The sequence below is a fragment of the Chroicocephalus ridibundus genome, chromosome 6 (assembly GCF_963924245.1).
Source record: "Chroicocephalus ridibundus chromosome 6, bChrRid1.1, whole genome shotgun sequence".
Classification (NCBI taxonomy): Eukaryota; Metazoa; Chordata; class Aves; order Charadriiformes; family Laridae; genus Chroicocephalus; species Chroicocephalus ridibundus.
The window spans coordinates 10,861,623-10,927,084 of NC_086289.1; the positions used below are offsets into that span (position 1 = coordinate 10,861,623).

At 42.0% G+C, this 65,462-nt stretch overlaps 2 protein-coding genes and 1 long non-coding RNA gene across 3 annotated transcripts in view; 1 reads left to right on the forward strand and 2 right to left on the reverse strand.

The window, feature by feature from the left end:
• ACSL5 (acyl-CoA synthetase long chain family member 5) overlaps positions 1-17,108 on the reverse strand; it is a 19,743-nt gene extending 2,635 nt beyond the window's left edge. Inside the window, exons 1-17 of the mRNA XM_063339256.1 lie at positions 16,963-17,108; positions 9,119-9,304; positions 8,451-8,559; positions 7,855-7,919; positions 7,674-7,775; positions 7,243-7,342; positions 5,851-6,029; positions 5,121-5,153; positions 4,846-4,897; positions 4,225-4,298; positions 3,713-3,790; positions 2,612-2,746; positions 2,008-2,142; positions 1,838-1,933; positions 1,225-1,297; positions 242-330; positions 45-161 (exon numbers count right to left, since the gene is read on the reverse strand). Of these exons, the coding sequence (XP_063195326.1) occupies positions 45-161; positions 242-330; positions 1,225-1,297; positions 1,838-1,933; positions 2,008-2,142; positions 2,612-2,746; positions 3,713-3,790; positions 4,225-4,298; positions 4,846-4,897; positions 5,121-5,153; positions 5,851-6,029; positions 7,243-7,342; positions 7,674-7,775; positions 7,855-7,919; positions 8,451-8,559; positions 9,119-9,274 (1,593 nt within the window). The 5' untranslated portion in view covers positions 9,275-9,304; positions 16,963-17,108. The remainder of the gene's footprint in view (positions 1-44; positions 162-241; positions 331-1,224; positions 1,298-1,837; positions 1,934-2,007; positions 2,143-2,611; positions 2,747-3,712; positions 3,791-4,224; positions 4,299-4,845; positions 4,898-5,120; positions 5,154-5,850; positions 6,030-7,242; positions 7,343-7,673; positions 7,776-7,854; positions 7,920-8,450; positions 8,560-9,118; positions 9,305-16,962) is intronic.
• Positions 17,109-38,225: 21,117 nt separating this feature from the next.
• On the forward strand, positions 38,226-42,143 carry LOC134517398 (uncharacterized). Its single transcript, XR_010071616.1, has 3 exons — positions 38,226-38,347; positions 39,421-39,674; positions 40,510-42,143. It is a non-coding gene; the product is annotated as an uncharacterized LOC134517398 (long non-coding RNA).
• A 5,116-nt stretch (positions 42,144-47,259) lies between these two features.
• On the reverse strand, positions 47,260-57,810 carry TECTB (tectorin beta). Its single transcript, XM_063339341.1, has 11 exons — positions 57,787-57,810; positions 56,805-56,893; positions 54,770-54,960; positions 54,203-54,345; positions 54,049-54,121; positions 51,393-51,496; positions 51,230-51,313; positions 50,868-51,030; positions 48,846-48,915; positions 47,870-47,902; positions 47,260-47,390 (listed from the first exon to the last, which is right to left on the reverse strand). The coding sequence occupies exons 2-11, from the start codon at positions 56,878-56,880 to the stop codon at positions 47,338-47,340; spliced, it is 990 nt and encodes a 329-aa protein (XP_063195411.1). The 5' UTR covers positions 56,881-56,893; positions 57,787-57,810; the 3' UTR covers positions 47,260-47,337.
• Positions 57,811-65,462: the final 7,652 nt, after the last annotated feature.

Sequence of the window (65,462 nt, forward strand, 5' to 3'; positions counted from 1 at the left end):
GAAATTCACATCCAAAGGATGGTTTGTATTAAGCAATTACTCACTGGCAACCATTTCCCTATGTCTCCAGTGTGGAGCCAGCCATCCTTATCAATTGCTTCTGCTGTCTTCTCAGGATCTTTCAGATAACCCTTGAACACATTTGGTCCTTTAATGCAGACCTATAGCAAGCACAGAAAACGGTTAATCACCAAGTCTTATCTTTCAGTATTTCCTGACACACACGGGAGGTGGTACCTACCTCGCCTTCATTGTTAGAAGAGTAGTAGTTCATTTCTTCCACATCATCGAGTTTTATGATATTACAAGCCAGAGGGGCACCAACATGGCCTAAGAGGAAAAAAAAAAAACACAAACCAGCAACAGTTATGTTTTGGGAATTCTGGTAGCAGTTGTCCCTATTTGATCTAAAGCTAGAAAGACTAGCTCTTGAAGTAAGATGAAAACTCAGGTGCCCCCTACATATGAAAGACTTCAGTGATAGTAGATACTTAATGGCTCTTCATTCACTGCTTTAGCAAGAACCAGTACTATATAAAGGAGTCTGACATGTTCAAGAAAATTATTGTAATGCTATTTTCAGACAGTTAATGCAGGATAAGTAGCAGCTAAGTCTCAATGCTTAGAGCCATTTATTTGTGTGATCAACCACACCATGTACCACATTCACCTCCACAGAATTCCTTCATAGACCTTGGCATTAATTTGCATTTCATCCTCATTATACTCTGCCCTTATTGTATTCTCAAAGATGGTGACTTGAGCTTGAATTTAGAATACCCAATATTAAAAACATCCTTGCTAAGATGAAAGCTGAATATTCAAGGTCAGGTAGTCCTTCAGGAAAATAGCCAAGTATCAGGTGCAATATTTTAGTCATAATTCTTTCAGTAAAACAAGTTATTTGGGAGCTAGAGCTAGTTTCTTAAAGCCATTTGGAAGTCCTTGTCCAGTCTGCTCAGTTCTGTACAGACACTCCTTTCCCATACACTGGGACAGGGTCTAAGCTGACCTATGTCGCTTTACACAAGAGATCCTCACCTACTTGAGTCAAGAATTTTGGTACCTATTAAGCATACAGGTGACCGATGCTCCTAAGAATCACTTTGAGATTAAGTACCCAGGCTTTAACTTTCATTGAACTAAAAGCAGTAGAGCACCTAAGCTTAAGTGCAACTTTCTGCTGACAGCTGTGGGAGAATTTCCAAGTCTCAACTACTGTACCTGTTGTCCAGTCTCCAGGCATTGAAAAAGTGCATCCAGCTGAGCATTCAGTCTGGCCATAAGCTTCAAAGATCTGTGTGAGAAAGGGTGAATATTCTTTGAACATCAAGGCTTTGGTGTGAAAGAGCTCAGTTTCAACTATGCCCATGCTCAATATTTCTTCTTCGGAAAGAAACCAAGACAATCCTAGCCTTCAAGACTTCTTGGTCTTATTGGTGTAACCAGATGTTCCTCAAGTTCACCTATCCAAACCTTGCTTTTGTCTCCTCATCCTCTGAACTCTGTTCTTAAATGTACTACATCGGAAGCTCATTGACTGTCAGGGTAAGCAACTACCTGACTTCGAGTGTCACACGTTCCTATTTCTGCTGCTCTATTCCTCTCCCCAGACCCTACAGGATAGTTTTTGGTAGTGTAGTTTGAAGGCAGCCCTGCAGAATTTTGTTCCTGTTACAGTTATCTCAGATCAAGCTGCCTGTAAATAGTGAAGACTGACAGCAATCTCCCCAGGAACAAGTTGGGCTGGACGACAGCTATATCATCGGTCACTTATTTGGGCATAATCAAACAGGTCTTATTTTAAGGAAAAAAAAAAAACCAACCCTCAGCTTACCTGACAGCCCAGTGCTGCTCTAAGAAATGTCAGGACAGAGGGAGATATAGGGGCTGCGCCTGTTACCATTACACGCACTCTTCCACCCATGTTTTCCTACAAGTGAAACAGAAGCCATCAGATCCTCTGATACTACAACGCTCAGCTTACTCACACTTAAAATAACTTACCTGAACTTTTTTGAAGATTAGCTTGTCCCAAATGCTGTCATTTCGAATTATGCCCTGTTTTATTTCAGCCATCTTCATAACCACAGCCAAGTTTAACAGGCAACGCTTCACTGGGCTCTTGGCACCACTTTGTATCTGCAAGGAAAAGTATTGGTGACTCCTGGGTTTACCTCACATCTGTATGTCCAGTTCTTGCTTTGTTAGTAGGCACCATATCTTACTTTGATGTTCTAGGGTCTGTCTTCACTACTGCCATGGTCTAGGAGATGAACCAAGGGGCAATACTAATTTGTGTTACTGCTGACATACTTCAGCTGTAGCTTTGAGGGATAACCTTACACTTGCTTCATTTGCTTTCCAAAAAGTAAACAAACTTTGTCGCTGAATGGCAACAGTCTTAACCCAGTCACGACTGGATACACTGTTCTTATATTCCAGGGCCCAAGGCTCTTTCCATCTCCTTGGAAAGGATTTTAAATAATTATTCCTGTTAAGGAGTAATTAACTAATAGTGATATTATGCCATATTCCATATGAATTTAAACTTGTATGCTTGCTTAAATATATGAACATGAAGGTAATTTAGCTAAAATTGCTCACATACCTTGTCATATATTCTATTGAGCAGTCTTGGTACAACTGGAAATAGTGTTGGCTTCAAGGTTTTCATGTCATCCGTTAGCAACTTGATGTCTCCTTGGAAGAAGCCTACTTTTGCTCCACAGCTGAAGGCCACAGTCTAAAAATTGACCAGACTAAGTTTAGTCACAGATAATTACTAGCTTCATTAGCCATAATTATTTGTCTATGGAAAGCAGCATGATTTCCAGGGCCCAGTGGTAGGAACGTTCTTGAGTGAATACGTTTTGAGGAAATACAGAAGGCTGTCATGCCTTTTACTATAATTTGATCTATAGAAGCTCAGATGCATAGATTAAGTTCTGGCTTGCAACTTTGATTTGTAGTCCATGAGCACAAAAAAAATGAAGTTTCACATTATGGTTGAATACAATTAATATGAGCTTCACCACATTTGTAACAGCTGTTCTATTTTGATATCTTTTGCGATACCTAGAAATTTAAATACAAGGCAAGAGAAAAATTTAACAGCTTGACAAGGAATAGGACAAAGACCCATTCTGGTTTAAATACTGGGTTGGGAACTGAGGTTAAGAGACTGTTCTGAGACAATTACATGTAGAAGCGTTAGATCCTGCCACGAGTTGCTGATGTTCCCTGTAGGAAGCGTTACTTATACAACATGCTGGAGGAAGTACATTAATTGGAGGACTAGAACTTCAGCTTTGGAAACAGACAGGAAGGTGACATAGCCCAGCAGAATAAACAGTGGAGAACATACCACTGTTTACCTCCGAGTGCTAAATCCACTGGTCTTAAACTGCTTCAGGTATCAGCTTTCACTGTGTTTTGACTAAGGTCTTGATGCTGTTTATTTCCCTGGCTGATTTCTTCGTAAATCACAGACTCAGTGAGGCCAGACTGAAGAACAAAGCTTCATTTATTGAAGATAGTAGCCATGTCTTGGAGAAGTAACTAGGCATTACTTAGTCAGTTCGGAGGTTTTATTTTAGGTAGATGGTCTTAACCATTTTGATATGGCTTCTAACAAGTGTTACTGTCTGAACTAGTTCATACGTACAAGATCTTCTACAGAAGTTTAGTAGCATGCATACAGTCTACTTACCTGTACAACTCTCTCAAACATATGAGCCAAGGGGAGATAGGACATGGTGATATCTGAACTTGTACAATCAATTGTGTTCTAGAAGGGAAGGAAATAGAAGTAGGTTAGCACTCCCTATGCCTGCTTGAGTTACTCTTAAGTAGAAAGTGAATAAAGTTTGGATCAATTTGAATACTTTGAAATAGACACTTCAAATGACTGAAACAACTCAGGCTCATCCATCACCCCTTCAAAATTTTTGCAGCTGTAACTCAGCCATGCTACATCAAGATTAGTTTTGCGTTTTGGCAAAACTTGAACTAGGGGAGTTTAGTACTCTTGGCATTTAGGACTGACTCATTCTAGAATAACTTCTGTATACATGTTCAAGGTTAAACCGAGTTTCTTGCAATACTATTGTCCCATTGAAATACGGGTTTGCTGTGAGTGAATGGTTTGCAGAAAATGCCCACATTAAAGCTAGTTTATGACTGAGTGACATGGCCTCGAGATCACCATTAGCAGAAGCTTACCTCTGTGCATCTAAGGAAGGCAGCAGCATTTGCAACAACATTTTGATGTGTCAGCATGGCTCCTTTAGGGTTACCTGTGGAGAGATCGAGCAAAGTCAGCTGTGACTCTGACTGCTTCTGCCGACAGTTTCCCATGCCTTGTTTGGCTCAGTTTGAACTATCTCGGTATTAGGCTCAATCATAGCATGCATTATCTTAAGAGATCACAAATATGCTTTATCTTGCATGCTATGGATATTTATATAAAGGAAACATCTACTGAAACAGCAGAGTAATTAGGAGTATCATAGAGAATGCTGAAACAGGATGTTCCTCTAGCCCCTGTGGATCAGAATACAGACAGTTAAACAACCAATCTTTTTAACATTAAGACCCTGTATTTTTCATAGGATAAGACAACATGAATTTGGCTATTCTTCCCCTCCATCTCTAAGAAGTCTTAGGGCATTTGACTTGTAGTGACAATGTCCCAAGTTAAACTGCAGTAGTGGCTTGACACTGCTCTAATTTACTGTTTCACTTCTATGTTGCTAGCATTTCCTCTTTTGTGCTAGAAAGCAATTTTTTTTTCAGCACAGGGAGATTGTTTCAATGGGAAAGCATCACTATATAGACTCTTACCTGTGGTTCCACTGGTAAAACACACAACGCAAAGGTCTTCGGGCTTAGGAGGCTAGAGGGAAAAAGCCACATAAGGTCAACAGATTAAGGTTTATGTTGCTAATCAGTATTTACATACACTTCCTAAAGGGGGATGAACCAGGAATTCTGTTTGGAAACAGCAAGACAAGATACAAAAAAACCAACCCTGCCAGCCTTCTCTACTAGCAGCATGGCAAGAGGTCTTTTCAGAGACTAGTTCTGCAAGTTTATAGCTGTTCCACAAAGATACTTACAACTGGTTCTCTCATGTTGTTTCTTCCCAGCTCCTGCATTAGACAGAAAACACATCTTAACAATTGCAATAGAAAGATGTGCAGCAACAGTAAATGAATAGGTAATTGCATTCCAAATGCAACACTTGTTTTTACTTTGCCTCTTGATACTCTGTCTCAGAGACCCATGTTGATCTTCCTGAATTTAGTGCACACAACTTGGAAAAGCTTCCTGGGGTCGTGGGAAGCATGAATTTGAGTGTGTAGAAACTGATCACAACTACTGAAGGAATTTGGAAGTCCTGAGTGGAGATACTTTATTTTATTTGATGTAGGCCACATCTCTTATACTCTGCACTTCTGCATTATATCTGGACAGTTAAGCCTAGTATTGGGATGCCAAAGCAGCCAGTAATTTGCACTTACAGTTTCAATTAGACTCAACTGCCACCTTAGAAGCCTCATAAATCCTGTTTCAACTGCACCATGAATTAAGCTAAGGAAGTCTTCAATTTAATGCATACTGACTGTCCACAAGACATTGACACAACTTTAGTCAGTGTCTGACTCTTGTCTGACAGTGTCTGCAGGTTTGAACTCTGCAAGTCCATTTGGCTAGCTATATCAAGTTTCAAAGTGACTCAGGCACAGATGTGTAAACTGGATAATGCTTACATTAAAGTGTCATTGTTACCAGAGAAGGTCTAGATGTCTAGCTGGCACGGTCAAGCAGAAGCCTTTAGTCACCTACCTCAACCTCCTGCAGTGCTAGAATTTCGACTCCCGCTTTAGCTCCTCTGTCCTTGAGCTCTTTATCAAAGAGATCCATGAGAATGATAGTCTTCAGACCTGGGGTCTTTTGTTGCTCACAGTTCTCAAGCAAGATCTGTGCTTTCTCGGGCTTGTCACAGATCACTATGCTGATGTCAGCTACAGAAAAGAAGGTACATTTCAGAAGTCTATTTAGAAGACATGAGGCTAGTGAGTGACAGCACAGTAGCACATACGTTTAGAAGACAGCATTGGTTTGTTCTAAAGCCATTTGCATTTGTTCATATGGTTTCAGTGGCTGGCTTACAATGCTAAGAAGGTTCCTCCTTCCACTGCCAACTGACTGGGAAAACTTAAGATTCTAGATATAAAAAGTGAGGGCAGAAGCTGAGGAACTGAAGACAAATATCCTCCATCACAGTCAAGATACGCATTTAAACTTTTGGTATTGCCATAAAAGCTCAGAATTGTCCTCACTGATAGTTGAAGTTTAGCCATCTTCCTTAAATGCAAAGGCATTTAGATCTGTTTGAAAGAGGGAGCTAAAATTCTTGAATTAATGCCTCAGCTTCCCTTCATGTGCAAGAGTTTTATGCAACTACAAAAGCATTTCCCATTAAGTCAGTAGAGGAATTGGATTTGCCTGAACATGCTGGTTCCCTGTTAGCCTAGTAAGTCACAGCTGTGTAGTCCCAAGGCAAGACCTGTTTGCAAGGTTCACCAGCATAACTGCTGAAGGGATTTTACTTGGCAAATCCTGTTTATGGGTTGGATCCCAGACTGTTGTGACAGCAGTGGATATTTTTCCTCCCCCATTCCTCCTCTAAGACTGGGGGAAGAAAGTTTGAAGATTTACTCAAGCTTCCTTGCCAGTTTCTTCCATGATGGCACGCTAGTTGTTGCTTCTGTAGAACAACAGGCCGTAACCAGATATGCCTAAATCTGTTTATCTTTACTCCTCCCTCCTCCACTTTTGACTTAAAGTTGTAGGATGTAAAAGACACTCATGTAGTGTTAATTTGCATGCAAGCTTGTCCACATTGTCTGATTGTTTGGCAGTGTGGGAGTTCAAGACTGCAAAACCTCAAATCGCAAAGAGTTGAGCGCTGATTGCAGGATGGTCCACGGGATCTAGCAGGCCTTCCGTGGACTTGCACTCAAGACACTCGGAGACATAGGAAGCCTACTGGCTTCTTCTAGGCATTGAACCATGTCCCCTGCAGAGGGGCTTCATTTTCAGAAATTAAGTGTCTATAAAAGTATAAGAGCAGTAACTACCCTGATTTTTGCATCAAATTCCCTCGAACTTCAGCCTTCTCAAAACAAAGCTTCTTAGAGAAATCATTATGAAATACTGGAAGTCAATATTTACCTTTGTTAACAATATATACAATGGCCTCTGGCCCCAGAGTGTCATAGAGTGGAACAGCAACCATTGAGTAAGTGTAGCAGGCATACTCTGAAATGATCCACTGAAGAGAGAAAACACCAGAGCTAAGAAAAACTAGCAGCTTGCCAAGACAGGATTACCTACAGATTTCATACAGCTTCACTAGCCCATGCACACATTAGTAGTAGGGGTTGTGTAAGGAGCACATCAATGAGATTCTTAGAGTAGTGAGGGTTTAAGAGCATTGTATTACATGCCTGGCATAGTATGTGCTCTGTCAGTAATAGTGGAAATGGGAAGGGAAAAGCCAGTTGTGATTGTTCTTCGTGTGGCCTCAAGCTATTTAAATGCAGACCCTCCTCTCCCCAAGGTGTCAGAATATTCTGGGAAAGGATATTCAATTTGTTGCTTACCTCTGGCCTATTCTGAGCAAAAATGCCAATAAACTGGTTTGATGATGGGTTGCATCCTTTTTGCAGAAGCCCTGATCCCAGGTATTGAGCTCTGTCCAAAACCTGTAAGATAGTTTTCCCCCACTTTAGTGTTACGAGACAGTATCCCAAATTAAAATCATCCATCATGTACGATACTCACCTGTTGATATGTCAGCCACTGATAAGGTTGTTTGGGTTTTCTGTAGCCTAAACAGTCGCCATTTCCTAATGGAAGAGTTCAGAAAGGCACCTGTAAAGCTCAGTACTGAAGCTGCATAGCACTTTAATGCAACACTTGTAAGCAGGAAATATTTTCAGTCAGACATCCAGCTAACTGCATGTGAGCTTGAAATAGCTTGCAAGCTATCCTGTGTTTCCATGCATGGGACCCCTGAAGTCACATAGGCACAAATTTGTACCTGTTTTAAGCAGGCAGTAATTTTACACTAAAACCTACATCATAAGATAAAGAAGTGTTTCCCCCCAACCCCCTCTGATGCTTACTGTCTCCACTGAACTCCACCATCTTAAGCTTCTGATATTTGTTCCTGCCCAGTCTGCCAACTAAGACTACTTCTAAATCAATGGGGGAAAAAAAAATAAAAATATGGTCACTTGTTACTGCACTCCACAGAAGGCCAGGAAAGCTTTTGCTAGCCTGAATTATTACTACAGGCAAGAGGCAAGGCAAAAGAGCTTGGAATAGCTTTATTTACTTGTGATAGACAAGTACTAAGTAGCAGATATAAAGCTTACCAGAAGCATGCAGTCCTCTCCGGAAAACTTCATACAAGGTTTTACCATCTTCAAAGTAGTAAGAAAGCAGGTTATTATCTGTCAAGAGTGCACCTCTTCTGGCTCCTCCCTAGGAACAGAACATAGTTATGAAACAGTGCAGAACAGATGCAATGTCATTTATTCCTCAGCCGTTCTCCCAGCACCCCATTTAAAGCATTTCCATAGCATTGCATTGGTAGGAAAGTCTCATTTTCCTTCCCGATTTTGATCTACTCAGTTATATGCAGAGGAATTTTCTAGATGGCCTAGATTAATATTCAATTACAGGTTATTAGAGAGACCTTGACTGAGTGCTACAACTTGTCTAGTTACACAAAGTCTAGCATCATAGTCTAGCACCAGCCTCAAAGCTGATGCAAAGCATTAAGTAACAGAAAAAAGCCGGTGAGGGCCAAGGCCATCTGGTAAGAAGCCCACCTAACCCTGTTGGCAAGAGCTGCCGTTTCTTGCTTTTAGTGTCTTAAGATTTCTCTTCTCCCCACCATACTGTTGAGTTGTACACCTGGGAGAGAAAGCTGTGTATATCAGATAGGAGACTTTCCACTGATACCCAGAGTTAGAATGGATCAGTATTCAGATTAAGCTTCTCAAAAATAGTCCATGCCCACAAGCAGAGTAGGTATTACCTCAACCCCTATTGACTGCTTGTTCAAGTCAACAGGAGGCAGAACAGGTTTTGGCCTGCTTATCACCCACAGGAAGATGCCAACTCCAAATGCAATAAGACTAATCAATGCTGGTGTTGGAAGCGGTGAGAACAAGACTTGAAGTATCCAGATCATTGTGCTGGGTCAGTGGAGCCAGATTTGAACCTGAAACAAACAGGAGGTTTAGCAGACATGAGTTAGAAGCACACACTACCTATAAGTCATGGTTACTTATGTAGTTTGTTAAGCAATACTGCAAATCATTTCAGCAGTTTGCCCCTAAAGAGTCTTGGTACAATAATGAAGCATGCTTATACAATGCTTTAAGCCTCTTAAGAGATCTCAAGTCATCTGTCCCCATAAATGTTAATCCACACTGCATCCACCTCCACAAAAAGCTGAAGCCTAATGAAGTCAGACAAGGAACAGCTGTCAGTTCTTTCTATTCAAGAGTAAAAATCTGCCTGGGGAAGGCCAGTGTGTAATTCCCCAACTTAAGTATAACCAAAAAATACCTACAGTTCAGTGATGTGAGTAGTGGTAGTAAGAAAACCCAGTATTATATCTGTCCAATAGGAGGGGGCATTGCTAAAATATGAGGGGTGCTGCTAAATTACATGTAGGTGTAACAAACACGTCGAAGTCTGCAGAGCAAGCAGTATCTTCACTATCAGCTGCTCTTACTGGAAAGTGGGGTCTATGCTGGGCAAGTATTTCAGATACTGACAGTGTGTTCAGCATGAGATATGGCACGAGTCAAAACTGTGAAAGTTAGTTTCCACTTGGAAATGGTGACCTGGAAGTTAATGTGTGCAATGGAAGTCTAGCTGGGAAATACAGAAGCAGTTCTGGCTGCTCGCATCCTCCAGAGCCTCTTCCTTCAAGAGCAAGGAAGCAAAAACTGAGAAAGCAGGATTTCTTATAAGAAAAACATTTTTTTTTCAGCCAGCAGTAGGAGAATAGAGTTACATGCAAGCAACCGAAGAGACCACATGCCTGCATAGCTGTACCACTTTTAGTGGCTGAAGTGTGCTCTCATGCTCATTTTAATAGTAATTTTAAGACAAATTCCTAGAAACCAGGAGGGACTGGATGCCTGTAGGGTATCATGGTAGAGGTAATCAACAGAACTGGGGATCATGTCTACAGCACGAAGTCCTCTAGTAAAACTTGTTAACACTGATTAGCATTAACAGTGCCTAATCAGGCAGATCACTGCAATTGTCACAAATAGCTACTGTCTGTTACATGGACTTACTTGACAGAAAATTAATAGAGAACACTTGTCTGACCTTTTTGTGGCAAAGACCAGAAAACCCACTAACCCCAAATGCTCCATGCAGCAGTAGATAAGTCGCTGAAAAGCTTTAAATTAGGGTACTCTAATTTCCTCACTGACTCAACACACAAGGCAGTTTGTGCCAAGACATCTAGGAAGATGGAACATCAGGCCCTGAAGGATAATGATGCTTGGAGCAAAGAACTCAAAGTCCAGGGAAAACACATGATCAAGTGTGAGAAAAGCCTGAAGATAATTAAATGCAGCAAAGCTTTTGCCTTCACATTCCAAATTGATTCCACAAATGTCTCGCATAGAGAAGAGAGACCAGACAGTAGTCTAATCCCAGTGTAGCCTAACCAGCATCCCTATAGTTAGTCAAGGATGATTTTCAGTTACAAGCCAAACGGATTTTTAATTTAAAGAAAGACCTGTTGACAGGTTTATCTCTAAAGCCTGGGAAGTATTGTATGCTCATTTGCTTCTAGGTCAGATTTGGGGTTTTTTTTAGCCCACTTACAATACCAAATGAGACTACACATGCGAGAGTCATACCTAACATCCTTTAAAGCCACAGAAGTTAGTGTCATGTTAAAAAAGCACAAATACCTACATCTTGTTTACAATACAAAAAAAATGCTTTTAATATCTGAAAGACGATTTTCAATTCCCCTACTTCATGAATAGAATAGCGACAGCATTTTGCTTTTACTTTCCAACTGTGTTTCCTCAGATGGGCTTTAGTCACTCCCATCACCATACAGAGGGTGTGTTATTCAAGCTGTGGCAAGAGACCATCAGCAAATTTGTCTCAATTCCCAGCACTGGGGCAGTCATTTCCTATGCCTAGAGCTTCTACTGTAACTACTTGTCTAATCCAAGTCACTGCTAATTAATCACCTCTGGTATCCTCCAAAAGCCACTTAATCCTGCTTCCCTCAAAGCAGAAGAGCCAGCAGGGAGGACAGGAGCCTGTTTACTTGACAGAGTTTTCTGTCCATGGGAAGAGAACAGCTCTACCCTAGATCTGTGCTACAGAGCAGCTACAACCAGAGCTTAACTCGCAAATCCAAATGCCCTATGCATACATAACACCTGAGTGAAAACTCAACTCAGTGCAGCATGAGACAAAGCCAGGGCATTTTTGACAGAAACTGGCTTCCACTGCAGGGCAAGGCTGAACACTAGCTGCTTTCTTAAGCATACAGGGAGCTGGACTGCTCAAAACCCCTGAGTTTTGAAGGGCTCAACTGACCAGAAAGATACAAAATGCACAGGATGTCTCAAACCACCTGCTTAGTCCTCTTGTGCAATAAGATGGTAGGCAGTTAACATGTACTTAGGTTGTCTGGCCTGATCAACGGTCAGGGATAAGATGCACTAGGCTCTGGAGTGCAAAGGCTTAGTTTTTATCTGAAGAGATTACAGTGATACCATTTAGAGCCTTGAGTTGTGGAGTACATGTTCTCATTTCCACTGCACCCCCCCCACGCACACCCCTCTACAGCAATTCCTTTACTAGCTAGAATGAATGAAAAAGTTATTCTCTATTCTCTCCAAGTCAGGAGATTCTCTCCACTGGAAAGTGACTGAGCGTTGTGCCTCCAAACACATAAGTATGAAGAAAGAAATCAGTGTTCTCTCCATCACAGTAGTTCTTTACCAACAGCAAAGCAACCTTTGATACTTGCAGAATTTCAGAAGCAATGGTCACGCGCAGCCTGGGAGAATGCTTCCTAGAACTATATTCTTTGACTCGAGTTCACCTAAGAAATAGTTTGCATGTGCTTTTGAGGTGATCATGAGAACTTGTTGATCAGCATTAGTAAGATAACATTGACTCGTTCCAAGCAGGAAGAGTAGAGTACAACCAACTACACCGAGGTGACTAATCAGTTAACCACCAGTAGCTCACTCTTTACAGTTGCTTACACAGTGCAGCTCTTGCCTGGTGTCCTGCAGATGTGAGCCACTGTGCCAGTTCTTACTCCTTGGAAGCATTATATCCCATCTTCCTCCAGCTGCAGGAAGGAGAAGTCTTGTGTTCTGCGGGGTTTAGGAACATCTAACTTTTAGCATCCAGAAAGAAGCTAAAGCGCAAAAGCTCAGCAGTGACTGCTGAACAGAGCCACATAAAAACCACAAAGCAAAATCCACAGTAACTTGCATTAAGCCTAAGGTACACTTCAGTTAGGCTTTGCTTTCAGAGTACCTCTTATGAAAGCCAGAGCCAAACAGCTCAAGTACCCTTTGATCTTGCCCGAGAAGCACTCTGCTGGGGGGTGGGAAAGAAAGAGGCCTCAGTAATTTACTTTCAGGAAGTTTAGTGCTCTGTGGTTTCAGAGTACATGTTACAGGCTATTTCTGAGCCTTGCTGATGAAACCTATTTAACTCAGGCTTTCAGTATAATTAAACAGAAAGGCCATTTTTAATAAGGAATTTTACTGTATGTGATATTACTGTCCCTCTATCAGGAGGGCAACACCACCATGACACTGCTTAGTAAAAAAGGTCATTTTGTCAGATAAATTGAAAAGCCAGGCTTTCACATATTTTTTACCATGAGGTTTTCTCCTTGAAAGCTACCTACTCAGAAAGATAGAACATGTTCAACTAGCCCTTTGAAGTTCTGAAAACATTAAAGTATTTAGGATAATGTGTTCTGTTACTTTTTTCTTATTAGATAGTACAAGATCACATTCTTGCAAGACATACGTATGACATTGCATTAATAGGAAATTATCTCTAGACATACAATAAGCATGGTTTAAGGAGCTAGAACTAAAGCTCAACTTGAAAATTCACACAGAACTCCCCAAAGAACATCATCATTAAACACCTTACATAGCCACACAAAGAGGAGACAGCACTGAAAATTTCTAGATACCAGTGTCTTTTATTACTACATATTATTACAGCACTTACATTATGAAGAGCAAAGAGCAAACATGTATCTGAACTTAACTCAGCTTAAGTTCATCAGTTAACATCTAACTGATAGCTCAGAGATTTCCTAGCAGGCTCCTGATAAACTCATTATCTGGAGCCATAGAGGCAATCACTTACACATAGGTTATAGTAAAGCCTATGTAAGTAACAGCAAGCAAGCCCATCAGCAATAAAACAAATAAAAGTAGAACTTTGTTACTTATACGGAAAATATTTCAGACAAAATACAGAGATGAGAACCAGTAACCAAAAGCACCTACCATTTTGAAGGTGGAGTGGGGAGCCAACCCCTTTTCCTTAAGCAAAAGGGAGCCTTAACAGCACAGGAGCAAACCACTCCCAAGTAGGTAACACTCATCTTAAAAACTACAGCTACTTCCCTCTCCCCGGTTTAAATAAATCAGCAAGCAGAAAAGCATGCTGGGAAGGGAGCTTCTAAACGGAAGGAACTTGCATAGGGAAACTGAAGTAGCTCAGAGAAGAAAAAAAAAAAAAAATTATGGAGGAGGTCGTTGGGGTTTTGTTTGTTGAGGAAAAGAGCTTGAAGTTGACATATTTCCGAAGAGCTAGATGAAAAGTATACCGAGGCCTTTCGATTTGATATTTAGAGTTTACTCTTTATAATCTTTTTACTGATTTTTTTTTTCCTGTGTAGAAAGGCGTTCTCTCAACAATGGTAATTTTCCCTCTATAGCTACGTGCACGTCAAGCTGAGCAGAGCTTTGCAGCCTATAATACTGACAAAGGGCTTTGAGTAGAGTATTTCTTATGTGCTGCTGTAATGTACTTGCTGGTGGGCTAGTTCCCCATTTCTGCTGCTGGTTTGGTTTGTTTGTTTTTGGTGGGGTTTTGTTTGGTTTTTTCCCCCAAAAAAGCTACCTAGTTCTTTCTGCTGTGGTACAGACATATACGTGCAATTACTTGCACAAGGTAACATTGAATCACGTTTCAAACTTCAGTTTTGTTTCCTGCTATGACAGGGACATTCTTTATGGTTTTATAGTTGCATTTCTTTGTTTGAAAGTTTATAGCTTCTGCTGTTTTCTCTTTTTCTCTCTGATGCTTGTCTAACGTAACTAGAATTTTGCAGCATGGTTGGAGGGGTGGGAAGACAGTAGCTTCACCTATCTCTCTTCTTCAGTGCCTTCACCTGAGATTTTGGAATTGTTTTTCCACTTAACAGTTTGCCCATCTGAAAGTTTTTCTATGCTGCATGATTTCAGAATAATCTGGTTAGCTGGACTAACTATTGCAGGGATGGGATAACATTGCATGTACTTGCATCCAAAATACAATTGGTCCTGGACCTTGGCTTGCTAAAACACATAGCTTCTAGTAATTGCAATTATGTTTTTATTGCTGCTGTAAATTTTATGCTAGTCAAGTAACTTACACTGTAATCGTGGCATTATTTAGCAATGCAGATATACTTTTAGGGAAGCCAAGGCTTAATTCACCGATTTTACCGTAAGCTTTACATGAAGATGAAAAAGACCTTGTTCTGCATGAAATTACTCTGCCTTTGGCTTTGCCTACCCAGACCTGTTCCTGTAGCATTTAAGTGAGGCTGTGAGCTTTGGCTTTAATCTTGCTAGTCAGGGTGCACTTATGCTTAGAGGAAGGCAATGCCCCTTACAGAGAAGGGAAAGAAGGCCAGGCTCCTAGCCCAGGCAGCTCTGAGTGCCTCTCTGAGGATTTTCCCCCTTCAGATATCTGGCCTCAGGCTGTTATTTTCCCAGGAGGAAGGGAAAAAGCAGTGAATTTGCCCTGCCTATGATCAGCTGTTGGGTAGCAATGCGTTGTGTGTCTCAGATGCATTGACTCTGGCTGTGGGTACGAGAGAACGTGCCCACAGCCCCGTCCTACCTGGCCTGCCAGAAGCCCAGTGTGATGCAGAGGTCCCTGAACTGGTAAGGTTACACTGCATTGCCTGGACTCAGTGGGTCTCACAGGTCCAACATAAATTGAAGTAAGGGATGCACATATAGAAAAGCCTTGTGGATGATTGATACCCTATCCTTAATGATTGGTTCTGTTTAATGCTCATAAATTAGAATACAGCTGACAGTCTTTCCCCAGTATGCGTAAGAAGTGACATGCAAATTTTGAAGCTTTTAACTTTTGATATTGCGTCAAATGATCTGAATAAACTCCAGATTTTTGAGGCCCAAATCCATTTGTTGCTAGTAATTCTCTGCCAAAAAATAAAGCAGAGTCATGAATGACTCAACCTTTGCTTCTTTTCGTACACATATATAAAATGTACATCTGCATCTTTCATACCCATTAGCAAATTAAGATGAGCAGTAGATAGAGTATGTGTATAGCGAGTTCAAGGTGTTTCCTTTCTGTTGTCACTGTCACAAAAGGTTTGCATAGAGGATGGATAAGATGAGCTTTTATAATAAACCTTAAGGTCATGGCACAACATGAGCTTTTGCCATCCAAAGATGCCAAAATAGCTCATTTACCTATAACAAATAGCAGAGGATGTAAATAGACGAAGGGGAAGCATTAGCTCAGTGTACAGTTTTCTCTGTTGTCGCTTCAAGACTTGGATCTAAATTTTGTGAGTCTGTGGAAAGTGTGGGCTCATTATTTAAAGGGTTGAATTAAAAATTCAAGTTTCTTAATGCTTTGAAAATAATCATTCTTTATTGCTCTGCTATACTTTTCAAGGGCAGCCTTCTGGCTTTTGTAAAGCAGAGTGATGGCACAGGGACATAAATAATCATCTCAGAGCATAAGTGGGTTCCTCAGAGAAGGTGGTATGGATGGGACAATGGGCTTAAGACTTGGAAGAGCAGCATGGTTTTTGCCAGTTCTCTTACTTGCAGCTTGATTTCTGGTTAATCTTTGTCTCCGCAATCCTCTGCTTTGGTGTGGCTGCAGCTCTGCACACAAGCAAGAGCTTGGAGAAGGCTCCACCTCTAGAGCTACACCAAGCAGCTGTACCAAGGTGATGGCAGCAGTCTGGTGTGCCACACTCTTGAAATCTGTGCTTTTAAAACGTTTTAAAAGCCAGCTTCTGTGTTCTTAGTTAGGGATTAAGGTCCCATTGTAGTAAACGTTGCCAATAAGCTTGTGTGTATAAATAATCTAGCATATAACAGTTTTTACTGACAAGATTTCAAAACCTGCTTGTGATGCTGCAGAACCAAATTATTCTTCTGTTTCTGGAACTCTCTTTTAAACATGAGTCTGAATGGGAGCCTGGCACTGGTACGCTGTGCACTGTATCTTTAAATAGATATAACTAACTAACTGATAAGAAAATGGCTTCAGCCTGGACGGTAGTCAGGTTTCCAGTTCCAGCCAGACTATAGCAACAGGGAGCATTCAGGTGGTTGCTCTTGCTCAGGCTGTGATTTCTCTGTATACCACCCCTGAGCCCAGCCTTGCGTCTTTAATAACAAACATGCAGCCAATTACACAGCTGTTGCCTTTAACAGCACACAGTGTGATGAGAAGGGTGCATTGCACCCAGGCATTGCAGCAAATTAAGGTTATTATCCCACTTGCAGTACTTCTTTGCAGGACCAGGAAACCTAGAACTTGGCAAAGACGGGCTCCGATCAGGAGGGATTTGCTTACCTTCCTTGAGCGCTGGAGGAGGGTGGAGGGGCCGGTACAGGCTGCCTTCCTTTGCTGCTTTACAACTCCAAGTGGGCGTTCAAGGGTTGGTGCTTCCCCAGCTCCTGTGGTAGGACTAAGCCCCGAATCATCAGTGTGTGGCTTTAATAAACAGGCAACACTGCACCCAGGTAACCTTTGAACCTGCGTTGCAACAGGTTCAAAGGTAAAAAAAAAAAAAAAAACTTATTCCTGATCAAATATAAAGAGCAATTTTGGCTGGTTAGAAATGTTAAACATACAACTCTTGCGCAACAGCTTTAGAAGAGAGCAGCACGCTGTGAAAGCGAACCCCAGCCCTGCGAAACCTGCACGCTTGGGTTTTTAATAGAACTCTCATGTACTCTGAGTGTGCATGGGGTGCTGAGTAAGTCTTGTTCCACTGAGAAAAGGTGCCTCTTAGATTGCACTTTGAGAAGCAAATATATTGTGATATTTTTCCCTACTGCTTCATGGAGGGGCCTCTCCTTAATCACATCTGACTGCTGGGGTGTGGGTTTCCTTTGCAGCTCAAGTGGTCCATAAAGTAGCACATTCCTTTATGGCAGGAGCTCCCAGTGCAGTTGGGATGTATGGGGGACTGGTTATCTTACCAAAGGTAAGATAAGGGTATTTTGCTTCTTCATCAGAGATTTCTTGTGTTGATGTGATTGATTATTTTTTTTTTTGTATGTGTGTGTGTCTTCCGCCATCTATGAAATGGCAGTAACAGAGCTGCTCTGCTTAATGCTGCTTGAGAAAGACTCAGCTGTGAGGTGAGGTACGCGGTCTGGGCTGGCAGGTGGAGCTTCTTGGCATCACTTCCAAAGGCTGTGGATGTGATCTTTGGAAGAAGTTTGCTCCTCATGATCCGAGATATACCAAAGTCCTTTCAGCACTCACTCGCTACTGTCAGGCCTGGTCAAGATAACAAAGCTTTTGTTGATCCCGGCCTGGTTAGATTGGTGCTGGAATTTCACTCTTGTATGATATTTGAAGAGTAAGCCAATATTAACACTTTTCACTTACGATCTTAAGTATTCTTGATTGAGGTGGGGGAACCCACCTGTATCAGTGGACGTGAATAAAACTGGAAGCACCTGTGCCAACACTAATTATCATCCTAGAATTTCTGATTGCAATCTTCTCTAAGTTTTTAGAAAATGCCAGTTTGAGGTGGATGAAAGAAAATGAGCGGGATGGTTCCAGACTTGGTGTAAAGAGATGATACTGGTGTGCAAGTCTCTTGGCTCCGGTCTGTGGTGCATCTTGCACGTGGGAAATAAAGCAGTTAGTGTAATGCTATTATGAGGTATGCAATAGATATTAATTATAAGTAGTTCAGCAGGTCCCTGTTCAGTGTAAGTGGATATTGTCTCACCTCCTCAAAAGAGGTAGAATGACTGACACCATCTGTGGTTTTGGCTCCTAGATGCACCTTATATACAGATGTTTGAGAGAAGCACAGCAGAGTGGCTTGAGGAGGGAACAAAGCGAATTACCCAAGCTAGCTGTATGTGTAAAGCTGTACCTGCTTTTCCTTCTCCGCCCTTTTTCCCTGGTACACCAAGTACCTGGCTTTTTACCTCTTTTGAACAGCAAATTAATCCAAGTTGTAGTGTTTTGTCACCTTTCACCTATATAGTTTCTTCCCGAGGAATGAAGACCATTGATTAGTTCACTGTTAAAAAAAACATTCTAGGAGTCCTAAGCAACTCTGAGCCATAACTCTGGGTCATCTCTGAGTTGGGTAGGTTGGGGTCTTGATCAAAAAAAGTCATGCTGAATTACTAATTGTAGGTAACCTTTTATTTCAGTCTGTTTTGAAAGCAGGTGTGAGAAAACGTGTTCACAAGCCCTGAAGACACATGGGCTTATGGTCTGCAATGCAGCCTGGTCTGTGTACATTATCCCTGTTCCTTGTTTCTGAATGAGAGATGCCGTAGTTTGTGGTCTCAGTGACCAAAGCACATGACCAATGACATCAAAGAGACGAGATCAGCTGTGGAAACATCACCTATGTCCCAGTTCTGAAAAAGAGGAGCTCAAGGAAGACCCTACTTAGAATTAGCAAATGCTTTTTTTCCATAGGATTGGAAAAACCCACTTTTTAAGGTAATGAAAATGTTGACAATTTTTCTCCTCAAGACTAAATTATGAAGGAAGCATGACAAACAACATGAAGAATTCTCTGTAGGCTAGAATGGGCCCTATGAATTGGATCAAGTTAGTCATTTTTTAAAGCTACGAGCAGGTTTTGGCTCAAAATGTTTATTCAAAAGTATTAATTTTTGACAGATGTCTTTGCATGCATGTAGTTTTTCAGCATGTCATAATCCAACTTTTCTTTTGCTAGTTTTTATAGATGATAGAAAGCTCAATATTTTGCCTTCTCTGTTTAGATCCATTTTCTGTGCTTATCTAAAGTATCACTAGTCACATTAACAGTTCTTTCAAATATCACACAAGCAATTTAATGCTTTGCCCTTTGCAATTCCCTTGACATTTGAATGATGAAGAATATGCACCAGAAGGGAGCAAAAGAAATTCAAAGGAGTGTTTCTTCTAGCTTTCTTACAGCTCCGCTACTGACAGCAGGATTCACAGGCGTTATTTTAGGTACCTGCCAGTGAACATGCAACTGTGGGGTATCCTTGAATGCTGATTAAAAGTGATTCTTGCTGAGGTTGTGCAACTAGTCCTAGATGTGAAGAGTGAAGCTAAAGGTCATTACTACACAAAGCTGGAGTTTAATCCCTTCTAGGTAACATACAAGAGGTCTTTTTTTATTGGTCTTGTGAAATCTACTCAAATGCAATAGGCTACTGAGTGATAAACATGAAACAAACTCTAACCCTTCAGCCTAAATAATTGCCCTGACAGTAGTAAAGTTTGGTGCCAGTATATCACAAGTCATTCTTACTGTGTTAAAGCATTTGTATAAAAGGGATGGATGTGTAGTTCAACTGTTAAGATCAACTAATGAGACCACACATGTTTGAATATTTGCAATTGCTCTGTGGTGCCTAAGAGCGGCTGTACGCTTATTTTGTTGGCTGGTGCGGCTGCTGTATGAAATTGAAGGATCTGACTGAATTTGCTGCTTCCATGTTACCATTGACAATCTTGTATTCTCCTCACTTTATGCAGAGCTCAAGTGGTGTGTCCCACTAAGTGCCTATGGTTTTAAAACCAGACAAAAAAGTCTTAAGATAACTGTTGATGTTGAATACACACAAGTATGAACTGTCACTAGTAACTTTGCAGGACCTAAAAGCATCTGATTTACATCTTCACTTGCTGATCCTGAGCATAACAACTGACAAATAATTCTACTGATTTTGACTGGAAATGATGTAATACTGTGGATTTACATTGGTCTATTTGGGATCAGAATTTGTCCCCAAAAGACTAGTACTTCTGAACTCTGACACAAAAAAATATTTGGCATTGATTGTTTCTGTTCCATCTGATAAGAATCAGAGATGAAAAATTAATGAAGCTGTCTCTGCATAATCTCCAACAAAGTAAAGCCATTCCTATCTCAAGAGCACTGACTGCCATAAATTGCATCTTAACTCTGGAGACCATCCAGCACACGTTCTGCCTGACTGCATGGCTGTGACAGCAAGGATCGCAGGGACAACACAAGTCTGTGGACAGATTAAATTATCAGGTGTCTTTTCCTCCTCTAAAGGTTAATGACATAATGGAGGCCGCTCAAACATGAAGTGGGCAGACACAATGGGTACAAACGAGCTTAGATCGAATTTGCAGCAACTCGTGAAGATTTCATGCTATTTAACTCCTGATGAAAATGAGAACTGCCTACCAAAGTTGAGGGTCTCCTGAAGCTCAACAGGATTTTGTTCTTGTGTCCATGCAGAGCTTGGCTTCTGCATCAACTCCAGACTTTCAAATCCAATCCTAAAACGTGATCCAAGAACTGAAGCTTCTGATTCATTTGTTCAGTAGTTTTCGTAGTTTCACTCTGTTATTCTACCTACACATTTACCTGAACATTTTGCTGTACTTAACCTCCCCTACTGCCAGGATAAATTGTGGGTAAGAGAAGCAGACATGAGAGTTTACGAACACAAACTGTGACTATTGACTATTCAAACTGGAAGTGGCGGGGGGGGGGCGGAAAAAGGAGCAAATCTTTCTTGGTGACTTTAGACTTTGGATCCACGGGCTAATAAAAGAGGAAAAAGCTAATGTTCAAAGTGAGCAATATCTGACGTGTAATATTTAGATGAGGAAAGTTTAAAGACCACTTGGATTGCTTCTAAGTGTTATCACAGCGCTGTAATTTGTTTAGGTAGTTAAACTTTTGTTGAAACAACCAAACTCCATTTATAATATAGATAGCCATGAAGATTTGATTTGTCAATGTCAATCCTGAGTAATTTAGCTGGACAAGAGAGACAGCAATGATTATTTTTTTTAAAGATACTATGCTTTTGATGGTGGAGTAGTACATACATTGGTTTGCTAAGATGCCTGTTACAGTCCTTCATGTGTTGTGTCTTGGACCTCATCTGTTCACCTGTGCTTAACGCAAAGGGTACGCCTTGGAGTTCAGCTCTTGTTGTGATATTCTGAGGAGCGCTGATCTGATTTGGGGTCCATCTATAATTTAGAAACTCTACAATAAAGGAGCTCTTTTTTTCCTTTCAGGCTACACATAATGCCATTGATGTTGATGAGGTGCCATTGTAAACCAATACAGAGCTTGGCTGTAATGACCAGTCTTTAATGTACACTAGATCTTCTGCTTACATATTGTTATTGGAACAATGCAGAATGCTTGTAATGTTCTGAAATCTTTTCTTTCTACCTGTGCTTCAGCTCAAGCCTTGACTGACTCAGTTTTGTCCCAATTAAAGACCAGGCTGAATATAAGAAGTTCAAGATGTAGATTGTTGTCAGATAAGGTGCCTGATGCTTTTGTGATTTAATTATATAGACTTCATTAGGTGCATGGATTTAAAAGACCAAAGAATTATTCTTTCTGATGAGTACTGTCAAGATCTTTAATTTCCAAAGTAATTGTATGTATTTCTTTAGAAAATCTGTTGAAACAGACCACTGGAGCTAAATTTTAGAAGGCTTTTGAGTTCATTCTAGTGCAAGATCACAAAAAGAGACATTGCTTTAAACTGTGGATTTAGATTTTAATTAAGCCTCTCTTGCCAAAGTTGCTTATTACTGATGAAGGCAGATGAAGGTTTTGGTGCCTAATAGTAGGTTCAGAAATTTAGGGACTGTGATTGAGGTCGTTACAATAGCACATGTGGCTTTTCAGGGCTGTGCAGATAAAGAATTTTTTTACTCAATTTTGTGCCAGCTGAAGCTACTGACCTTGAAAAAAGCCATTTGCTTGACTAAAAGTACATAGGTGTATACTGCAGTTCAGGGAAATACACTGAGAAGAAAGGTAGTGATATTCAAATTCAGGCAATTAGTACTTCTTGTGGCCAAGTTATAACCCCTGGGTCATGTTTAGTAAGGGCATGGAATGAGGTGAGTAAATGACTTTGTCAACCTGATTAATCAGTGTATGATGTACGGGTGTGTAACATGCTCTAATGCACATCTATGGTATTTGCACTGCAGTCACTGCAATCGACTCACCAAAGGGATTAGCTTTGGTTTAGCTACAGCAAATATAATTGTCAAAAGGTGCTTTAGCCCATGGTAAATCCAGAAAAATCACTAAGAAGACTTGCCATGATGAGCACTTAAGCACAGACGTTTTACTTCTTTTTTTCTATTGTGTTCAGTGGGGCTTCTCCTGTGTTTTAAGCTAGCATGTTTCCTAGATTTAAGTTGCTACGGACAGAGAGGACTCTGCATAAAATACACTCCAAGAACAGGGATTTTGCCTGGATTAGGGTGGCAGCAGAAGTACGTGCCGATGTAAGGCATAGTTGATTCTCACTTGCCTAGGGGGTGGATTAGAGGACTTGCAGCTCGTCTTGCAATGATTCTAATGGCAAAGGAATTCAAGACAATATGCACCACATGAAGTTCTACACCTTTTATGGCCTTGTGGTTTGAATTGCAATCACCTAGTTACCTTTGATTAATAATACTACTCAATCTTATGCAGCAACACACTGAGATGGACATTAATACGCTGTGGAAATTACCTCAAGACCTGTGTCCCAGCCCCAAACAATTTGAAGAGGACCTACTGTTAATGTTGCAAACTTTTCTTAGAAGATTTCAGGCCGTATCTGGGGCAGATGACCGTGTTTTGTCAGTGGCTTATTCAGGGCAAGCCCAGACGTAGACTATTTGGGTTACATCTTCTGTTTCGGAGCATGTGGGAATATTTCATGTGAACAAGATAGAATGAGACTTGGTCACTGTACCAGTAAGCCATGCTGGATTTGTTCCTAATGTCCAATGGAAGATATGCAATGCTGAAAACTTTGTTAGAAAGAAAAAAATTACAGAAAGAGGAAAAAAATTACAGGATAAACGGAATGCAGGAGAACAGAAAACAAATTCAGGGTGGCTATATACGCACAAGCAGCCTATTCTGCCTTGGTAGTTTCATGAACTTTGTTACCAGTGGTATTGGACTGCCTGTGAGCTCTTGATTGTGTAAAAGTTTGAAGGTCAAAGGTAATTATTTGGGCAGCAAAAAATGGCAGTAGATGGTTGGTGGAAACATTGGTAGTCCCTTTCTGCAGGACACTACTGGTACCCTGAACAATATGGAGGGCACCAGGTGCCATCTGCTTCTCCTGGATCTTTTGCTTGTATCCAATGGTGTTTACGTAGGTTGCTGGAGGATTTGGAACTTCTTCAGTTTTTCTGGTCACATTCAGTTTCAAAGCAAATTAAACCACCATCTTGTATAAAACGCATGTTATGTCTGATGGCAAGCTGAGGGGAGCGTGTCAGTTGCTTCACAAGGCTGCATGTGTTCCTTCAGTTCTCACTGGAGAACCAAGGGAAATATTTGAAAAGCAAACAAAAAAAAAACCCACAAGTAAATAAATCAAAACTAATTTCTGTCCAGGAAGAGAATAGCGACCCTGCCTATATTATACACGATGCAACTTCTAGCTTAGATGGAGGGAGATGAACAGTAGTACTGAGGCAATCTCGCACTTTGCTGCTAGTAGTACTTGCCTCATCTATCAATTAGTGTTCTACTGCATCCCATGTACCATTTGTTTTTTTTCCAGCTAATGTATGATAAACAACAACATGGCAAGCTGTAAAATCTGACCTGCCCTGAGTCGCAATATATACTGAGTCCAAACCCAGGATGCCATTGAAACAATTAAGTCAAAATGCTCTGGTTAATTGGGATTATTTAATTAAAATCTGGTGACAGGCAAAGAAGTTGGAGCCAGCAGAATAAAAAGAAGAAGAAGAGGAAAACGTAGTGTCTGAAGTTCAGATGTACTGCCACTTGGTGACACCGTGGTCTCAGTGTGCTCTTCAGTACCAAGGAAGGACCCCTGTCTCTTACAGTGCTGCAGTGGTTCTTGCTGTGATGAATCTTGCTCAATGCCTTGGTAAATGGGCCAGACACCTTTGAGCTTGTTGTGGCATTCCAGGCACCTTGGAACACATCCTGCCCACCTGGCAGCAGAAGCTGGGCTCAGCTATCCAGATTGCCATCAACAGTCATTTCAGACCAGTCGTCCTTGGGTAACTTTATCCCGGCTTTTGTTTATGCTGATGGTGTTGGTGATGCCAAGTCTCTTAATGCCTTCACCTGTAAGGTTCAGCAGGAGAATGTTCCAGCCCTTTTGGGCCAGACCGTTCAATGCAGCTGAGGTGGAGTATGTGTTTCTGTGGTTTGCTTTTTTTTTTCCTTCTCCCCAGTCCTGTCATTCTGGGTTTTTTTTCTTTTGTTTTGTTTTGTTATTGAGAATAGTGCTTGGACCAATGTCTTCCCAATTTCAGTGGGAAGTGGTGGAACAGAAGGTTTTGCCTAATGTCTGACTCAGGCTTGCATCTCTCATCCTTAGTAAGACCCAGTTTGCCTGCTGTGTTCCTTTTCCAGGCTTTTCTGGAGGAATGCATTGCTCTGAGGAGACAGGAGGATTCTATCAGTGACCTCCATCCCCTCTGACATGTTTCTTCTGCCTCTGAGCTCACAGGTTATTGCAGTGTGTGTGTCTTAGGACATGATACTCAAACACTTTCTCCCTCAGTAAAAAACCCTGAAATTCTAGTGTCACCCCATGCTCCTGCCGGTAGTTGCTAAAATGACATGAGAATTTGTGACAACAAGCTGTGAAATTTGGGGTGGGGAGGAGGTCGAGGATTGCTGCTTCTGTGTGAGGTTTTTGTGTCAGTTAACAGAGTGTTAACATGGTGCTCCTGTGACTTCTCATCCGCTTGTGGTGAGACCTGCCTTTGATGTGGATTGCTTTGTGCTTGTGCCATGTCTTGAAGCATATTGCTTGTGCTGTGAAGTTGGTATTTTCTGTTAGAAGAGGGAGGGAAGAGGGCTTATTTGTCTGTTATTTATAACAAATGACAGAAGGGAAAGCACTTGACAGCAAGTAGTGCTCTTCAGCTGTACTGAGCTCTTGAGCCCTCAGTGGTTGCTGCCAAAGGCTTTTTGCAGTCAGCTCGATCATTTTTGCTTATGAGGAGCTGATTTCTGTTCAGGGTGTTTCCTACAAAGTACTTTCTAGAAGATACCAGTGTTAGAGCTGGTTGTAAAGGGGTTTTCTTTTGTCTGTAGGAGTTTCGGAAAGCTGACTGAGCTCTCTTTCGCTTTGAGGATCTTCCAAACCTTAAAAAGCAAGAGGACAGTTTTAGCTGAGCAGAATTCCTTTTTTTTTTTTTTTTTTTTTTTTTCCTGAAATGCTGAAGCACAACGTCTTGGCACTTTCCAGCTGGGCTTGTGTGTTTTGCAATACGACTTGTCACAGTTGATACAAATCTGAGAAATACTTTAACCAGTCAGAAGCACTGTCTCCAGCCCCAGTCTTGTACATCCTGGCGTGGCACTTCAGGCACCAGCTCATGCTGCCCTAAGCCTGAGGCGGCTATTTCATCCACACCACAGTGTGCACTGCCAAGATTAATCTCTGTACCATGGGATGATACTGTCTTTGAGGCCACTTGGAGCTCCTGAGCATTGCCTCTTCTTTGGCACACAGCCTGCTCCTTTCTTTACCTTTCAAACACGCCACCTGCCATAGTATGGTTTGCCCCAAGACTGTGCTTCTCTGACAGTCTGCTGTAGCTTTAAATGAAATCGCTATGACTGCAGTCACAGCATTTTGACTCACTCCGCTGCAATCCAAAGAAGGTGCTTCCTGGTAGAAGTATGCAATAGGAAGGCAAACACCAGAAAATACTCCCACAACACCACATCTCTGTCTATAGCCGATAACATCCAACTTCAAACCTTCCTTGAAGCAATTACAGCATCCAAGCAGGGCCCACGTCTGTATCATACAATGCAATCTGTCCCTCTGATTGCAGGAGAATGTAATAAATGCTATAAATTCTGTAAATGTCAAATCAGCATCATCACTGAGAAATGGATCATTAATTATGTGAGTATTTGGCAGATACCTCTGAATCAAACAGAGGAACAGTGTTAACCTGTTCAGTCACTTTGTAAAGACTAAAAACTGCCTGGACGTAGTAAGCAGTATTAGCAGTATTAGCTCCATATGCTGTGTTTGCTCCACGAAAAAGACTTGTTCTGTGGTAACACCCTTTGTTGTCCTCTTCTGGGTGCTGAGATCCCAAGCTTACTCATGTTTCAGCACATGGTGTGGAGCACAGGTCATTGCAAGACTTCCTCCTGATATGCAGTCACATACCATACTTCATTTTAAACACCCACATATTGTTGTAATACCTTTGGTGTAAGTAACACCATTAATTATTTCGTATTAGAATAATATATCCAGATCCCAGCTTGTTGACCAAATGTAAGGAGAGGGTCCCATATTCAAAGGTAGAGCAGGAACTAATGTAGAAGGTGTTTGACTTCAGCCTCCCAACAAAGCTGGAGGAGAACCCAGGACTCTGGAGATTCTCCCAAGTGTTGAAAACGATGAGTCTTTACTTCTCTTCTCTTCTATTTAATTCAAAAGTGGTGCATGCTGGTGCTTTTAAATTATTTTTTTAATTAAGTTTTTGCAAGGAGACACATTAAGAAACACTTCTGTAACACTCAGCTAGATTTCATGTCATTTGCATTCCCTTTATCTCCAAATTTTGTAATCCATGTTTGTTTAAAAAAAAAAGCAATGAAAACAACAAAGAAAAAAACCAACCCAAACCTATGATGTTTGGGAAGGTGTATCCAGGCAGTATAGTTGATGGCTTCACTTAGTTCTCTGTAGTCACTGATGTGGTTTATATTCCTTGGTACTACTTCATTGGTTAGAAAAAATAGCATCTGTGCTGTTGCTGGGATCCTCCTGTTTTTCTTGAGGGTTGCAGTGCTATTTGCTTTCTTCCAGTCTTGTAGTAAGTCCACGTGCTCTTCAGAAATACATATCAGTATACATTGATTCATTATCTCACAGGTTTCCAGGTATAAAATAGTCATCATAAGATTTAGGAACTTCAATTTTTTTCTTTTCCCTTCTCCATCCCCTTTCTTTTTCCCATCTCCAGCCCCAAAGTGCAGACGCACAAAGCAAGGGATTATATAGTAGCTGTTACTCAACACTGGTATGTGGAACTAGATAGTCTAGAGAAGACACTCCTCATACATAAAACCATAAAACTCTCCTAGCATCTTTTAATGAGCTTACTACGAAAGACCAGAATGTACATTGTGTCACAGGAGAGAGCAGAAGAGATCAACAATATCATTGAACTCTTAATTCTGTGGCAACAGGGAGTTGTTAACATCAGCTAAGCACCTTTGCCCAAGAAGTGAACAAAGCAAGCAACATTTTTTTACTTAGTTTTTTTGTCTCCAGTCACTCACCTCTTTCAGTAGAGTACCAGCTGTTGTTTCTGTAATCTCCTTAGCGCTGCTGTTAGCTTCTCTTTGCTATTCAATCTGCTTACTCAACCATCTTTTATACTGTGACAGCTACACCCTCACGTAATAATAACTTGTTTTTATGCAGTGCATTCACCTTAGTGATTTACCCAGCCTGCCCACAAGCTTACAAACCCGAAAACTGTTTTAATGGGAAACTGCCTGACAACCGGTTTTCTAGTCTGTTAGTGATATGTTTTATGTGATTACAAGATCACCTCAAGCATGGCTTCAAAGATCTGTAGCAAATGGGGTAAATTTTTCATAGACCTATATGGTGAAGAAGAATTTCAGTCTGCAATGGATTTTTTCCCATTAAATTGCAATGATTTGGAAAAGGATTTTCTCAATGAAGCCACTTTTACAGTAGAGAGTGTCCATATGCTTTTCAGACATTGAAACTTTTCTAACGGAGGTTCAATGCCCAGAGTTAACATAGAGTTTAAAATTGAAGAAGTAAATAACCTTTTTCATCCAGAGAGCCCCTGTGATTGTTGGTTTCAGTCATCTTAAGACAATGCATTTAAGTGGCTGCCAGTTACATGGATTTCTACTGGGGGCTTGGGGAAGTCCCTCTCCATTCTTCCCCAGTTTCCATGGCCTGAAGCTTGAGCAGCTGCCTCTTACTGCAGAGATTGTTATTCTTTAACAGTGTGGCTCTGTGCTTGGAGGGATCTCGCTGTAGTGTTTTATTGAGCCTTTCTACTAAGTCCAGATAGAGAAAGTCCAAGAGCAAATAATGCAGCTGTTTCTGCTGTTTCTGCTCCTGTCTACCTTGCTGGGCTCTTGCTCAGGTTGCAGGGAGCAATATGCCATTCTCTGTGCCGTCACAGGGCTGGTGCAAACAGCATGACATACTTCTGTGAAAGAGTGTTAGCTTTCATCTTGCAACATTTTTGTTTGCTCGATTACTTTTTTTTTCTTACTGACCTTCTTTTCCCAAGACAAATGATTTTTTTTAATTTTTTTTTTTTTTAAATCAGAGACTACTTAAGGGCAAAGCTTGTTCGTCCCCTTTAAATTACCGGATATAAATCTTGATTCAGAGACACATCATAGGAAAAAAAATGATCTATTGCTGATTTCATAAGAGTTACTTAGGTAACACATACTCTTCAGTTTCAATATGGTCCCTACCAGTGTGAATATCAGGTGAAAACCACTGAAATTTGGTCTTTGGTCTAGGTATTCGAATAATATAAAGATCAGCAATGTTTTGATACAGAAGTTAGACAAGTATATGTGGGTTTGAGATCTGGGAAAAAAACATTACTATAGCTTTTTCTAGAGCTTAATGGGTGGTGTGTGAAAATCCTCATGACAGCATCATGGTAAGGAAAACATCCATTTGTTCTTGATTTCAAAATAGGAAAGTAATTGTATTTCCTACTATCTAAAGGGCAGGAAAAAATGCTGAAGGAGATGTTACGATGAAAAAGACAGGATGTTTCATTGGACATAACACTGCTCAGTAGGTGAAAATGTGGAGTGCGTAAATCACTGAATAAAATTGCAGTGTTTAGACTTCGCCTGTGTGAACCAGCGAAGTGTCTTTAAGTCTGAGAAGCCCCCAAACATTGTTCTTATTATATGCTGCTCTGGAGTGAATTTCCTTTGCTGTATCCTCGCCAAGGATAACAGCAGTAAACCTCAGCCCTGCCAGAGGGAATAAAGTGGCATGAGCAATTTCACTTTCCTAACAGCTGAAGACATTGGCTCACTTTTGTTGCTGAAGGTACAAGAATGCCGCTAGATAATTGAGCCACAGGGTTTAAAAACAAGCTTTGGTGGTTGATCTGTGTATATGGGTGGCTGGCAGACTTTCTTTCATGAGCGGTGGAGAGGCGGACAGTCTATGGGACAGCTTTTTACTGACAAAATCACTCTCTGGACAAGGAGTTCTCCTCCTCCATAGCAGCTGGAGTTGCGAGTATGGATTATCTTCTTAATATAAAGATTATTTGATCTCTGGGTTTTGTTACAAAATGCTCAGAAAAGCAGTGAAAAGTTTTCTTCCCCTGGTCTTCCCTGAGATTAGAGCCCATCATGTGAACTAGTAACATGGGCGCTCAACTCTACTGTGACGCTAACAATGATTTGGCAGCGCTATTTGTGAGTCTAATAGCAGCTCTGATGGAACAGCCGTTTCAGCAGACCAATAGTAGTCTGCAAATTGCTCATAGTTTTTGGAGCTGATGTGTCAGAACTTTACATTGAAATCTGAAGGCAATTTTGGGGGTGGAGAGTAGAGAGAAAGGGGGTTTGACCATTATGTGTCAGCAGTTGGAGAAATGATCATCTCCAGTACCGCACACTCCTGAGAAAAGTGGAGTTTGAACCATGTACTTGCAGATAAAAATGGAGATAAACCAGGAAATCCTCCTTCTCTCTAATTTTGTTCTTTTATGCCATAACTGTAAAAAATTAAAATTTAACATGCTTCTGAACTGCATTTGTTGGCTGGGTACTTCCCAATGTACTCAGTAGACCGTACTCGGTTAACTTCAGTTACGATAGCGTCAAGGACATAAAGCTGTTAAAAATCAGCCTTACAAGGTTTTCTCAAGGAGAAAGTATCTGGAGTTGAGGTTTTGAAGAATATTTGAAATCTAGTAATACCACACATATGGAAGTCTCCAAAATCTGGGCTCTAATGTTTACAGTTTAGTTTGCTCCAAATTACTGAAGAGCTTAACTGAAGAGCTGGGGAAATACTTGGATCAATGAATTTACCCTGGGTATGAATTTGTCCTGAAAAATACAAAATCACAGATTTTGTGATCTGTGCCAGGTTTGGTAATTTTTCAGCTTTATGGTAACTGTAGAGGATTATAGCCAAAGATTTCACTTGGAATTTGATTATGGTACTATAAAATATGAAAACATCTGAAATCTGTGGGGGACGAATAAAGCCAAACTGACCTATGAAATGAAAAGCAGAAGCCAATGGCAGTGGTGATTAGTGAAGACTATAGAACAATTCAGAGTTGCATATCAGAATAACTTTTGCCTTCTATTTTCTGACAGAAAATAAAAGGCCATCTTCTTGTCGCCATCTTTAGGGTACTTTTTTTGGCCTTATGACTGAAATATCCCTATATTTGGGTATGACCAGGCAGCAAAGCTGGAAAATGCCCTTCTCTGACGCTTCTGTCAAAATTTTGTCTCCTCTACAGCGATTGGAAGTACTTTATAAACATCCTCTGACTCGAGCTCTGCCGTATTACTTGGAAGCTCACCTGGAGTTGCTGTGTAGGATTAAGCAGATGAATTGTGGAGCTCTGTGGAAAAGCAAATCAGTCAATGTCACCATTGCTGCTAAGCTCAGACACAACACCAAAGATGGAACCCTTCACCAGCAAAATGTCAAGTACCTATCATCTGCTGCTAGACGTAAGTTTCATTTTAAATACAGTTTTTCTTTGCCTGTTGAATCTGTGGGTGGTATTCTTGCAAAGTGTCAGCAGGAATGCATTAAAGGAGCAAAATTAAGTACAAATAAGCTTGGCTTTATCAGAACTTTACTCTTCGCCTTTCTTACCTAGGAAGGTAAGAAAGTGCGGTGCTAAGGTAAGAAAGGATTGTAATGCAGAGCATTTTTCTCTTATATTATGGGATATAGAAATGGAATGGTGTTGCAAGTGGTGATTATTTCCTGAGTGCATATTTAGGTTTTAACACGAAATAAATGCTTCCTAGTTTGTTATGGTTAATATTCAAGTGTGTAATAAACAGTTGGTCAAAGGCTGTCAGTTTTTTAGGATATACGTGGTTTCCGAAGACTGTAGCATTTCCAAAACTCTGGGGACTCCGTCCTTCTGTTAGCTGTTTAAAGGATGATTTATATTTCTTACTAGCTCTGGCAGAAAGCCTGTGGGGCTTTATAAACAGGCAATGTTCCTCTCCGTGCTAGAATGCAGCTCAGGTACTGTGCTGTTAGTGAATATGGAAAACTGCCATTGTGACTAATACTGCAGCCGTCCTCGTCGCAATTTCTTTCATGGACTTCATTCTGTTAAACGCTTCAGTAGTGTAGTGCAAGTCAGAACACTCAGCAAGGATTACGGTGTGCCGAACACTATGACACAGAGACAAATGGCACCTCCATCTAGAATAACCAGTAGCTTAAAAACACAATTCATCCAAAACTCTGACTCTAAATGGATACCTGATCCAGTTGTTGGAGTATCTCTGATTACAATGTCTGTACTCAGGGCGATTTCATAGCAGTCTGCATCTGAGCTCTGCAGGAATCTGCTGTGTGCATCTTGCAAGTGCATGATTTATGGAAGCTGTGATCACTGAAGGTAGTTTCCAAACTCATTGTTGCATCGTTTTGACAATACATATATATTGTCTTCTGTGATGTTATCTTAAAAAGACATATAATTCTATATTGCAGCACATGGCGTGGAGTCTAGCTAGGTAGATTATATGCAAATAAATGATCTTTTGACAGACTACTTGTTGGCATTGTACTTGGCCCCAAGACCATACTGATAGCATGTGCTGCTTTCCCCTTTGCTTGGGGCATCCTAACTGTGCAGGAGGAGGACTTTGCTCTACTTACTGTAGATTAAGCATTTTGCTCTTACCTGGGGGGAGGGGAGGAGAAAAGTGTTCACATATGAAACTAGGAATATAATAAACTCTGACCTAAGTCACTCCCACGCATGACATGACTGCACATTCAGTACTTCAACAGGACAGTGCTAATCAGAACAGTAACTTTCTGTCCTTCCTGAAGTGCACAAACAGTGATACAAGGCAGAAAATATATATAAAAGCAAAAGATCGGAAAGAAGGCAGAAAACTCTCCTCCTCCGCCTACTAGGCTGTTTAGAGCCAGGTGAGAATGAATTAATGGAAAAGGAGAAGGCAGAAACTGCATTTTATTAACTGCCGTAATGGTGGGGGTTTGTGGTGAGAGAGACGGTCGACGGTAGGGTTGGGCATATGAAAAGTGTTGGGTGAAGTGTGCCTACCTGCCAGGCTGCTGATTTCCAGAGTGGAGCAGGAAAGGAGCCCACACCAGTCCTCCGGGGCTTTTCCAGGACACACTGTTCTGCTACCAACCGTGACTCACCTGTTTGTGTAGGGCTCAGACCATCCCTGCTTATCAGCACTGGTTAATGCCCACTGTAATGAGGGGGTCTCCCCACCCACCCGCATTCTCCAGACACTGGAGTAATAGAAATAAAGCCTGTACATGTGTCTCTTCCTTGGGAAAGCTCTGGGAACAGCAGTTACTCCTGGACTCTCAGGTGCTGGGCTTTGAAAGATATTGTCACTAGTTCTGGGCATGAAAACTGGGATATTTTCCTTGAGCAGTGGGAGGGAGGGGAACTTTGTTCTTGTTACTGTTTCTTTTCCCCATTGGAAAATTCTAACTTATTCAGAAATTTGGGGAAAACAATGGGGAATTGACTTTGTCCTGAATAGTCCCACAGTTTTGAAACAGGGAGAAATATCCTCTTCCATTTTTAAAAAATGGGAAAATGCTCTCTTGTGTAACTGAAAGCTGCTAAATTCCAAGACATGGATGAAGCTCTGGGCTTTTAACACAAGATTGCCAGAAAAAATAAGGTGTTTTTATAAATATTTTACATCTTTTTAGTAAAATATATGTTTCTTAAAATGAGTTTTCCTCCACAAAAGGAGAGGAGAGAGAAGAAGAGAGGATGAACGAAGCTGTTTCTTGTGTTGTCTTGTCACTGATGTCTTGTTTGCAAATGTTTGTGTGCTGGTTTAGGTTGCTACCCACCATCACTCAAGGAAATGCTTTTCACAGGGATTTTTCTATCACTTGATAATTTGATTTGATATTCTGCAAGAAGTTATTTTTCTGTACAACAAAGAGAAACCTGCAGTTGGCAATCTTTTTGCATAAAAAGCAGTCCTTTCTTGTATTACCTCCAAGCGGTTTACTTTAAGGAGTCAATAATGGGTAGAATATTGGTGGCAGTTTCCATCTGCCAGAAAGTGCTTAATTTTCCATCACCACAAGATCTTTAACCGATCATCAGCCAACGGATGGATATTCAGCAAGCAATACATGTTTATCTACTCAATTACAGCCCAGTGGGCTTTCCAGGGACACACCTGTGGTTAAATTCTGTACATAGGTGTTTGTTATGTGGTGACAAATTCAGTTTGCATAATATTAGCACTGATCAGTAGCTCTGTTTGCTCTGTGACAAATGGGAAGGGAAATGACTGTGTGTGCTTCTTCACTTCCCCCTCACACTTGCAATCATCATTTTAATCTGCAGTCTTCAGATATGCTGGAAGTTAAACAGATCTGCTAAATGGGAAACGTCTTTGTTGTCTAGCAGTTTTAAATATGCAGCAGTGCGGTGAGACTAACTTAACATTTTTGTCGGTCAATTGGAGAAAATCAACAAATAAAGTAATGCATTAAAATTCTCACAACCCACCACTGAGCCTAACCTTAATTTCTAGTCTTTTCCAGGGGACTGGTTGGATTAAATGCTGGAGTCACTAATTGCATGCCAGAGGAGGGGCACCGTTTCTGGTTTTCAGGATAGTAGTGTGCTCAAAGCCTAGGAACTTGTGTTCCTGGTCACCCTTGGCTCTCCTGGGGAATCTACTAAGTATTTAGATTGTTTGGAAGAGGCTTAGGAAAGGCTTGAAGGGACAGCCCTTTTGCAGCTCACTGTCTTCAGAGGAAGAGCTTTGACATTGTGCTCCCTGCTTTACAGCATTCACCTAATATGATATTCTAATTAAGACTCCTCCTTTTCCCAGTCTGTTGTTTCCTCAGATTTGCATACCTGAATAAATTTGTCTCCAACCAAAGTGCATCTGAGGCACCCTTGTGTGTTTTTCAGTCCCCAGGGACTAAGGGATCACAAATTCAATGTAGGAGTGATGTAGGAAATTTCAAGGCATGTTTTTGTTCATTCCTGCTTGAAGAATGATAGTAGCTAGTTCTAGATATGGATTGTCAATTAATTATTATGGTCTGGAATCACAGCTGCATTTGTGACAAAGTTGGAATGTATTTACTGCAAATGAAATGTACTTTTAACTGAAAATGATTTGGTAAATACCAAACCCAGACAGCATCTTGAGACTGCTGCCTTTTGTTGGTTAAGGTATGTTCTTACTCAGCCTACCGGCATGATACGGTACTGCTGTATGACACGCCTGTAAAGGAAATGTTAAATCATGGGGTTATATCTGTAAAAAAAGAAGCGAAATAACAGGAAGGACATTTGAGATCAAAGAGCAGTTACTGCGAATCTGAAACTGCAATAAAATACGTTTGTTTGGTAAGCGTTCAATGAAGTGCTTTTCCTGGTTGTATACAATGGGAGTTAACCAACAGACCATAACCAACCCACCATTGGTTGTACCTGGAGGGGTAGCTGCAGGACTTGTGAGCACGTACCAGTGATAGCTGTATTCTGAGGTGATAGCCAAATGCACTGTGGTAACTGTCACTAAATGAGTTTGAGATCAGTACCTCCAATTTGGGTCCAGGCAGTTCTGACAAAATGACCCACTCACCTTAGGCAGTTCTCAGAATAACCTTTTCTTTTGCCTTTTAACTCCAGGTCATCGTGGGATTGCTGGGTTAGGGAGAGGGACTGCTCGAGGGCAGGCAGGCAGCGGAAGCTGAGTAAGATGCAATGATTTTATAATCTGACCAGCTGCAGCATCACCACTGATTACTGGCTTGGTGCCGGTCCCACATGGTTCAGACAGTTCATCAGCCAATATGCAGGCTGTCCCCTACCTGGCATTCTAGGAAAATTATTTTTGAATGTCTGTTGTCCTTCCCTCCACTAATAAGCAGACAAAATTTGTCAGGTGTCTGTCTGTCCTGGGTCTTTTCCATTGAATTACAAACCTTGCTGGAATACGCTAGGCAAGTCTACAGTATTTGGTGAAGAGTGCCCTGATTTAGTCCAAAACTGGGAATGGATGTTGTGCCTTGACCAAGCTGATTAGCCCAGCTGCTCTGGAGAAAGAAAACACATTTAGAAAGGCTGCTGAGCAGAAGGGAGAGATGTGGCAGGAGAACAGGAGCTGTACATCCTAGGCTCTTGGTGCTCCCCTCCCTTGGAATATGCTTTCTGTTTCTTTTGAACATGCACAAGCACAATGTGCCTTTGAAAATTGGTGTAGTTAGTTCATCCATCTGTCCCAAGTCCTGGTAAAATCCCCCTTGGTTCCAGAGGAACAGCAAAAGAGGCAGTATAAGGGTCAGGAAAGCGTCTTGTCCTGAAAGCTGCTTTAATGCCTTCTCTGGGTTTTGCTGGGAGCTGCAGAACGTTTAGGGAGCACAGATGCCTCAGCCATATCACCCCCAGTAGATACCACAAGGTCTTTCTCAGAAGAGGGTGGCAGCTGATGGAAGAAGAGGTATGGCCACTTCTTCACCAGCCTGGAAAGTACCACATTTGAGACAGTATGTCATGGTGTAGATCTGTTGTCTGCGCAATGGCTTGTGGAAGGGCTTTGGTGTAACTGGATCCTGAACTGTGATTTAGCATCACTTCTTCCCCAGGCAGGCTTGGATCCTGTTGGCTTCAACGTGAGCAGGGGTGTTAACATACGTTATATACGTTACATATTTCTCAAAAAAAAAAGTTGCAGTAAAATATCAGTCCTTTGGCTGGCTGTAATTAGCAGGTTAGTTTTATTGCACCTGAACAATCTGAGGAGGATAAAATGTGCAGTTTGGAATCCTCTTGCTCTGCAGATTGTGATTGATTTCTAGAAGGAAAAAGGGATAAACTAATGGGGGAACGTCCAGCTTAACATGCAGCAAAGGCAGAGAGAAGCTGAGACTGACTGCATCCCTCTCATCTGCAACTTTAAGTGTTAAATGCCTTGTCTTCCTAGGGACTGCTGGCTCGGTGCACGTTGATGAATTGGGAGACAGGAGCATGTTTTAGAAAAACATACTTTATAGGTAGCTGGAAGTTTTCCACTATCATTATTCTTCACTCAAATAAAGATGATTTTCCATGAAGGAACTATATTTTAACAGGTTTTGGTATTTTTTTCCCCTTTCCAAAATATTTTCTTTTATTTGTAGCTTGTCTCCCACTTTCTGAAATTTCTGTGGGGAAGAAAACGTTCCATTTTAAAAAACTCGTGATGTTGAGCTTTAGATGACAAAGCAGTTTGGTGTGTTCCCCCCACAATTTGTAAAATAAAGTAAACATGAAAGAAAAAAGATAGCAGAAGTGGATTCTTAAATAGCTGCCTGCACCTAACTGCGGTTCAACAAAATAAATGGCCTCTGTCAGCTGGCTGGATGGCTTTCCTCCTAAAGACAGGCCACTTTCTGGACTTCATAAGAATATTGCCAAGCTTCACTCACAAGCGAGTTTTTTTAAGAGTCGCAAAAACTGAACTGTCAGGTATGTTGGGAGTGAGGAAAGTACTGCTTTTTTCAAAGATGACAGTGAGTTTTCATAAATGTTACCTAACGGAAGTTTGTGGTGTGCACAGTCACGTTGAAAAAAAAAAAGGAAGGATGCGTGTGTGAGGTGGGAACTAAAGCTTAGAAGGATTAAGCCGTAAGTTAAAGTTAGTGTCTTCCGGAGTTGATCACCAAAATAAAGTTGAACCCTCCTTGATTAATTAGGAGCCCTGAAAGTCAGGGCATGTAGATTTGTGAGCAAGTTTCAATTTAGTCCAGAGATCAGACCAATCTCGTCAAAGGTGTTCTCTGGTCCGGCTCCACAGTCATCACCAGGCAATCATTCAGGCTGATTTTCACAGGTTTGAAGCCCCTTGGTTGAAACCCTCTGCGGGAAAGCCAGGGCAAAGACGGCAGTGCCGGCCGAGCCCAGGCAGCTCCGTACCTCGCAGGCTCCCGAGCGCTGATCGAACCAGTTCCACAGTTGCTCTCTGCTGCCAGAATGGTGCAAAGGTGCTGACGTGCTGCCAAAGATTACATGACGGTGAAGCAAGCTGACAGCGTGCTGCTGCACTAGTCCTGTTTTGCTGCAATAATGCCTCGCTCCACTTCTCTGTACCTAGAAATAACCGAGAAAAGAAAATCTTAATCCTGATATTTTTATAAACCATAAGATGTTAAGAAATGCCAGCAACTGGGCAGTCTCTCATTAAATTATGCCCAACCTTCAGGTGACAATTACAAAGGAATGAGGATCTTATTTCACTCTTGAGATGGAAACCTGGGCTCGGTGCCTGAGTTACAGCGCCCTGGGGCACAGTGCTGCTTTTAACATCTGACCACAAATAGAGAGCTGCAGTGGCAGACCTGTAGCAAAAGAACTGTCGTCCTGTCGTTGATCAGACATAATGTCTAACCTCGTTCTTCTCCTGTGGTTACTTGAACCAGTTTGCCCTTGTTTTGTGGTAAGTTCTAGTTGTTGGGGTGTAAAGTTCACTTTTTCTAGAGCCCATCCTCAGGACTGCTCCATTTTTCCTTCTCCTGTCTTTTTTTTAATCTATTTTAGGCTAAAGGATCTTAAAGTTATTCTGAGGACAAACTTCTATTGGCACTGTTATATCCTTCCTAGCATTTCTGTTTCCTACTTGTTCTTTTCATTCTTTTTGTGCAGCAAAATCAGGTCTGGGTCTGTGAGCTGGGTCTGTTAGGTACCACTGGATTTAGGCATCAGCACTGAGATAAGCCGGTGGCCTGAGTCACTGGCAGATAGATGTCTGAAGGTAGATGGGGCAATGCCATGTAGCCAGAGCAGAACCATGCTACTGTGTAGGCTGAAGGGGAACAGGAGCTCCTCCAGGAGGGAAAGTTTGCTGGATGGAGAAGAGAGCTAGCAAAGTTTTCCGAAGCCATTGTTGCCAGGTTGTTCCATTGCTTGTTTTGAGCTATCTTTCGTACAATCTTTTTTGGAAGTGCATATTTACATCCTGAAGGAGCTATATTTACTTTATTTGCATTGAAACATAGAATGCATGAGATGAGTATAGTCAGAGTAATGTATCTGCTTACTAAAGATGTCACCTTTAATCTTTGAAGACTTGTATGGATTTTTGACCCTTTGATAAATATTGTACAAGATTATAGAACTTACCTAAGCTTACTAGTAATTCCTTCATTGGATTTCTAATGCTAGATGGAGATCCCGTCACTGGTTGTAAACTCTATTACCAAAATACCTACACATGCACCACTCCAAGCCCCCCCCAGCTTCCACCATGCACAAAATTTCAAGCAGCTCAGCAAAATTCCTTGGCAGTTCTATGTCTGTTTCAGCAACTGTGGCCATTATTTCTCTCCAGTGTATCTAAAGCACTCACACCATACCTTCTTGTCCATTGCATATTTCAAAGACAGTTTCTCCTAATTTGATATTCATATTTGTGTAGGTTCTGGCACTGATTCCTTCTGGTTCCCTGAAAGCTTTCCTAAGTGGGGAGCTGAAACCCTTTATGGGAAGGACACATCCCTTTTCTTGTTACAGGCATTTTCAATCAAATGCGAGTAATACTAAAATGAAAATAGCTGTACGAGGACCCGGGATTGTGATGAATCATGCTTGCTGTGTTCAGAGATTATCAACAGAATCAAGGACTCATCCCTACAGCCATCCCAGTGTGTGGAGAAGTGGAATGCAAGGATCATCACCACGTTAAGAGCTTGTTGGGATGAAAATACAGAGCAGAGACTGATTTTCTTCTCTGTGAAAAAGTGGTTAAGAGAAGCAAGCCATGAAGGGTGAGTTTTGCTCACTTGTGAAAGGCTTACTGCCACAAATACGTTGTACCTTTCTCTTGACAGGTATCAAAAGTGTTCTGTAGACCGTGTGAAATGTGCATTGTTTGTTCACCACTCAAACGCGGCTGTTGTAGAGATGGGAAATAGTAGCTGCTGAACAGCCCACAACGACAATCTTCAGTGGTTTAAAGCAGGAAATGAGGGCAATTAATATCCAGTTGAAACCAGATGTGATGTTAATTAGGCAAATAGTAAGCTAGTCTCTTTTTTTAAATTCAGACTGTGGTTGCTTCAGGCGTCACGGGTTTTCGATATCTGTGGTCAATACTCTCCCTGCTCATTTCAAATGTTTGTCTAGTCTCTTCTTGAAGCAAAATAGGTTCCATTAAGCTTGCTACATATTAAAAGCCTCAAAATAAGATAAAAAGATAAAATATATAAAAAGTGCCCCATCCTTTGCAGTTGTGCTTACTAAAAAGTAGATAACCCTGATCTCCCCTCCCCGCAACCCCTTCTCTCAGGTAACTGCGTTTTATTCCTTTCAATATCTCAGTATTTTATTACATAATTAATCTATGATAGAATTCGGCCAGGATGCAAGCCCACAGCCTTGTGTCTTGTTAGATAGGTAGGTTCCAATAGTTGTTATGGGGGACGCAGAGATTCACTGGGTACATGTTCCGTTGCTTTTGCACTTTCTGTAAGCAGCTGCTGGTGGTCGCTGTCAGAGGGAGACTTTTGAATTAGATGAACCTTTATTCTGCTCCAGTGAGGCCGGTGTTAAATTATGACAGATGGGAAAATTATTTTCTTTCAAAATTATTTCTTCCCTCAGCAAGCTACCCCTTTAAACTGGTGTGAGAAATGACTAAGTAATTAGCCGCGTATGTAGATTCTGCAAAGATATGTGGTAGAAGGACCCAAGCATGATCAGACTATGGCACCTCATGAAAAGACCTGGAATATGGAACAGACAAGTCGTTCTCTCCCTTGCCGTGAAATCCAGCCACCAGGAGGAAACTACTGGAATCTGAAATGATACACTACATGCTCCGTTGCTTGGCACCAGACGATAAACAACCGTGACCTTGTTGTATATGCCCCAGTAGGCACAGTAGATCTTGGACAACATGGTGAGCAAACTGGAAAAATATGTTGATCGTTTGGAGGGACTGGTGCAGTTGGTGGCAGAGAAAAGGAAGATAGATGAGCTCTTGTCATCAGTGTTGCCTGGAGTTATTGACTGACACTCTATATAAATGTGTTGCTAATCAAAAGTGTTGCTCTAATACTTGAAATTAAGAAACAAAAGCCAATGGAGGATGTAAAGGAATATCAGAAGCAGGGGAAGAAATAGGAGGGCAATATTGGTCAGCATGATGGGTAGTGATCTCCATGCATCACTTTCCCTGTTTCCTACTGAAGTTTTGGAAAATGCTTTCAGTAACTTCTGCCTATTTACAAAACAAATCAGGCCAAATGAAGGAAATGGAGAGCAAGAAACAGTGCTCACAATAGAAATTATCCCTTTTCCTCCTCCTTTCCAGCTTCACTGGAGAGAGCAGCTTATTGCTTGGTGGAGCTGCAACTTGTGTTCTCTCAGCATCCCCCTTCAAGTGGTCAGTCTCCTGAGTGACCTGTACAGCCTCTTCTAGAACATCCTTAAAACACATGGTGTTTGGCATTTTCTGGCAATTGAGCAAATAGTCATGGAATAGCAAAGCTTTCATCGTGACTCTTCTGCTGGCCTTGGAGATGGACCTCTGCTATTATAACTCAGTAGGAAGGTTAGTAGCAAATGCATTTTTATAGTCTATTCATGGGTGTGAGGAGAAAAATGGTTTCCCCATCTGCCAAAGAAAGTTGTGAAGAGGTTGAAGATCTCTCCTAGGAAAAAAAGACTTAATAGAATTTCAATTTAGTCCAGTAAAAGACCATTGATACAGTAACTTCAAAACATTTTGGTGTCATCCTTCTTTTCTTTACATTTTGGAAAATAGCCACTGCAAGATTTAAGGTTCAAATTTATTTGCACCCTGCACTCCACATCTAGAGTATGCAATAAGTAGCTGCGCTCTTTTTGTCGCTAAAGATAGAAACCACTGGTGATGCTTATGTGGTGGCTAGCAGCCTGCCTGTCTGCAGTGGGATCAACCCCGCTGAAGAAATAGATATTATGTCTGTGGAATTCCTGAGTGCTGCGATTGCTTTTGAGATAGGCCATTTACCCAGAGAGAAGCCGAAATGGCCTGTTTGGCCTTGACGCAGGTGAGCAGCCTGAGCCTGGCTGGTTGTGAGCTGAGGGTGGAGGTACATCAGAGGGTAAGGATTGTCACCCACTGAGGCACGGCAGCACACCTGCCGCAAGTGTGAGGTAAAACTTGTTGGTCCAAACTACTTCCAGGTGATTAACCTTTGAGTTTTACCTTATGTTTGCTATGGGTGCTTGTGATTTGTTACTCTGGGTCACCAGGTACATAATAAATTGTGTGTCAGAACCCTTGAATTTGTTGTCTTGATTTTCTGTATATATGAAATGTATCTTTCCAATACAGATAAAATAAATGCAAAATTTGCGAGTTTTCTCAATTCACAATTCATCCTTAGAAGTATCAGATCAGGCTACATTTTTTTCCTTGATGACTATTTGTGTTACTCCAGTAACATTCCCCTCGACTGGAATGAGTACCAATCTATCTGATGCGCACCCCAGCCACGACTCACTCACTTCGTTCTTTCTGCCTCAGTTTTTCTCATTTTGTAAAGGGAAGATTAAATTTTCCAGATGAATCAGTTAAGATTCATTATACTTCATTACTGTTTTTGGAGTACTTTGAGGTATTCGCTAAAAGGCGCTAGCATAGAAGTGTTGGGCATGGAGACAATGAGAAGTGCTCACAATGCTCTTATCAGGGCTTATTAATCACCATGTAAATTTATAGTGCTGTGCAAACATTTCTCAGTGATAAGACCTCTGCTTTAGTGTTAGACCTCAGCGTTTGTGCTCACCAAGGAATATGACTTACGTGCCCCACTTCTCGTCATGCAGTACTGCATCAATTGGACTCTGCTGAATGTGCTTACGGAAAAGCAGAATGCAATTTAAACCTGCAAGATCTTCTCAAAACATATTTCAGGGCCATGTTACTGACAAGTCTGGGCTACCTATTGTGGCTTAATTGTCTGTTTAAAATGAGGTCAATATGATACACATCCTCAGCGTTTGTGTCTTAGGAGTGTTGATGCGTGTTGCTGTGTTTGCTCCCTGAAGAAAAACGCTGATATTATTTTCCAGTTCGGGCAGGTGAGGGTAAGCGGGAAAGCAGGCTGTCTTGCAGCAGGGTGGAATCCCTTCCAGTAATCTTCTGTGTCAGAGTGTGTAAATGCCCAGAGGGAGCCAGTCGGTGGGAGGAGGGTGTTGTGGATGAAACCACACACAGAGAAGATTCAGCAGGACAGGAGACACGGGCTGCTCGCTGTGGGAATCAGGCTGGGAAGGCTGGAGACTGGTTACACTACAGAGAGCTGTTTGCATTGCAGGTGGCCCTTTGTAAAGGGGAATTTAACATTTCACTTAGAATTTAAAACCGGTACATGTCTAAAAATTGCTTTTGAAGAACAGGCTAAGACATTAGACGAGTACTAGGTTTTCCTCGTAACAAGAAATAACGAAAAATGTGTTGGGAAGCAGGCTAACGGCTGTGCTTCAGGGTGCGGTGAAGCTTCTGACAAGACCTCAGGACACTAGTCTCCCCCTTGAGTGCCTGGCTGCAAGAATTGTTATTTATTTCTCTGAAGCCACTGGACCTTGACCTTTGCAGGGCCACAGTGATATGCTACATGAAAGGGCTGTGGAGTCCAATCAATCAATAGCTATTTTTTCCTCTGCACCTGTGAGTGACAGCTGCCCTTTGGGTGGAGATAACTTTGAAAGATTTGATCTTCAGAATGGGGTGGGGAGGTTCACTCTTAATACAGGTTAGGTATTTCTATGATGTGTTTTGTATGTATTGAGTCATGGTTCTTAGGATACTATTCTGAGATAAGTAGGGGCTTTCCTTGTCCCTGACAGAGACATTTAAAAAAAAAAGGCATGGTTTTACAGAATTGAGAGATGAAGTTGGTGTTTAAATTAGGATTAAGACAGGGAGTTTCTATATATGCTATCTGGATCCAAGAGGTTGCCTGTGTTTATATTGTGTAATATATTGCCAATTCTGTCAGGGTATGCAATGTTTACTTGATGTGCTACTGAGTTGAGATCCCCCTACAGAAAGGCCTGCAGTCCTGATGGGGCTCCACTCCTTTCAGGGCTGAGCTACGAGGGGATGCCCTGTGTGGGCATACGGGTCAGACCTACTCTGGCATCTCTGCAGCAGAACCAATTGCATGTTCTCTGATACCAGCTGCTGGGGATTTGTTCTCAAGTTTGGATTTGAAATTGTGGTATTCCAATATAGGATATAAGACATAATGCTTGATTATAATTAATTCTGACTTGTCAGTCTCAGAGCGTTCTTTTTCACTGTGGGAGCTGGGGTGGCAGGAATAAGGATCACAGTGCCACGGCACTGCTTGTTTGGGGACGCTGAATATAGGCTGTCAAGGATGGAAAGTACCAGCTTGCATAGGTGGCATGCTTGCTGGTTTGTACTTCTGAGGATATTGTGTTATATCTGACTCACTCTTTCATTGACAAATTCTGTTGGACCTTCTTAATCATAATTTGCGTCTGCAGTGACTGTCAAACAAAGGCCACGCAGGTTAATGGTGTTTACCATTTGCAAGTGAGAAGAGTGACCTATCTTTAACGAACAAAATATTGTGTAAATGTACTAGTGCTACTGTGCTGCAACCTGTGTTGTTACCATCTTGACATCTGTGTGCATTCATTTCTCTCCTACTCCTTGCCATGACCTCAGTGGCCTTATGCTTCACCATTGCAATGTCAAACTGTGAGGATGAAAGCATGTAAAAAGTCATGCCTCATTAGAGTTCATCCAAATAGGAGGAAGAACTGGGACAAAACCAAACTCTGATCTTTGGGAAAACAAATGTTGGGTTCTAAACAGATTACCTGTGTCCCCTGTAACTAACCTGCCTTTCCTCATACCTCCATGGCCAGTGTTGAGTTAGACTTTCAGATGCAGACATCAAGGCAAGCAGCTTCATGTCTCACCAGCTGAAAAAGATCCATCATTACAGTGCATCTGAAATTATGAAGTCTATCAAGCTTTAGGTTGTGCTAAAATCTTTTGCAATCAGTGCGTTTTCTAATACTGCCAACATAAGTGGTATTCAGCAGAATAAACAGTGATGAGCCATATGCAGGTCAGGAAAAATGAAGGTGAATTATCGTCCATATTTTTTATGCAGGCTATTTAGGATGGACAACTTGTGCTTCCTTAAGGAACAGTAAGTGGTTCACTTCTGGAGCTGAAACGTGTTCATATGTTGCTGCCTTCTTTGGCAGATCGATCTTTTCACAGTCCCGTCTGGGAGCTGTTTTTCAGTTGTGTTTTATTTGTTTGTTTTTTAGCTATAAACCATTTTTGGAGCCTAGGGAGATAGCGATCCAGATTTGGCTTGGCAATAGGGCTGTGCCCATCCTGCACCCACAGCTAGCTGGCTGCCTGAGCCCCACTCGGTGCAGCAACGCGCACGGGAGATATGTATGGCCAGAGGCTCCATCCCACGCTGGGCAGGGAGGCGGCCTGGGAATTTGCAGGCACACTTCGCAGCTGCTGCAATCCTGCAAGGTTTGTTCCACAGCAACACCTATTGCATAATCAGGTAGTAAATTAATCAACCTACCAAGGAAACCCTGTTCAAGGCTTTCTGCACAAAATAGCCATGATAGGAGAGCAGTGACTGCTGCAAAGGCGAGGTGAAAGAAACAGGCTTTGGAGAAGAGGATGGTGTGTTAGTCTCATTTGGCAAGGACAAGAATTCAAAGCGGTAAAGCCACTTGGTCGGGGGTGTTGAAACTTGGGGTATTAGTGGGAGGAGGGAAGGGGAAAGGGAGGCAAAACAGCAAATGGGAGAAAAACCTGCGGGGTCATTATCTCTGATCAGAATGTCCTGTGGTGCACAAAACTTTCAATTGCTCTGCTTTGCTTTAGAAACTTGTACCACTACGAATTACTTTGAAGTACTTCCAACCCTGGTCTGTCTAAATCAGACTATTCTGTCAAGAGAGTGCCCTCTGTTGTATTTAATGGCTAAATGCATGCCTTCAGAATGGACTCGTTTTCTGCAGGGTGTCAGGGTGGATGCTGTCTGCTAACATTTCAGCTTCTAAACAGCTTCATTTTTCTCAGATACTTATAAATACACGTGGACTGAGATCACACCTAGAGGTGAAAATACAGTCTATGCTAAGAGGAATCTGTGTGTATTTGAAAACTGTGGCTGTAGTGTATGCATCTTGTAGCTATGCGTTATCTTCATAACAATGAGGTTTCAAAAAGAACGGTGAGCTTAAAATCCTTAATTTAATAGAATTATTCAGGATGTTTCCTCTCTAAAAACAATAGCAAAAATTCTATAATGCATTTAGGCTGCAATGTGTGCAGATACAGGTACACTCACTGTGTTCATTCAATAGGAAGTGTAACAGCTGTAGTCATTCTTCTCTCTTTCACATTTAGGATCCTGAAAAATTTATGGAAAAGGCCTAGGAATATTTCTTACACTTTCAATAATTTTGTTCAATATTGTCTTAGTAATTACTGGAAGTAAATAACCTACCATCACTCCTTCTGAGAAATTGTTTCATGTCCTGATATTCCCTGCGCTTTAGAAATCATGGTTTTCCTTTCTAGGGATTTCTTCTTAGTGTGTTATTTAAGAGCTGTTGTTACTCAGGTACAGAGCCAGCACCTAGGCCCTATTGTATCTGACAGCAGCTACATCTCCAAGAAAGTGTAGAGCTCATTAGCTTGTTTTCCAACCTCAGATGTGCTTAATTTGCATCCACGCCATGCAGCAGTCCAGCACTGAGCCTGTCCAGTCAGCAAGACATCCTGCTCCTAACAGTGTTGTACCTACTGCAGCATGTGTCGTACTCTACTTAGCCCAACCAATCAATACTGACAACGCTGAGAAGCAGGGAAGAAATGCCAGGTAATTAATTCAGAAGTCCTTCTAACTATTGTTACATAAAAAGCATATTTTTCCCCCATCCTTGACATGTTAGGTTAGTTTTCATGTTGTTCAAAGGCTTCACAGATCCAAGCTAGGACCTTGCAAGACCAGGCCTGGAGGGGAGTTCGCTACCACACTGAGACTGACAGGGAGGGGGACCCTGAAGGGAAGCTTGGCATTGAAAAATGCTGAGTTTGCATATCCCTGTGTTCCTTAGAGAACAGGTACTGTTGGCATCACAAGTCAAGGATGGCAAAAGGAGGCATCAGCAGAATACATAACCCTTGGGTTTTCACTAGTTTAAAACACCTGCAGAGACTGAGGAGAGGCAAATCTGCTTTGGGATTCTCCAGTATTCGAGGCACAAAGCTCATGGAATGTTTTATTTATCTGGTAAAATGGTGCACAAGGGTTTTTTTGTGACTTTCATTTTTCCTCTGTAAAATAAACATCCTTAGTAAAGAAGTCCAGGTCCAAACAGGATTGGAAAAGTTAAGAAACATAGGTGGGCTGCATTTTATAATAAAACAGCACAAAATCCAATCACAAAGAGTAGGTGGAAGATGATATCTGCAAGAGAAACAAAGACTAAATGTGAGTACTTCACTGGCAGCTGCCTTTCACATTCTCTTCCCACCCCCATCAATGCAACTGCATGCCCTTAATGTGGCTCTGTCACCATATCAAGTTTTAACAAATAGGCTTTGAAAGGGCTTTTTCAAACCCTCTCCAAATAGAAGTGCTTTTAGACATCTCTGTTAACCCGGTGAAAGATTCTTGCTCCTTTTTAGGAAGAAGGCATGAAAAGAAGAGAAAGTAGTGTTCAGTATTGGAAGTTATTGGTATGATCTTATTGGCCAGAGTGTGGGATGTGCCAAAGGAGGAAAACAAAGTGTAGAATGTTGAGAAATAAAAAATTTGATTTTGAAATACTTCCATTTCTGTCAAATTTACCAAGTCTTTCTTTGAGCTATGGGGTTTATGCTGACGGAGTCACTCAAAATCCATATTTGGGATTGATATTTTCATTGTCATACTTTGCTATTTACCTGAGAGTGTGTAAAATCTGGATAAACCTTTGCCTGTATAAAATAAGAGAAAAAGATAACACTGGGATAGCATGTTTAAAATAGGGCAAAGTGCACCAGCATGCCTTGTAAGAGCAGAACAGATATCATTTGCCACATTTTGAAATTTTGGATAGTTCTTCCTCTTGACTTTACTGTCTGAAGTTACAAAAGGATCCTCAGTTGTTTTATCTTCTAAAATCGATGAGATTTTACCGGTGCAACATACTGAATTGTAATAGTGCTGGTCTACGTGTCTTTGCAATTTTAAATTGACTTTCAGGTTGGTGTGGATGTAGTTGATAAACTGGTATAAAGAAGGGCTCTAGTGAAAACATGATTTAGGCATACCTTGTTCCGAGGACCTGTTGCAAAAGATATGCTGGATCCACAGAATTAAACCAGCTCAGGGATAAATTCCTGGTGCCTCCAGAAGGCAGCAGTCAGAGAAAATAGGTGTTTTATAACGGCAAAACCTGAAGGCAGTTCAATTTGTGTATCAGGAGGGACAGGCACAAAGGGTTAACCTACCAGAGTTAGGGTTACGCTGAGGCACCAACCCACAGTGTAAAGGAAAGCTTTCCGGCTGCTCCTAAGCCTGACCTCTCTCCTAGTCCTGTTCGAGCTATCAGAGCTTGTCTGGGCTGCCGCGGAGGTCAAATGCAGGTGAGCAGAGTTTACATTGCTAACCTCCAGTGTAAGTAAGTGGTTTGGCCATTTATCATTAATGCCAAATGGGTTCCTTTACTCACTTTGTAAACGAGGAGAGTTTCACTGAGCTCTTCTGCCAGAGCCCTGAGCCTGGAGGGGACCAGCTTCTGTTCCAGACTCTTGCCGCTGCGGGGGAAAGGGCTCTGGCAGAAGGCTTCGGCTCCCTCGGCTTGCTCCTGAGCCACCAGGGGTTCCCAGCTTCATTGCTTCCCAAAGGGAGAAACACCCCAGACACCCTGTCACTTACTGCGTACAGTGATCTCCGCCACTAAAACACCTCCAGTTTGTTCCATGCGCTGTTTCCGTTTGTCACATGTCTCAAGAGATCAGAGAGAAAGCCGTGTACACTAAAAAATTCATTAAAGAATCCAAACCCAACTCTCATGTTTCCAACCAAGGAAATGAAATCTATATTGCTGCATATTTTCTAGGGATTTTTTCCCCTGTAATTATTGGGGGTTTTTTTGGTGCAGGAGAAATTTAAGGAGAGTCTTTACAGTGCATTTTCTGAGGATTTCGGTGTGCCACAGCCCTTGCCGTGACTGTCAGTGTAAGTGCTCTTTTCGGTTGTGAGATGGCAGGAGCCCAGATGGGTGTCTGCTTGCTAATCACAGGTCCTCCTGGGCTGCCCTTTCCACCCTGCCTGAAACAAGCCTCCTGGCAAGAAGGAGGGGGGGAGCTGAGCTCCATCTGCTTAACCCATGACCTCTCCAAAGGCTTCTGTTGTTGTTTATTGCTAATTATAATTGTTGCCCATTGGGTAGAAACAGAAAGCACCAAATCCCTTCCATATAGGTCATCTCATGTCCAGCACTAATGACGCCTGTCACAGCTGACAAGGTCTGTATTGGGGGCAGTGCTCTACAGATTAAAGGTCCTTGTCCATCCCCTGACCTTTGCAGATCCCCAGCTGTGGACATGTTTTTTACAAACTCAGCGTGTGGTAATTCTGGTTAGGAGTTGCTTGTAAGCATAGACCTCCAGCTTGGTTCGACCTTAATTGCAGCAGACCACCAGCTGCATTTTTGGGTTGGAAGTGGACTCGAGGGATGTTAGCTTGATCGACCAATTATCCTTCACTGGAGGGTGAGCAGGGAATTCCACCCTGTGCCTGTAAGGATGATGTAGATGTTTGACAGCAGTGTCAGAAAGGAGAACCGTTTCTGTGTTTGCTTTTAACCCCAGTCTATGGCTTGATGGAAAGTTGAAGAAATCTCTAAAAGCAAAGAACAAAATCAGAGTTTTTTCTTTTGCCTTTGAAACTTAGAATTTCTAACAATGCAATTTTATCAAACGTGCAGATTTTGCACAAATCAGCGCTCCCTGCTTAGTGCTGAGGCTGGGTAATAAATTGCTGTCTTAATTTGGCTCCTGGACTGAGAAAGAGTTCAGAAAAAAAAGATGGTTTGACCAGAATTGATGCTTTCTCTTCTCCAGCAAGAAATACTTGTTGCTGAAACAACAGTATGTTGGCCAAGGAGTGTTTTGGGCTTTAATTTCAGGTTAGATAAAGTGTGGCTTTGTTTTATAGCAATGACATATACATTGTGTGGGAGAAAGAATAGTGAAGCTCTGAGTTACTGAAGGAGGGAGAGAGAAGTCTTTAAAGAAAGACGCTTTAGTAGCCCTCTCCTCATCAGTTGGTGCAAGCAGTGTGCACCTCCCCGTGCTGAATAACACGCCTGCATAGCACCCCCACCTCATTGCCACCTGAGGTCACCGGGACCTACTCTTCATCCTCAGCTCCTGCTCCAGTGACAATGTATTTCATGAGGTGGCTGCAAGAGCAGTAACTTCCTGCAGCACTGCAGGACGGTGGGGAGGATTTTCCCTGGGAAGGGAGACTGGGAGGTTTGGTTCGACTAGGGATGTGCTTTGAGCCAGGCTCTCCCGCTGCCCCCCGGTGCCCTCAGCACCGAGATATTTGGTAAAATCAAAAAAGCTCTACTTGCTCCTTTTTTTTCAGGCTCGTGTTCAACTGTAGGTGTTTGTCCGACAGGACTGTAGTCTGGGGTATTGACAAGAACCGAGTTTTTAAAAGTCTACCTTATTTCTCAATACATTCAAACAAGTTTCCCAATGTTGCATACAGTGCCTGTGGCATGACAGGGGTCGGGGTGCACGGCTGGCCACTCAGGTTCACACGTGGCGGTGGCTCCATCTACTGAAAGCTCTGGCACTGGCTCTGCACCCGATGTGCCCTCAGGAAGGTCTCCACATCCTCCGTCTAAATTTAGCACTGTGTGTTTCTCTGGGAGGGAGGTCTTACCACCGGGCAGGAGAACTTCTCGCTGTCGCAGACGTGCGTCTCGCAGTGCAGCCAGACCTTGGACAGCTTGGGGATGTTACGGAAGCGGAAAGCGTTGAACTGGAACGTCGCCCGGCTTGTTTTCCCATTCTCGTGCACGAGGATGGAGTTGTCTGTAGAACACCTGTGTTGTGTATGGAGAAGCAGTGTCAGAGCCTCCACGGCTTCGTTGAAATATCTCCTGAGGTCACAGTCTGATGGATGCATTCGCCCTGCTGTGGGCCAGGTTCTCTTTTGCCCCTGCATCCCCCCGCCCCCGGCTTTCTGTCATCCTCAGGGCTGGGCTGGGCAGAGGTGCTCCCCCAGGTCCCACCAGCACCTACCCCTTGGTGATCAGAGGCCAGTGGATCTGGTAGAAATACTCCGAGGAGGGAGTTGCCCAGCAGTTGTTGAGAACAACTTTGAACCTGGGGAGACACAAACCCCAGATTAACAAGGAATGTCATGGTTGCCAGTTTATTAATTATTACTCCTTCCCTTGCCTACCTGTCACTTAAGCCCTTAGCTTCCACTCCAGCAAATATGTCAGAACCAATTTCTGATGTTTCAACGATGAAAGGGGCTTCTTTTATACTTGAAAACTTGGCATTCTTTGAAAGACAAAGAGAAAAACATCATACATTACTAATAACATGCAAAGCAAAGGTATGTGGCAACTTCAGACAGATCTGGAGAGATGAACTCCAGAAGTCTGGGTTCTTTTTACCTGCAAGCTCTAAGCTCCACACCTAGTAGTAGGAGTATTGCAAACCCAAGATGGTGTTTAAAAATCTTTTTCTTAATTTTTGGCTTATAATGATAATAAGTGATATTATAATGTTAATAATTTGATGGTATTTGGGTTGTGGTATGTGTTCTATCACAGCATGTGTGGGAAACGAGCTTGCTGCTGCTTCTGGTACACCAGAGGTGGTGAGGAAAGCTGGTGGGAGTGAAAGACTGCAGATGACTGTATGGAATGGGAATGGGGTTGGGAGATGGCCATGTGTCGGGGAAAAGGAATGAAGACAAGCAGAAATCATGTGCCCATATGCAAAGGTTCAGCAGTCCGTAATTTATACTTGTGGTGGCCAGCATGAGGAGAGCTGAAGGGACACGTGCATGCAGAAAGAGCTCTGCCAGCTATAGTTATTCATCCACTAAAAAGCCAGCCTCCTAAAAGTAGTGCAGTGTGTGGTGCTCGGGTGAGAAAGTTTGGTTACAAACACACTGAAGTACCTACCTTAAATCCCACCACTTTTTATTGCGTAAGATCAGAACAAAGCCAGCACCAGAACTGTATAAAGAGTATCACGTTTAGTTATAGCATTGGTTTACTTACTTAGATCTACACAGCAGGATTCAGGTATATGTAGTTCTGGAGCTGTTGGACTATCTTTCCCTGTTCTTGCTCAGTTCCCTGGTACTGATTTTCTTACCAGTTCCCTGGTACTTTCCTCACCTACACGTTGAGGTGGCTGTGAGGCGCTACAGTATTCCCACTGCAACATCTGATAGATTGGATGCACTGAAGTTAAGGCTCAAGGCTGTGTTTAGATTAGTGATCCATGGCTTTAAGTGCCCTGGGAAATTCTCATTCAACCAAAGACTTCTCCCAAAGGAGAGAACTTGCAGAAGTCCTGTCACAAAACTCCTATCAGTCCTTGTGCTAAAATGAGTTGGACCTGGTATAGTGTTTCTTTTTCCAAACTCTATTGCTCTACACCATTTTAGGGTACTCTCTTGCTTTTCTTCAGAACAGGTTTCAGTGCTGAAGGTCTGATTTCCATTCGGGCTCCAGCCCCTCATGCTGCATCACAGTCTTTTGCTGTTAGTGGTGTATCACAGAGTAAAGGGCAGGTGAGGCTGAAGTGTTTCCAGTGGATTATGCTGCAGCTTGGGCACTGTTCCTGCATGAGGAAATGGGCACGTGAAGCACCTGGAAGTATGGCCCACCTGAGGCAGAGGGCTCTGTCAGGGAGCCGCAGAGATGAATAAGTAGGCAAAATAAATCTTTTATTTCCATTTTGCCAGAAAAAAAAGGAACATTTCATTGAAATTAACCTTTTCTCCATGGTGAAAATGGGAAAAAAAACCCACAAAGGAGTGGTCCATTAGCTTTCTGAGCTTGTTCTGTACTTGTGCTCAGTGGGAAAATGTATTACTAACAGTTCAGCCACTCCCTCCTTGACTCCTGGGAGCCCCATGGCCATTAGAACAAAACAGTCACTTAGCAAAAAAACCCAACAAAAGTACCAGAGATCCATTGCTCACTGTCTGTCATTTGTTTTTGCAGCCGTTCTGCCAGGAGTTGACAGGAGCAGTGTGGTACCTTGCCAGTGTATACTACCAGTGGGCCATATATCAGAAAAAAGCTCCACATGGGTTTTCATGTGGAATCCCAAGGCTGCCAAAATGTTTAGTGATCAACTGGTGCCCAAAAGGCAGGGTGTCAGGGGAGAGATTTCCATTAGTCCACCTTGTGCTAAATACTCCCTCTAGCTGGCCTATAAATTTAACACAGTATATTATTAGTTGTGCTTTTTGTAGCTCTGCTAAAATAGAGAGGTGGCTTTGGTGCTTTTAACCGTGCTTTGGTGGAAAAAAGACTCCAGGAGCTGTGGGGAGGAGAGGGATGTTTCAAAAGATTGGCCTGATATCCAGGGATAATATTTTCTTGGAAACAAAATCCCAGCATGACCTAAAGGTCTCTGGGGAACACAAAATATCTGCCTGGTGAGAGGAGCAGGAAGCAAACTGCAAGAAAAATGGATGGAGCTTTGTTGTGTCAATAGAGACTCGGGGATAGCAGTGGTGCCTGCAGATGCATTCTGCTCTTTGAGTGGGACTACAAACAAGTTTTGCTTTTTCTTATAAAACCTGTCAGCGTGTTAGAAATGTGTATCTCAGCAGAAAAATCTGCCTGATTTGGAGGGGTTAAAATAACAGTTGGCATGTGTCTGCTCTGTTCAGTTTAAGTTATCCCTGTTAATCAGCAGAAACAAGGACCCCTGCAAACCCCACTGCAATTAACTGTTAGAGGCTGGGAACGTGCTGCATGACACACAGAAGTCAGGAGCAGCAGGCCTTTTTTTTTCCCCAGCTCTTAGGCTGAAGCCTGTGAGGAGTGAAGGAGAAAAGCTGGGTGGCAAAGAACACTTACAGAGTAGAAGTTGAGGGACAACTGACTTTCAAATGAGCCGGAGCTCCCATTCTTCACGTGGATGGTGGCCACCCTGAGGACATAACAAAGTTTCTGTATGAGTGAGACGTGGTGCTAAAGACGGGGTGAGGCGCACTCCCAGAAGAGGACTTACCTTTGGTCAAAGGCAGCCTGATTCACCAGGTAGTTGGCATTGTACGTGCAGGTGAATGAGTAATTCACAGGCTGGCTCTTCACAATTACCGACGTGTCATTGGAGACGATGGAGTTGTAGAAGTGATAAATGGGGTTCTTGAACTGTGAATGGTGAGATAGAGAAATGTAGGCAGTACTGAGTCTTTGAGGCATCAGGAACAGCTTCGTACTTTGAAAAGCGAAGGCTCAATCTGGTGACAAAACACCATCCCCAAGGCAACGTGGTTTTGTAGCTCTTTATATGCTGTGCTGCCTATATATACACCTTACTATATATATGTTCTGTGTAATACAGGTGCAAATGGGCGACTAACACACAGACTAATATCACTAAAGCCTGCGAGTGTTTTGCCTGTAGATGCAAGGTGCGACTAATTGATTCTTCATTCTCCCTGATACTGGAGTTTGTCTCCTCCTTCCTTAAAGTACTTAAAGCCCACTCCAAGCTGAAGCAAACGGGACTCTCTCAAGTGAGTCCAGTTGATTTCTAAGTCCAGCTCAGAAATGCTGACCTGGATAGTCTTACCTCTGACTGCGTCCCACAGTATGATTTGTTTTTAGGTGACAGGTCCGGGATTGTGAACTGGTAATATCCCGAATCGTGGATCCCATTGTAGCAAATGCCTCCAAGTGCCAATTGATTAACCTCCCATCCGTAAGGACACTCCGGAATTTTGGTAATGATGGTTTTAGGATAGCAGTATACCAGAATTACATCTGAAAGGAAAATAATATACCTGGGGTGATATTCAGCGGTGTTTTTCTTTCAAAGAGGTGGGTCTGCACACCTATTTCCATTGGGATTAAACATCTGTGAGCCGGTGTGTGTGCTGGAAGGTCCCCTAATGTGAGCAGCTTTTGCTACACAAAACTGACCTTTGGGTTGTTAAATTCTGTCCTCTTCGGAAGAGTTTGGCCTTTGCCTTCTAATCAATGCAGAACTTCATGTAAATTTTTTATCTTTCTGGAATAACTGATTGAGGAGCAGAGACACTGCTGAGAAACCTGAAGTGACAAATCGCTGCACTGAAATGTGTCAGACTGTGCTGCAGAGCTGGCTTCTCTAACACCACTGACTCTGTAAAAATAACACCGGTGAAGTTTTTTCTTAGGTTTCAGTAGATGGGCACCTTTATGTAGCGGTGTGAGATCCAGGCCATGATACATATTCTACCCTTTCCCTCCTCACACTGGCATTGCAGCACCAGCGCAAACTGCATTTTTAGAATTCTCAATTTAAAAGCTAAGATCTGAAAATGAATCTAGCGCTGTTAATGGCAATAATAATAAATGAACTGAAAAGCCTAGCCCTGTTAATAGCAATAGTAAATGAACCGAAATCCTAGCTCTGTTAACGGCAATGATTAATCACAGTGCAATGTTTCCAAGCATGGTGATTGCTAATACAACCATGAATATTGAACACCATAACTTACAGACTGATTGCTTCATGATAGCAGAATTGGACATTTTTCAAAGAGAATCAGGCAGTGCAAATTTGAATGTCTGATGGGAATTTAAAGGGCAAATATTGACTAACCATTAGTGACCTGAAAATTGAGAAAGACTTCAATTACTACAGTCAGAAAAAAGACACCCTGCCTGGAATTATTCAATTATTTCTTTTAAAGCCCGTGACAACATCATTTTTATGATAAAAGCCTGATTTTGCAGCCTTTTTGTGTCTGCAGAAGGTTAGGGAATACTCAAGGAAAGTCAAATAGGGATTTTAGCAACTAGCTCCGTTCTGGTCAACAAACCTTCAGCACGCACAGGCTGATTCTGCTTGTGGTGGTGGTCAGATTTGTAACTCTGGAGACTTTACAGCTATGAGAATTTCTGCAGTTCAGAGAAACTGCTTGTGCAAATGAAGGTACTGAAATAAATGGCTAGAGGGCCAAGTACTTAAGATACACCATGAAATTACCAGCAGTAAACTGGCAACAGTCACGCACATACAAAGCACCTATTGAGGCATATTGAGGCATATTCCAAAGCATTTCTAAAGCATATTTCTTAATTGTAATGAATTCTACGTTACAGGTCTGGCTGGCACCAGATCATTTGAGTTTCTCGGCAGAAATCAGGGTACAATTAGGGCTTTAGCATCAATGATTTTTGGTTTTTTTTGTTTAATGTAGCAGAGTGGTTCAGTAGTTCAGCCCAGCACATTCATGCACCACTGGTCACTGATTGCAGTCAGTGGGACTGAAGCCCAGCAAAGATCTGCTGCATCTAGCCTGTGCTATTGCAGATAATTTTGAATTGTTGTTGTTTTCTTTGCCATTTTATCCCTACGTGCTGCTTGTGCTTAACTTTATTGCACTATGATTATTGCATAGAGTTAAGCATATGCCTAATTTTCTGTGGGGCTAGGACTTGAGTGGTACTTGCTTTACTGTGCTAGCTGAAGGCAGACCAATCACAGAAATGTAAGAATTAGCTCTCCAGAATCCACAGTTTAAATTTCTGAAGAAAAACCTTTCCACTTTTGAATAGAAAAAAACACCTTTGGCAGCTTAATTACAAGAGAAGATCATAGGACACTTAAGTTATTTTACCTGCTTTATTTGGATTGCAAGGCCCCGCAAGAGCTTGAGCCAAGATGACCAGCAGATAGAAAGTAAGAGTCACCATTTCTTGCAATGATCTGAGGACACAGGGAATAAAAACTGAAGTTGTCTTTAAAATTGGAAATAAAAAAAAAGGCACTGTCTGCAGACCCAGAACTGTAGCTACCGTTAAACATATTTTTCTTGCAGAGAGAAACAAATAACATTACTGATATTGTCACCCAACTTACTTAATTGCTTCTATAGGATAAATATTTCCAAGACTGTTATCACTGCGTCACTATCGTGACTATTTTACTATTTCAGTTTAGTGGTGCATTTGAATTATTCTAAGTTTTCTTTGTTCTTGTCAAGAGTCTAAACCTAAAGTGTTTGCATAACCAAATAAGACTGAAACAATGGGACCTGAAAAAAGAGGGAATAGAAATTACTAGAAGAAATATGATGCAATAACATGCAATAGCATGCAATAACAATATTGTGCTTTTAAATTTACTGCTGAAACTATTCTCCATGTTGACAGCTATCCTGACATATATAATCTTAACTTCATGTAGCTCAGTTTTGGTAAATTAGCATTTTCTCCTTTACTGCTAACCATTGCATTGTCAGGAAAACATACATAGCAGTAATTTACATTTCCACTTCAGGCCTCAAATCTGCAAGCTGTTTCCCACGGGGAGAGGCATGTACAGCCTGTGGGACTGGGACTGGAGTTCTCATATTTTCCCTTTGTAGACACTCTTCTTGTCTGCCCTCATATACACATCCCTGAGCACACTTTCAGAAGTAACAAATATCATTTAGGTAAAGAAAAAAAATATCTTCCTAATTAAGTATTTCCAACAAAGAGAATCAGCCTTTTCGTTCAGTCTCTATTAAAAATATATATAAAAGGCTCATACAGTAAATTTCAGTGACAATTCCTTCTAATTATAATCCTATGCATTCTACAAGAAATAAAGTATACCTACGAGACAGGAAGAGGCTAAGTATTTCAGATTTTCATTCCAGTCTTATTCCAATAGCTGCGCTGTCGGCTCTTCCCAAGATGTCTTCTTTCAAATGAACCCAGCTGGCGTTATCTTCGCTTTATATAAGCAATCTTGTAAAAGGAGCCCATCTCTGGTTAAATCTCAGCCCGCCAGTATTGTCCAGTGTGGGAGGGAAAAAAAGAGTTATAGAAAAGCAGTTCTCTTCCCCTAGATGGGACTGTGTTGCTGCTACTTGATTTTTTTTTTAAAAGTCTTTCCATGGTGGCATTTTACAGGTCTTGAAAATAATTGAACAGAAACCCGTTGAACGTATATAACTGGCACAAAATGTTCATTTTAACAGTTAATTAGGGAAATGTAGATTTTCTGCAGAGGTGAAACAACAGCTGCCTCCTAGAATTCAGTGAAAACGTATTTATGGGAATTTGCAGGAATTAGATGCCTCTCTTGAATGGCATCTTGACAATGTCAAGTGTACAAAAATAATTTCCACAGATGATGTACCACCTTTGGGGTTGTTTTATTTACTTATTTTTTCTAAAAGTTCACACGCATGTAATCTGAGTTTAGGTAGGATCTTCCATAAACCTAAGTATCATGCTATATAATAATAATGTATAATACTACATGTGTATAAGACGATGCAGTACACATTAAATATTACACTATAGAATGGGTAAAATTGTCCATTGCACAGAAAACTGAAATTTGCTCTTCATGTGACCATCGGTCATGTGGTTGCCTTGTGACAGTCTTGGTCAGCTGGTAAAATTTTCTGGTGACCTGTTACATCCTGTTTGTGTTACCTTTTAGTGATAGGCCCAGAAAAAGGACTTGGGTATGCTGCTGCTGTTTTACAAGCCTGCATAAAAAACAGGGGCCATAAACAGTCTTGCCATGTCAGCTGGCGTGACCCCCGCTTTGGGCATGCGCGTGTCCACCCAGATCCAAGTGCTGTTGAGTTACGTGTGCTCTGATCTCTGGCTTGAGTCAAAAAAACCCAAAAGACAGAGGACCTCACTGGCCTTGCCTGTGGGACCCAGTCCTGCGGGGCTTCTCAGAGATGATTTTGGTGTCTCCTTCTATGGAGTTATCCCAGTGGACAGAGCCTCATTCTGTCCCATCCGGGGTATGGTGCAGGTCTGCCCTCTCTCAAGCAACTTTTGGCATATGGGATTATGCAGTAGGGAAGCTGTTCCAGTTGTCATTAGTCTGGAGTTTTTGAGGGAGGAGGGAGTGGGATGAAGAGCACAGTGGCCCCAAACTTAACCTGAGATTCTGGGCAATGAGTTTGCAGCTCTCCTGTGGGTGAGATTTATGGGCGCACCTCCAGGAGAACATTTGCTGCTCTAAATCCAGACTACAAGGAGTGCCTCAAGCCAGACGGCATTAGCGAAGCACGGCCACGACTACAGCGTGCGTTGTAAGGGATCCCAGCTCTCACACAGCCATGATGGCGTGAGGGTGAATCTACAATGATATGAAACTGTTTATAAATAATTAGGGTGACTATTGCTTCTTGCAAACTGATCCAAAGCTCTAAAGAAGGGTTAAAAAGCCTACAAAGTTCTGTGCTTAGTTTAAAAAATAAACCTGAAGCTAGACCTGGAGCTTTGTAAGGATCGCAATACAGAGCACATGAAATAGGCTGCTCCCACTAGTCTTGTGAGACAAATCCTGCAAGCCATCACATTCTGATTCAAATGAGATTACTTAAAGATGTACACATGGATAAAATCCATTGGTGGGGATTATTCTTTAATTGAATAAAAGAATAATCCACTGAACAAGAACCAAAGCTCATAAATGATTTGATGGGACCTAACTAGGGATTATCCTCATCAGAAATCCTAAAATAAGGAAGATTTAACTCCAGGTGTCTGTCTTACATCCTTACCCCAAATCCTTCTGCAGGCACTGAGGCCCAAATTTGATTTCCAAAGCCCAACTCTGACTGAATAGAGACTGGGTAAACATTCACTTATTTTTGTCTTTCTGTGTGTGTGAGTGTGTATTTGGTCTGGAACCTGAATCCAGGGACTGGTGAGACCTTATAAGCCCCACTGTTGTCAAGTATATACAGCCCACAAACACGGGAAGGGATTGCAGGAGAAAGCTTGTGACTTTGGGCATGAGAAAGGCCTCACCACCTTGTACAAACCAATTCTTCAAGCTCAAGGAATCAGATTTAGCCCTGGGCTTGGGCTTGGACTTGGTCTCTCAGGTCTGCCCACACAGGGCTGATTTGGAACATAAGATATTTGGCTAACCTTGATGAGGCATAGTGTAAATGAGTTGCTAAAAATGAAGTAAGTGGTTATACCTCGCCGTAACGTTAACAAAGCACTTGAAACACAGATGAGCTTTGTTCTGGTGATTTTTAGCAAATAATGTGATTAAATAATCATCGGTGTAAGGCTACAGGTTTCAGTGGAATTACTCCAAGATGGATCTCGTCCCATAATTTTTGAGAGAAAATAAATCTCTCACTATCTTCTCACAGAAAAGTAATCTCCATGTACATAATACCCCTTTTTAGGTGAAAGGTAGAAAACGGAGTGAAATCCATGAAGCAAATTTGGCAAAAGTGCCAGCTGGTGTATAGTAGGTTGCATTTGCATAAGAAACAAGCACAAAACGTACCTAAGCCAAACAGCATTTGATCCGTGCTCTGATCAAAGGTGAAGGCTTGGGGAAGGGTTAGGTTTCGCTCAGTAATTGCACACATATTAAAAGGAAAGCCATTAAATTGCAAAGCAGACCATTGAGGTTTGTTGCATTTCCCTGACTCTTTCCAAGCCCATTGAATAATCTCAGCAATCTAAGTATCTGCAAAGATTTCAAGAAAGAGCAAATGAAGGCCTTATTGTGAATTTCACCCACAAGGGCAGCTTGTCTCTCCAGCTTTGTTCCTTGCATTGTGATGGAAAGCTGTGCGAATATCCACTGTCTGGTTCTTACATGAAGAAAACTAGGTTCTGCTGTTTGAAACTGCAAGGGATATTGTGACATCCAGTTTTCATTGTTTTGGATAAGACAATAAACCTGAAGAGCCCCTGAGCTATATGGAAGGAGTTTATGGGGTAATGAGGGTCAAAGGGGACAGCTAGCTGATTCCAGGAGGAGTGAGATCTGGTGACACTCGCCTAGAGGCTGCAATGTATTGATGATGGTGTTCCCAGCCACACACCAAAACCTGGCATACTCGGTTTTGTCTGCGATGAGGTGTGTATTTTTCCCACAGGTGTGGAGATATCCATGCTGGGTCTGGAAGCATGGTAACTGCATTTCTATTGGGCCTGATCTGAGTTAATGGGTCCTGTTGGAAATGCGGCACTGTGTTGGTGCAGTCAAATTCATCCTGGATCCTAAGTCTACAGTGAGTTGTGCTGCATAGACTTATTGCCTCGAGTCATAAATACCTAATGGATTTCAGCATTGTTTTGCCTTTAATAGGCTAAATATCTTTCCAATACTTAGTTACTCATAGCACGTGGTTGGTCACTTCAGCACCTGATCGAGTCACCATCCCTGGAGGTATTTAAAAGACGTGTAGATGTAGCACTTAGGGACAAAGTTTAATGGTGGACTTGTCACTGTTGGCTTTACGGTCGGATGCGAACTTAAAGGTCTTTTCTAACCCAAATGATTCCATGATTTTATGATTCTATGATGTTTCAGCCTTGTGAGCAGAGGATAGAACCGTGCAGGTATGTAACAGAGCACGTGGGACCCACAGATACCCTGCACTTTGGTCCTCAGGTGGCTGCCATTCTTCAATAACTGCACAAAACAAATCAGAAGCAGGGGAAATTAGAGGAAATCGTGTTTGTGGAAGAGAGAATCACATAAAAATCAGAGATGGAGGTTCGGGCCACCAGAAGAAACAGTCTTCTGCTCTAAACTTCCTTATGCATCACCTGTCCGTCTGTGTAACTACGCAACACTGAATCATAGTTTTTCAGCAATCACCTGAAGCCATACGCGTAGCGAGACGGTGCTGCTGTTGGTACATGCACTCCCTGGGGTGTGGGTGAGCACAGCCGCTCCGCTGAAGAAGCATTCCCTTAACATTTCTTCTGTCCCAGGCACTCACACAGACATTTACAACACCAAATCTCGCCAAGCACAGAATTGTGGCTGAAGTAAATCATCATATTTCCTGCTCATTTGAATGCCTCATCCTGTTGCTGTTTAGCTTTGCCAGCATATTCAGAGTATTATTCTTTGGAAGCTTCTCCAGCAAAACTCTGCCTGGAGTTTGCTACTGTTGGAACAAAGCATCGGTTTCCAGCTGAGTTTCCTTGAAGCTTTTGTGCGGGTAAGTGTTCTCTTTGGCGTATTTTTTTATGGTCTATCTTGGAGCTAGCTAGTTCTGCAGGATAAGGATTTGGGGCCTGATTTAATAAAGGCATGGGACTTGATTTAATAAAAGCACGAGACATGTAAAACAGGTCATGCGAGACCAGAACTGATGACACACTGGTCACGTGAGACCACAACCATCCTTGGACTGCCACCTTTTGAAGATGCCTAAACTTGCCAGGCACTTGACTCATTTGCCTAAACGAGGCATGTATTGCATTAACAGGTGCTGTAAGGTGGCCAAGATATCTGCAGCTGTGACACAGGATCTCTAGGAGACCCGAGCACTTTTGGAATGGGATCTGGATGCCAGGCAGGATACTCAAGGATATCTTAAATGGCAGTGGATGTCTGTGGAGGGGGCATCTGAATTGAGACCAAGCAGTCACACTGCTGTGGGCTTGATATTCATGGTTTTTTGCCTTGGAAGTCTAAGCATGCTGGCACGCTCTGTGGCACACGTGCCTGAGCCTGCTCCAGTCAGTACAGAGCCCTCAAATTGTTCATTGAACGCCCAAGGCTAGCTTCTAGGTAGAAGTGAGACCACTTCTGGGGAAAGATAGCTTTGAACTTTATGGGCAAGAAGAATTGCATCGGATCTCCCATAGTCCTGGGCAAAGGCTATGACCACCAGGCCTGTCTCCTCCAGCTGTGCTTTGGGGAGAGCGTGGCTGTGGCTGCTGGGCTCAGCTGTAATCAGTGCTGCTGTCCCACTTGGTATGGGCCATAGCAGAACTGTAGGCATTTTCTGTTGAGAATACGTGGTTAAAGTGTTTTGTAGCAGAATGATGTTGTTGGGGAGTAGCATTCTAGAATCCCCTGGATGAGGTCTAAATGGCTTCTGAGGTGCCTAAGTGCTTTTTTGGATCTCAACCATGCCGTCCTGTATAACACCTTGTAAACCTTTTAGTTCTTGTTATCTCAACAACAGGTCTTGATCTCTTGGCAGCGTGGGGCTGGGGGGAAGGATTTTAAGAGGAAGGTGAGGAACAAGGTAGAATGGACTCTTTGTGTCATTCATTAGTTTAATCTTCTCAGGTTGGCAGCTGGCTCTGACACAGTAACCATTGCTCTTGCTCCAGTAATGCTCTCTTTTCTGGATGTTATCCCACTAGTGCTGGGAAGGTTGCAGCAATATGATGTTTTTCAGCTTGGGTTGGGGTTTGTCACTACAACTTTGAGAGAGTGTGTAGCAGCTGTCTGATCTTCTGCCTCATTCCTGGCCGTGATGTGTTGCCCATAAATAATGCTGCTCACCCAGCCAACATGCTTTGCTACAGAAGAGCTGACAAAAAAAGGACTGCAGTGCAGTGAAGCATTAAAAATATATTAAAGGCAAATTTCTCCTCTGGTCTCCCTCAGTGGCAGTTCCATTGATTGCTGAGGAACTAAATGTATGCTGCTTATTTTAAAAATATGGTTAAGTAATAAAAAAACAAAGCAAAGAAAAATGCAAAGGCAAACCGATACAGAAATTTCAGAAGCAGGAGTAACACAGAATTATAGTAAAGGACTTGATTGCCATCTAGCTTGGAAGTGCATCTATCCATTCACATTCCCAAGCCTAGAAACCTTTCCTCAGATTTTCAATCTGTACTGTGCTGGGAGGCCAGAGTACTCCTGCTCCCTCTGTAACACCTCTACTCTTGGCTGAGCTGCAGAACCTCTCTCCAGCTTCCTGGTTACCCGGTGGTCTGAGCCAGCTGAATTGTAAATTTCTGGGATCTGGACAGGATTGCACACATGAAGGACTGGTAAAAATCAGGTTCTAGAAATGCTCACCATAATTCCTATCCTTTGAAGAATTAAGATCCAGTCGGTTTTCCCTATGAAATAATCTTTCAGTATCTGTAGCGCTGCCCTCTCAAATTGAGCGCAGCCCTCTGCACTTCTATCAATAGCAGCTGCTGATCAAAATCACAGTTCTGGTTTCTCGAGCTACATAATCCTGCTGGTTCATTCTTAGACCTACTTCTCTTAGCACACTCTATCCATTATACTAGTGTTGTCCCCATTTTTAAAAGTTTGTGATTTTTCAGCAGGCTGATAGCATCATGCTTGGAGACAGTCTCCCTTGCTCTGAAAGGGATCTGTTTGTTATAAAGAATTACGTGGCTTTGAGAGCTACTTGTATCAAACTTAACTGTATTAATTAGCTTGTGCTGTGCTTGTAAAGTGATCATAATAATGCTTATCACGATCTTAGTTCCGTTATCTCTGTTTTGCAGATAATGGAACTGAGCCACAGAAAGGCAAAGCCCAGCGCAGGGCTCTTGAGCTGGCCGTACTGCTCTTATTTCCCTTGTGTCATTGAAACAATAAGCAGCTTGGAGGAGAAGCTACCCAAGAAAACTTTGGATGGGTCTGTCCTGTGAATAAGAAAAGCTTTATGGGAAGCTGCAGGATGACTGTCAGGCCATGTCTTCTGGAACAGAGGACTCCCATTTATCTCAGAGGCTATTTTACTACCTAAAGTACTGAACTCCCCCTGCTTGTCAGTTTACCATTCATGCTGGGCCTTATGGTTTATTAGCAATGACTTGATGACTCACAATCCACCACCAGTTGAGTGTCTCAGGGGATTTTCCTCTTCTGATGCCATAAACAGTTTTTCTTCCCACTTTGTCAAGACATAGCCTCTAGTGCATTCAGCTTCCAAAGAGGTCACTTTCTGAGACTTCCCACAGATAACAGACCAAATTTCAGATCAATTAAAGGATATAGTTTTCTTCAAATTGCACCAACACACTAATAATGATATACATTGAGATGGTTCTTTCCATTCACCATGTTTTACAGTAGTAGAGAGATGTTACAGGCTCCACGTAGTGGGATGAAGCAGAGCAATGAAGTCTAGAGGCTTTCTCAATTAGATATTCCTAAACTTGTTGCTTTGTGAGTCAACTGATCGCAAATAAAAACCAGATCTTCCTTTTTTAATTGGCTGTTTGAAGATAGGATTTCTTGGAGAATTACTGAAACACCAAATGCAAGAGATGGCTGTGTTACTGCCCATATACAGTTCTTCAGATGTTCACAGGCTTTCTCTGGTAGCCAAGTTTGAGAAAGTTGGCACTTTTTTCTTCTGGTGGGCTGTAGCTGTTGTGGCACCAATTCACTCAAAATCAGTTCGACCACCTTGTATGATGATCATAAGTACTATCTGCTAGCATTTAAAATGACTATTTCTGTCTCTGTTGTGGCTTACAGCAACATGATTGGATGAGGTATGCACTCTGCAGAAAGCGATCATTTCGATCTAAACTGGCTGAACAGAGCATTGTGG

What these genes read in the sequence shown, in the direction of transcription:
- TECTB (XM_063339341.1), bottom strand. Translation starts at nt 56,880, where the DNA reads ATGGTGACTCTTACTTTCTATCTGCTGGTCATCTTGGCTCAAGCTCTT. An exon ending in GCTAAGGGCTTAAGTGACAG is followed by an intron (nt 51,314 to 51,392) that starts GTAGGCAAGGGA and finishes GTGTCTCCCCAG; the next exon opens with GTTCAAAGTTGTTCTCAACA. An exon ending in GGCGGAGATCACTGTACGCA is followed by an intron (nt 47,903 to 48,845) that starts GTAAGTGACAGG and finishes TATTTTATACAG; the next exon opens with GCAAAGGTTTATCCAGATTT.